General features: G+C 36.7%; 1 protein-coding gene across 1 annotated transcript; it reads left to right on the top strand.

The window, feature by feature from the left end:
• The first annotated feature begins 9,575 nt into the window (after window positions 1-9,575).
• LOC122053535 (growth-regulating factor 1-like) lies at window positions 9,576-11,307 on the top strand. Its single transcript, XM_042615582.1, has 4 exons — window positions 9,576-10,009; window positions 10,086-10,467; window positions 10,565-10,962; window positions 11,073-11,307. The coding sequence occupies exons 1-4, from the start codon at window positions 9,820-9,822 to the stop codon at window positions 11,078-11,080; spliced, it is 978 nt and encodes a 325-aa protein (XP_042471516.1). The 5' UTR covers window positions 9,576-9,819; the 3' UTR covers window positions 11,081-11,307.
• The last annotated feature ends 42,647 nt before the right edge of the window (window positions 11,308-53,954 follow it).

The raw sequence follows: 53,954 nt of genomic DNA on the forward strand, positions 1-53,954 counted from the left end.
ATGCGTTTTGCTTCGTGGCTGTAAGTTTCATTTGTTCATTCCGTTAGCCACAAAACTCTGTAAGTCATTGTGCTTTGTTTTCAAATCTATTCTGTGACTTTTGTGGAGAGGTTACTCCACCGAGAAGGAAAAATACTTAGCCGGAATTTGTCCAGGGTGTGATCTACCGAAAGATCAAGGGATCGTCCACCTTACGGACACGTCGAGGAGTAGGGGCAAGTTATCCCCGAACCTCGTATATACTTGTGTAAGCTGTGGTTTGGTTTTCTTTCCTTGCATCAGTTTTTGTTTTGTTTATTTCCGCTGTGCTAACAAAGTTTTGTGAGGAAATTGATTGAGTTTTTAGTGGAAGCTATTCACACCCCCCCTCTCTAGCCATCCGAAGGTCCTAACAATGGCATATAATGGGCAACCAATCATGACAATTAGCATAAATAAAATATACCTAGATAACCTATCTAAGTATCATTAATCCTTGCTAAATTAAAATCTAATCCTAGATTGCCCATATTTTCTCAAGAAAATGTCAAAACCCAACTTGACATTTCTTTTACTCTTAATTTGTTGTGCCAAATAAAATTAAGTCTAATTCCTCAAATTTTGGCATATTTTACTCTTTCAAAGATTAATCAATTAATCATTTTAATTTTCAAAGGTTAACAAAAATCGTGAAAATGCCTCCAAGTGACAACTTTATCAAGGTTGGGTTAACCACCCTACCCATTTAGAGTTGATATTTTCTAAACCCATCTAGGGTGTGGAAAATATGCTCCTCAGAACCCAAAACCTATTGGTGCTTCTTAAATGCTCTAGGTATTCACTAGGGATAACTTTCCTAGTTACCTTCCTAATGACCTTCTAGGCTTCTTAGGAGCCTTGGTCACTTCCTCTAGGTCAACTCTAGGGATTGCTTCCCTTGTGACCTTCTTAGTGACTTTCTTTGACTTTTTAGAAGTCTTAGTCACATTGGTCTTGGGAAAAATACTTCTAGGGATAGCTTCTCTTGTATCTTTGACTTGACTCCTAGACCTAGGGTTGGTTCCATAACTATATGAAACCCTATGGTATGAAGCCACATCCTTCTTAGCCTTAGGTTTGTATCCCAAACCTCTATGACCATAGGATGACTTTTGTGTTCCTAAACCTAGGTTATGCTCATTTTGACCCTAAAAATATTTTTCATTTTTTTTAGGGTCTTTTTTAATTTATCAAGCCTTGACCTCAAGGCTTGGTTTTCCAACCTTAAATCTTTAGATTTTGATTTTTCTTGATTCCTATGAGCACTTTTTGTTTTAGGCCTATATCTAAAATCCTTAGAGTTATTGCCTAATTTGTTATCTATTTTTCTAGCCTTAGATTGAGTGGTTTTAGCATGATAAGCTACATGTTTTTCTTTAATTCTATCATGTCTTATATTTTCATGATAAATAGCATTAAAATGATATAAACTATTCCTAGCATGATTTTTATCATTACTTTAAGGAATAGGCTCAATAAATGATACCTTGGATTTGCTCTTGAGAGCTCCCCCTTGCTTTGATCTTCCTCCTTTTAGTTTGGCCAGTTTCTTCCCCTTAGGATATTGGCTCCGATAATATCCTTTTTGATTGCACAAAAAGCACACTATGTGCTCCTTGCCCTTGCGTTCTACATGACCGACTCTCTTGGGTTTCTCCTTGCCCTTGGGTGCCACTTGACCCTTCTTCTTGGCCAATTTTGGACACTTGCTCTTATAGTATCCTCTTTCCCTACACTCAAAGCAAATAATATGATTTTTATTATTTAAACTTGAAATTGTTATACCTTTTCTTGTAGGGGTGGCACATGATCCTCCAGTTAATTTTTCTTGATTTGTGGAGGTGGCACCATCTTCTTCTTCTTCATTTGACCTAGAAATGGAAAAGTCAAGCTCTTCTTGTTCCGGTGTCAATACATGATGCTCTCCCTTAATCCTAGTGGTGGATGCTTCTTCATCTTTATCTTCTTGCTCATTGAACAAAGAGTATGCTCTCTCTTTGTCCTTTTTGTTGCATTCCATTGAGGATAAAGCTTCTTGTTCTTCTCCTTCGGAAGTTGAGCATCTCTCAACTTCGGAGTCATCTTCCTCTTGATCTTGATCCAATGAGTCATCCTCTTTGGATTCTTCTTGGTTTGGTATAGTAGAAGGGACATCATGGAGTTTAGCCAATTTGCTCCATAGCTCCTTGGCATCTTCAAATTCTCCTATTTGCTTCAAAATATTGCCCGGCAATATGTTGACCAATACTTTGGTCACTTTGTCATTGACCTCGCTTCTTTGAATTTTCTCTTTGCTCCACTTTCTCTTCTTGAGAATTTTGTCTTTTGAATTTGTTGGAGCTTGGAAACCTTCCATTAGAGCAAACCATTGCTCTATGTCCACCATGAAAAAATTTTCGATCCTTGATTTCCAAAGATCGAAACTTGTTGATGTGTACAGTGGAGGCACCCTTGCGTCGAATCCAATTCCATCTCGGAATTTCATTTGAAGTTGAGACTTTGATGAAGTCTTTGAATTGGTTAAACTTTGCTTCAACTTCTTCTCCCTCTAGCTCGTTGCCCTTTTCGGCGGTGATTCTGGTGAAGAGTGACCTTGCTCTGATACCACTTGTTAGAGTCAATTTGTAACTAGGGGGGAGTGAATAGCTCATAACGCTTCGGTTGCTTGCTTTGATGATGTTGTTGCAGCAAAAAACACTCAAGCAATTCTTACAACGCTAACACAAGGGATTTACTTGGTATCCACCTCAAAAAGAGGTGACTAATCCAAGGACCCATACACGACATGCTCTCCACTATGAAATAACTCCTTCTCGGTAACTATCAGAGGCGGAGAAGCCTCATATAATCTCACACACAAAGATATACAAGAAGAAAGAAATACAAGCTAATACAATATCGAATCTTACAAGATTTACAATGAAGAAACCCTAGCTTGCTTTTCTTATTGCTTGTGTAGAACGCCTCTTGACCTTGGAAGTGCAGTAACACTTTGCTCTAAGAAGCTTCAAGAACTGGCGAGAACCAGTGAGAATCGTGAAAGAGGATAGCGTGGAGAAAATGCCGAGTCGTTGCGAGTAAGATGACTTTAAACTTGACACTTCCTTCACAACGGTCACATCTCAATCGATTGACCAATCGTTGGGGAGGCTTGAATCGATCGAATGATCGATTCAGAGCGCCTCTGTGCTCTACTAGAGAAGGCCTGAATCGATCAGCTGATCGATTCAGCCTTTATCGCAATGCACGTAATTTCCAACCTCTCAATCAATCGACCGATCGATTGGCGGTGCCCAATTGATCGGCTGATCGATTGGGAGCTCCTCTATGGTCGCGATTTCACTTCCCAATCGATCGGCTGATCGATTGGGCCAGCCTTCACTCGCGCACACAACCAATCGATCAACTGATTGATTGGACTGCGGTCCAATCGATTGGTTGATCGATTGACCTCCCTTTGACTTGCTTAAATCAAGTCTAGGATCCCCAATTCCAACATTCGATCGACCATGACTTGTTGGAATTCCTTGAGCATAGCATTCGGTCAACCTTGATCTGCTGGGACTTCTTCACCAAGTGTCTGGTCAATCCTTTGACCCACTTGGATTTTTCTCCTTGTGCAAGTGTCTAGTCAACCTTGACCCACTTGGACTTACGAACACTAGGTGTCTGGTCAACCTTGACCCACCTAGATTTCTATGTGCATGACTTCACTCATCAGGACTTTCCATCTGCCTAGCTTCACTTACTAGGACTTTCCATCTGCTTGGCTTCACACATCAGGACTTTCACCTAGCTTCACTCACTAGGTTTTTCCCACTACTAGGCTTCACTCACCGGGACTTTCACCTGCATAGCTTCACTTACTAGGTCTTTCACCTAGCTTCACTCACCAGGATTTCCCAACTGTCTAGCTTCACTCACTAGGTCTTTCACCTAGTTTCACTCACCAAGATTTCTAACTGTCTGACTTCACTCATCAGGACTTCCCCTTGCCTAACATCTAGTTAGGATTTTTTCAGTCAAGTATCCGATCAACCCTTTGACCTATTTGACTCTTTTTCACATCAGATTGGTCAAACTTTGACCAGAGGGAAATTGCTCCAACAATCTCCCCATTCGGACGATTGCTCCTGCAATCTCTATATATTGTCAAACATCGAAACTCAAACATCAAGACTTAAGCTTGAGTCAGCTCAAGCTTAGTCAACCTGGTCAACCTGACCCAAGGGATATTGCACCAACAGCAACAACATCTATGAAGTGAGCAAGCGAGTAAGAAGAGCTATTCACCCCCCTCTAGCTCCGGAGTGACCCAACAAGTAGTATTAGAGCAAGATCTCTCTTTATCGGACTCATCACTGGAAAGAGTAACGAGCTAAAGGAAGAAGTTGAAGCCCTAATTTCATCAAGTCAAAGATTTCATCAAAAGGTTCAACTTCAAGATGGATTTCCAAGATGGATTCGGATTTAACATAAGGATGCCTCCACCATTCACGTCTATAAGCTTTGATTCTTGAAAATCAAGAATCGAAAACTTTTTCATGATGGAGATAGAGCAATGATTTGCTTTAATAGAATGCTTTGAAGCTCTAAAGGATTCAAAAGGAAAAATTCTCAAGAAAAGCAATTAGCGCAAGGAGAAAATGCTAAGAAGCAAGGCTAACGACAAAATGACCAAATTATTGATCAATTTTTTATCGAGCAACATCTTATGTAAAATTGGAGATTATTAAGATGCCAAGGAGCTTTGGAGTAAGTTAGAAAGAATCCACGAAGAACCATCCACTATACCAAATCAAGAAAAATCCAAAGAGGACAACTCATTGGATCAAGAAGAAGAGGAAGGAGATTCAACGGTTGAGAGATGCTCAACATCAGAAGAGGTAGAAAGTGAAGAAGAGTCATCCTCAAGAGAGCACGAAACAAAGGCAAAGGAGTGTTCTCCTTGTTTCATGTGCATGACGATGAAGATGAAAAGACATCTACCTCTAGGATTAAGGGGGAGCGTCATTGATCACCGGAGCAAGAAGAGGCTTCTACTTCCGGGTCAAATGGAGAGGAAGATGATGTCACCTCCATAAGTCAAGCAAAATCTCATGGAGGATCAAGTGTCATCCCTATATGTGAAGCTATAAAAATTTCAAATTGTAATAATAAAAATCACATTATATGCTTTGAGTATAGGGAAAGTGGGCATTATAAGAATAAGTGTGCAAAATTGACCAAAAAGAATAGTCAATTGGCATCAAAGGGCAAGGAGAAGCCCAAGGAAGTCGGCCTCATGATACGGAAGGGCAAGGAGCACATTGTGTGCTTCTTGTGTAGTCAAAAAGTATATTATCAAAGTCAATATCCTAAGAGGAAGAAACCAACTAAGAACAAAGGAGGAAGTTCAACTCAAGGGGGAGCTCTCAATAGCAAACCCAAGGTATCATTTATTGAACCAATTTCTTTGAGTCATGATAAAAAGCATGCTAGTTCAAATCTTTATCATTTTAATGGAATTTATCATGAAAATAAAAGGCATGATAGGGTTAAAGAAAAACATGTTGCATATCATGCTAAGAGTACCTTACCTAAGGTTAGGAAGGTAGATAACAATTTGGTTAAGAATTCTAAATGTTTTAATACATGGCCAAAAATAGAAATGCTCAAGGATTTAATGAAAAATCCAAATCTAAGGATTTAAGGATTGAAAATCAAGTCTTAAGATCAAGGTTTGAAAAATTATAAAATACCCTTAAAAGAATGGAAAATGTCTTAAAGGGGTCAAATGAACAAAACCTAGAAATAGATAGGCAAGAGCCATCTAATGGCCATGGAGGTTTAGGATACAAACCTAGAGCCAAGAAGAATGAGATACAAACAACTTAATTAATTTTTAACTTAAATTAATTTCTTAACTCAAATTAATTTTTAAACAACTTAATTAATTTTTTAACTTAATTAATTTTTAACTTAAATTAATTTTTAAACAACTTAAATTAAATTTTAAACAACTTAATTAATTTTTAACCAACAACTGCCCGTTAGTCTAGATAATTCGCTTGCAACATCCCTGGTGCTTACCACCAATCTTTGAGGATCAATAATTTTATTACTTAATGACTACTCCGTGCACTTTTGGACAGTCAATACTATTATTCTTGTTCTTCACAAAAACGAAAAAAAAACTCAAAAACCCAAGCCTTTTCTAGGTTTTCTCTTACAGTAATTCGACGATCAAATTGCTAGAACAAAAGATTGATGAAAAACCCTAACTTTAAACTATGAAATTCAAAGTAACAGAGCTGTGGTTCTGATACCAATTGAAAGATGTTGTAAAACCTTATGCCGCATGGATTCTAAAAGCCCAAAAAGAATTCAAAGAGGAAAAAACAACAAGAGCATGGATCTAGTTTCTACGAATCATGGCATAACAAGAATAAAAATTGTAATGCAATTACATAGAACATGATTGCAGTGGAAGTGTCATTGCTATAGTGTCGTCTGGAAGATCCTGAAGAAAATGAAGAAGCGGAAACAAATAAGGAAGAACTTCCAAGGGACTTAGGGGTGATAGCCTCAAAAAGTTTCTTGTCAATGGAGAATAAAAAACTAGGTCAAGATAATCCGTAAACCTTTGGATATGTTTTACACATACGAGGTCCATATCCAATAGCCCGATACCTAGTAACCTTAAATTAAATCACTTAACGAGTTTTGGTATTGTAAGTCTTAAATCACATGTGAACCTACCTTAAGAGATATTAAATCCAATACAAGGATGATACTTGACTTGCAAATACGTTTGTTACCTTTACTAATGCTTTAGCAAGGTCAATCAGATGGTTTTAAACATAGAAGAAATAAGAAACATATAATTCAATGCTAACAAACCAATTTACCTGATTTAAAATCCCCAATTCCTACTCCATAGGCTATAACTCTTGGATGAGTCATCTTCGATCCTTCCAAAGTTAGATAAACCTCTTACAAGAGTTTTCCTGCAAGAATAAGAAATAGTAAAACCGTGAAAGACTAAGGTTATGAGTACAACAAGAGAGAGCTTAAGAGATTAATAGATAAGTATAAATGCTAACCTTTGCAAGCTCTCCTTAGATCTCCTTTTATAGCTTCTAAGTTGTCTTTAGTTTTGGTGAACACAATGACATTTTGCTACAATAAGTTATCTTCAGCTTTACTTTTTATTTTATCACACATCAGTTGAAGGATTGCATTTTTAGTGGACTATTTTCGTGATGACTATAGTCTGCCAACAGATCTTTGAGTTAACTTCATGAAAATCATCGATCTCCCACCTTTGTAAGCCTCTTTTTTTTTATCATCAATGCCTTTCGATCAAAACACCTTTTTAGAACACCTTAATGGACTTGCAATGGTCTTCTTTTGTTCTTTAATGTGTAGTAACAACATCGTTAGACTCTACACAATGTATTACCAAAAACATGTAGCTTGACCATCAATTTAACGAATAGAGTGAAAAAGGAAAATAAAAATCATGGAAAATTACAAGGGAAAAAAAGAGAACTTACACTTCTAGATAATTTACCAACCAACTAATGCATTAAAAATAGCTTGAGTACTCGTGGGGGCTATAGAGATGAAACCTAGAATTTCTTTTTCATGATTATGGGTGGGATGGGGAAAATATTGGGATATTATCGAGGTATTTGATGGCATTCATGGCACATGATGTTGTGCAAAGCATGGGATATGCCATAGGAGTTAGTAGTGTTCCTTGGAGTGATTTTATCTCCCTGTAGTAACTGTTTAAAACTTTTTTCAGGCCAATAATGTGTGACTATATTTGTAATTATTGCGTTAGAAAATGATTGAGTTAACTTATTCTTCAAACATTCTTATGCAAATGAACATTGCTTTTGAATACATTCAACATATTGGTGAAAATAAAAAAAAAACTAAGAGTTGTTTGCAATAGTTGCAGAGGTATGTCACAAGATTCAGCAGTGACAGTGCATCCGTAGAAGAAAAGCATTGCTCTTGCTTTGTTTATGGATAAAGCAACTTTAATCTGGACGCCTTTCTTTTAATGTTTCCAGGGCTTAAACTTAGCCTCTGAACATGAAGTCAGAGGAAAGGATCTGTTCATTGCATGCACACCACTGTGTACTTGCAAGTTTGAAGTTGCTTGCATTTATGGACCATAGCCATGGCACTGGATACTGCAGAACCCAATCCTCTGTCCTATGCATGTGCTTGACCATATACAAATTCTTTATAATTTTGAACAGAGGCCATCATCACTGTTGACAATGTAGCCAGAGTTTTCTGGGCATTTCCTGATACCTTGCTCTGTATCTCTAACCAGATCTGGCAACATAGAAGAGCATCACATTGGGTAATTTAATGTCTTCCATGAACAGGACAATATTAATTGAGAAAATCTGCCCCTCACATGAAGCCTAACATGCAGTAGTTTCTTATAAATATCAAATGACAGTGAATAATTAACCCTGTGTGTAAATAAGATCTGTGTATCCTAAACTACAATCTAAGAGCATTGTGGAACACCATGCCTCCATGTGTTGTTAGGTTATTCAGTTTTCCTTTTTGTTTAACTTTGCAGGAGTTTCCTCCTGAAGAAATGAGCAACCATCTCTGCTTTCTGGAAAGCTTGCATGAAAGAATCATGAAGTTTCAGAAACAGGGCTAGTAGGCCTAGGCCACCCATCACTTGTAATATTGTCTCTATCTAATGAAACATTTGCAAAAGATTTGGAACAAAGTAAAATATCTTCGAAGATTATCAGGTTAATTTCCATGGAATTAGAGAGGAAGAGGAAAATGGAGAAAATTAAACAAGCATTCAGTGAACCAGAAGAAAGTAGTTGCAGGAAGCAAAGGCTTCTCTGTGTGTTAAAATAATGATAATGATAAAAATAAAAGAAACAATAGCAGCAGAAAGTGAGGAAAGCATCAGCAACAACAGTACACTGCACTCAAAGCCTTTTTTTTCCTCCAGTCCACTGAGTGGCTTTGCAGACACTCACATGCTCTCTAGTTATAATTTACCACTGCCTGACTACCATCGGGGTTTTCCAATTTTTTTTAAGCTTCAAGTCGCCCTTTTGCTTATGGGTTTCTGCAAAGTTGGCAGGAGTCAGATGGCAGCAGCAGCACCAACAAAAGGCAGCAGAGGAACAGCAGCGGCAGAGGCAGCAGCATCAGTAGGGCCATCCAGAGTCGGTGAAGTGAGAGCGCAGTGCATCCCTGCGCCTGCGTCTGCGCCTGCGCCTGCAGCTGCCATGCTGTTCCTCTATCTGCTGTCAGTCGCAATAAGAACAGAGCACTGGCACCAGGTGGCAGCGACAGCCAACAGCTGCTGCACCATCTGACACTCTTAATTTTAAACCAGTGCTTTGTGAACAGATACAGTTAAAGCTACCCTAAACAATAGTTCTCTGTCTGTGATCTATTAGCTCTAGTCCCAACTCTATGCCTCAGCAGTCTTATGATTCCGCTCTGCCCCTTGACTGAATGACACTTCCTCAGCAAATAAATTGAGCCACACCACTTGTTTATTCATTGCAGTCCCATAACAAGACAAAAGTCGATTTATTATTGCAGGAAGTTAACTGCTGATGCTGCTCCTCCTCCTCCACCTGCTTCTCTCTCTCTCTCTCTCTTTACTGCTCACTCTTCCACTGTCTGCTTCCTATCAAAAAACCTGCATCACTTCCTCGCCTTGTTGCTTTTTGCTGCCCTCTGCTCAATCTCTTGGCCTTCTTCAACCTGTAGTTTGTTGGTCCACTGCACAAACCAACGACTGAGAGGATGATGACGGGAGGAGGCGGCAGTAGGTATCCCTTCACACCATCCCAATGGCAAGAGTTGGAGCTCCAAGCGCTCGTCTTCAAGTACATGGCGTCGGCTATACCCGTGCCTCCTGATCTCATCCACTGCATCAGGAGAAGCCTCTTCATGGATCCGCAAACCCCCCGCTTCCTCCCTAATGCTCCCGCAAGTAGGTTTCTCGAGTTAAAGCTTTTCCTCTTTGATTTAGAAGATGTTTGGTTTTGATCGTGTCGTTGGTGGATCAGTTGGGTGGGGAGGTTACGGGATGGGCGAGGCAAGGAATGCAGTGGATCCAGAGCCAGGGAGGTGCAGGAGAACAGATGGGAAGAAGTGGAGGTGCTCCAAGGAGGCTTATCCTGACTCCAAGTACTGCGAAAGGCACATGCATAGGGGGAAAGGCCGTCCAAGAAAGCCTGTGGAATTGTCTTTAGCCACCAGCCCAGCCTTCTCCCACAACTCGCCAAACTTCCACCCTCCTCTCTCCCTCCCCTCCCCACACACCAATCATCTCTTCTTCCCCTGTTCCTCCTCCGTAAGGCCTTCTGCCAGGGGTTTGGGCTACTCGCATTGTGAAGATTCCACCAACCTGTGCTTGGAGTCTCTCCCTCTCTCGCTTGATAATCACAGGTAATGAGTACTGTTCTGCATGGTGGTATTAAGCTACTGTTATGATTTTTTTTATATACGAATCTTTCTCATTGAATATACAATATCTGGTGAGCAGGAACGTTGTTGGGTTCAAGGAGGTCGTACCTGAGTTCCCTTTCCTCCCGGAAGGTTGTAGAAATGGCATGCAGATCCCACCCAGCTTCGGGCCTATGGGAATGAACTCAAAACATGTTTACAGCAACATGCAGAGCGTTGATTCCCGTTTCAGGATGTGCACGTCTGAGGAAGAGAAGGGTGCTGATCTCAAGATTGAGATGGCTGCTAATGGTAGGTCGGAGAAGGAGGATGAGGAGCAGAAGCAACCGAGGCCATTCCACTGTTTTCTTGATGAGAAGCCTCCAAAAATGGATGGTTCTTGGATGAGCATGGATGTGGGGTTGAAGACGCAGCTATCTATGTCTATTTCGATCGCGAATCATGACATGCCAGTCATTGCTTCTCAGTGTTACAATGGTATCTTCATATATGTGTGTATATATATATATATATTTAGATATGCCATTAACAATGCAAGATCTCTGTTTCTTAATCCTTTCTCTCTCTCTCTCTTTTTCGCATTGCAGATGGTTGATTTCTGAAGGCGAGAAGAGACAGGGTTTCATGGCCCGACTGATCCTTCTCTGATGCTTGCTCTAGATTTCGCTATGTTAATCTTCTTCCTCCTTCCCAGTCTCTTGCTAATATTTTGTAATGTAGAGATGTTGCTATGTTTTCGACTCTGTTTGCGAAATGTCGTTGATTAAACTACAATCTCTGAAATTTTGTCATTCTAGTAAAGAGATCATATTGGTTATCTTATCTTGGATTTTGTTAGACTATTTTGAGTTCTGAAAAATTAAATAGGACAAGGGTTGCTAAAGAACTGGTTACAATGAAGACATTATTAGAACATTGAACCCAATTGTACATGTTTCTGAAATATCAAGTTATTATTAGTTTAAGATCCAAGTTTACTTATACCCTTTAGAAATAAGCAAAGGGAAGAAATGGTTTAGAAAACAGACAAGGAGATGATACACATACAGAAACATTAACAAGCTAACCCCTTACCGGCTTCCCAAACACCTAATCCAATACGATACCTCAATCTTGCCGAGAGCCGTGTGATCTCTTGGTCTCTTACTCATGGAGATATTGAAAGCCCTTGTCTATGTCTTGATGTAAGTAATCTATGCTCACTATGGGGCATTGATATATGTAAGTAACCTATATCCATTATGGGGCATTGATACATGTAAGTAAGTAACTCCCTAATGTTAGTAACCCTCCATTCTTATCTTGTCCTATAAATACATATTTCTTGTGTGAAGTATGTAGAGAAGAGGAAGAAAGAAAAAGGAAGAGAGTCAAAAAAAGAAGAGAGTGGTAGTCTCTATCTTGTTGAGAAGAATAAAAGAACACTATCATCACACATATCACCAGGTTAAGGGTTGAAACGTTGTGACATTATGTTGATAGTACGAGATACATAACTATCACCTCAACTTCGATCAGTCTATGGCTAGAATTTACAATAATTTTGAAGGTTTGCAGTGTCCACGATTGGTGCATCACCAATCAAGGTGCAAGATTTAATTTATGCAAAATAGAAGTAAATTGTGTGTTTTACTTTTATCAACATCCAACATTGATATCAAAGCCAAGTTGGTTTGATGCACTTCGTTGACTAATTGATCAACGAATTTACGAGTGAGAAACAGCGAATCCGACTGAATATCACGCGCAGAGTTTTCTCAAGACGTCTGAACACGCAGAGATGAGCAGAAATCCCGAGAAGAAATGCTCGGTGTGCGTGTTCAATCACATGCAAAACTTCTCATACACACTCTCAGCATAGGTGATCAGGAACGCGACTGAACCATGGTGCTCGTGAAGAACTCGGGAAGAACTGCGATGTCGGATTCTCGACACACAAGTGTGATTCTTGAGAACAGAGGTTCGCAGTGCTTGGCATGTAGAGGCGCTCAGTATGAAGTGCTATGCAGCATGTGCATTGCTTGACACTTGCCTGAATTACACTCGATTTATAACTTAGAGTGGGAGACAATTACTTGTCCTTGGCTTGAACTGAGTGTCTCAGGGTAAGACGAAGAGGTCCAACTCTAAGATGTGTGACATAATGGTATCGGTGTTTGGCGGTGTGTAGATTCACAGCGGCACGTAGATTATCCTTGAGAGTATAATGTGACTACTTATGTACAACATCTTAATCCGAATAGTGAGTGGTAATTTCATATTGTGGTGTATGACGTCTGTTGACTCATACTCTCATCTTGAAATTTGTATTCGAGCCATTTGAATTAATATTATTTGTAGGGTACACAAAGTTAAGATATTAAGCATCAAATGTCACTTACATTTCGCTATTTTGTGTAATAGAGATATGACTACGACAAAGAATGTCATATTAGATCCCGTGAAGAGAGACAAGTTGAATGGTGATAACTATGAAATATGGCACCCGAAGGTTCAGTTTATTTTCGGGGAAGAAGAACTCGGGGAGGTTCTTAAGCACGATATGGTGGACCCCAGGGAGGTACCACAACACAGGCAAGACGGGATTAGGAGGTATATCGTGCTTGGAAAAAGAAGGATGGCCAAGCTAGGATAATTCCTCTCAGTAGCATGCATGATGAACTAATCGCAATTTATTAGCAGTATACTACAGCTGTGTCAGTCTGGAATACTCTTAAAGAGCATTATGGCACCTCGTCGGCTCCTAAGTTGAGGATGCTGACCTATAAGTTCATAAATCATAAGAAGAGGTCTGATCATACTATGAAGTGACATTTAATGCATATGTTGAGCATGATTGTCTCTTTGAAGTATATGGGGGAGCCTATGTCAAATGAGCTTCAAGTATTAGGACTGATATATGTAGGACTATTGCGGCCGGCTAGAAGGGGGGGGGGTTGGATAGCCTGTAAAAAAACAAAGATCCTTCCCGACTTTTCAAACTAACACTTGTAAAATAATTAAATTAGCAGTAAATAAAAAGTAGAAAGAAGAGGCTCACAACTTGACTTGGTTACAACCAAGGAGGTTGTTAATCCAAGGAATGAACGTGCGCTAAAATATCTCCTTCAGGCGGATAAGCCTCTTACAGCAGTGAAAGCACAAAAGACAGAAGCTAAACTAGAACAGAAGCGCACAAGTGTTTGGAATGTAAATTTTTGAGTTAATCCAAAGCTTCTGGACCAAGGCTATATTTATAGCTTTGGTCGGGGTGCCTGGAAGGGTTCCGGGCGCCCTGGGGGGGGATAAATTTTATCTCCCAATGTTCAGATCGAGTCAAAGCTCGATTCGGTCAAAAATTGACTCCTGGGCGCCCCGGGCTTGTCCGGGCGCCCCGGACTGGTCCGGGCGCCCCGAGCTTGTCCGGGCACCCCGGATGCTGAGTCAACTCTGGTTGACTTTCGTCCGGGTCCTCTGCTCCGGATCCGCTTGATTGGGTGATCTCTGCTATCCGGAATAGGGCTCACACGAACCCAAGTTCCGGTCTTCTCGAGCGGGCTTCCCTCCGGCTTCTCGTCCCTCGAAATCGCTGCGTGTTTCCTTCTCGTCCGTCGGCGTACTCATCCGCAGTCTTCGTCCCTCGGACGCACCGCGTGTCATCCTTCTCGCTAGCTGCGTCTCTTGCTTCCCGAGCAATCTTCCGCTCCGGCTTTCGTCCCTAGGAACCACCGCACGCTTCCTTCTCGTCCGCCGGTGTACTCTTCCGCAGCACCTCGTCCCTCGGACTGCCGTCCTTCACGCTAGCTGCATCTTCCACTCGGCTACCTGTGCTCCTAAGCTCTTGCACACTTAGACACAAGGTTAGAAACACACAGGACCTAACTTAACTTGTTGATCACACCAAAACAACCTTGGGGTTCCAACAATATAGTCCTTGCATGACTCTTGGGATACTGTTAAGACCTATCTCACACATACTAAAAGTATCCATACTTTTATGGATGTGAGTAGGCATTGTGAACTCAAGGAGGAATGCTAGAAGGTGACCATATCTGCTTCAGCTTATCTCACTTTGCGGAGTCGAGTAAGGGCTCCCAGGGTACAAAGCGCAAGTGGCGCAAGCATGAGAAGAAGACCAAAGGTCGTAGTAAGAAGAAGCTATTTGTAAAGACCGATGAAAAAGGATAGGGATAGAAAGGCAAGAAAGAGGAGTTCGTAAAGAGCAATGCCCGATGCTACGTATGTGGTAAGCCAGGGCATTTCGCACGTGAGTGTAGTGAGCGAAAGGTATATCCTTCTTCTTTACATGGTAGGAGTTATGTGTCATCCAGTATGATATTCGCTAACTTATCTCCTTTATGGATTGTAGACTCAGGAGTCACATACCATGTAGCTCGTGATAGGAGAGCATATGTGGAATTCTGCTTTTTAAGCCTACATGCGAGAAGACTGTATGTGGAAAATGGGGCATTTTTGTTGGTTAGAGGGATTGGCACTTCCAAACTATTGTTGCAAAATAATCAAGTCCTGTATCTCCATGACATGTTATATGCTCTGGAAATAAGGCGGAATCTAGTTTATGTTCATAGTCTAGACCAGTTATGATATTGTATTATAATTGGAAAATCTAAGGTTTCCATCTCGTATGACAGTACTTTAATATGTTTCAGTTTAGTAAATGAGGGACTGTATGCACTGAACTTGATTTCTTTTCATGAGTTTTATCTTACATCTACCATTTCCTTTACATCTGATAGTGTAGTGGATGATGTTAATGTTTGGCATAGTAGACTTGGTCATAAAGGGCAAGAGAGGATGAGCCGGTTAGTAGCATGTGGCACATTAGGCCAGCTAACCAAGGTCGAGTTACCCTTATATGAGTTTTGTCTAGAAGGCAAAACTATAAGAAAACCATTTAGAAAAGCAATAAGGGCTGGGACTCCATTGCAATTAGTTTATTTTGACATTTGTGGATCCATGAATGTGAGAGCTCGAAATGGAGCTACATACTTTATCACATTTATAGACGATTTCACGCATTTTGGTTATGTTTACCTTATCTCACACAAGTCTGAGGCACTAGAGTGCTTCAGAAGGTTTATTAATAAGGTAGAAAATTAGCTAGACATGAGAGTGAAAACTCTCATATTTGATCGAGGGCATGACTATCTATCTGAGCAATTTAGAGAGCTTTGTTTCGAAAAAGGCATTACAAGACAACTGACTATTCCTACTACTCCTTAGCATAATGGAGTCGCTGAGAGAAGGAATATGACTCTATTGGAAATTGTGAGGTCCATGATGGCACAAGCCAATTTATCAATCTCTTATTAGGGGGATACATTATTGACTGCAGTCTATGTCCTTAATTGTGTTCCAACAAAGTCCGTGGTTAACACCCCATACAAACTTTAGACAGGGAGGTAGCTTGTCCTTAGCCATCTTAGGCGATGGGGATGTGTTGCGGATGTTAGAGATTTCTCGCATAAGTATGGCAAGTTAGGCCTGCGAGGAAATAAGTGTATCTTCATCAAATACTCTGAACACTCCAAAGGATATGTGTTCATATGAGAACATACGGACGACACAATAACTAAGATTGAATCTTGTGATGTCATGTCTCTTGAGAATAATTTTCCTAATAGAGGGGAAATCGATCGAGACTACACGTTCTATGAGATGGATGAGCATAGTGGTACAGTTGAGCCCAGTAGCGAGATTCAAGACCTAGTTAAGGATCTTGGTTCTAGTGGGAGTGGTCCATCTAAAGGTGGGGAGGCTCTCTCTCTCCTTGTAGGAGTGGTCGGGGAAATATACCTCGTTGTCATTTTATGATTGAAAATGAGATTCTCATTATGACTCCAAAGGATGATGATGAACCGAGTATCTTTGGAGAGGCTCTCAAAGGTTCTAAAAAGGTCCAATGGTTAATGGCTATGCAAGAAGAAATAGAATCAATGAAAGTCAACAAGGTCTGGAACTTAGTTGACTTACCTGATGGTAGAAAGGCCATTGGGAACAACTGGGTTCTCAAAATCAAGAGGAAGGTCGATAGATCGATTGAGAGATATAAAGCTCGTATGTTAGTCAAGGGTTACATACAAACAAAGTGCATTGACTACGAGGAGACTTTCTCCCCAGTAGTCAAGTTTACATCAATCTATTTACTTTTAGCGATTGTCACTAGTTTAGATCTAGAGTTACACCAGATGGACGTTAAGACCTCTGTCCTTAATGAAAGTTTGGATGAGGAGATTTACATGGAACAACCCTCTGGGTTCATTTTAGTAGGTTAATAAGATAAGGTTTGTTGATTTCAAAAGTCGATATATGGCCTAAAGCAATCATCCAAGCAGTGGTGCCTAAGATTTCACAAAGAGGTAATATCCTATGGTTTTACAATAGTTGAAGAGATTCATTGTGTCTATTAAAAAAAGTTGGATGACGTTTTTGTGATTCTGTCATTGTATGTGGATGATATGATGTTGGCTGGGAATAATATTGAGTAGTTTATAACTATTAAGACATGGTTGTCATCTAACTTTGACATGAAAGACATGGGTAAAGTTGAGTTCATCCTTGGAGTAAAGATCTAGAGGGATTGCTCGAGAAGAGAATAGGCTCTTTCACAAGAGACTTACATTAAGAAAATTCTCGAGTGCTTTGGAATGAGTGATAGTAATCCCATTGATACTTTAATCGCTAAAGGTGAAGGTCTGAGCTTGGATGTGTCCTAAAACTCAAGTAGAAATAAGGAAAATGAGTAAAGTACCTTATTCCAGTGTAGTAGAAAGTCTAATATATGCAATGCTATGTACACGACCAGATATATGTTATGCAGTCAGTTTGGTATGTAGATATCAAGCAAATCTTGGAAGGTCTCACTGGAGAGCAGTGAAGAGAATTTTTTGATATCTAAAAGGAACAACAAACTTCTCTTTGTGTTATGGAGGAGGTAATTTATGACTTGTGGGATTCTCAGACCCCGATTGGGGAGATGATTTGGATAAATGCAAATCTACATCAGGTTTTGCTTTCTTGCTCAATGGCAAAGCCATTTGCTGGAATAGTAAGAAGTAAACATGTGTTGCTCTATCTACGATGAAGGCTAAGTTTGTGGCTTGCTCATTAGCAGTTCAAGAGAGTGTTTGGCTCTGAAGACTATTAGATGACTTAGGGATTATAGTGGATAGTAGGAGGCTAATAATGATTTATTGTGATAATTAGGCTGCTATCACTTACACTCGAAACCCTAAGTTTCATAGTAGAACCAAATACATAGATACCATATATCATTATGTGAGAGACATCATTGAGAAGAATGAATTGACTATTAAGTACATTTCAACACACAGCATGGTTGTCGACCCTTTAACCAAACCTATTAGTAGAAACTCTTTTATGAGACATAGAGAGTCATTGGGTTTGTGTTCTTTATAACATGTCTTAGTTTGTATTGACTTGACTATAATGATGCTTAATGCTATATATAACTTCTTGTGCATTGATTGGTCACACTTATATATATAATGTCTTTGTAATGCACTTGTTATATATATGTTCTGTGATATAATAGATATGTCAGGTAGGCAAGGTCGACTCTATCACATGAGCGACCACCTCTGATAGTGGGGATAAGATGGTTTCTAATTGTAAGAGGTTTTGAGAGTAGCTCTGTTAGAACTTAAGTCATCCTGATATGTGTTCAGGATGAGGTCATGTGTGACATGACTGATATGGGTGTAGTCACATCCATATTGTCTGTAAGAAGCCAAGTTTGAGATCTCAGATATCATCTACGAATTGTGATATCTTTGAGGTACTCTTTCAAAGATCTCTAGATAGAGTCTTATATGTAGATTGAGACTCATACTTGCACAATGTTAGAGAAAATTGACATATGCCCTTCTAAGAGATGGGGGATTAATATTGTGGCATGTGTTTCATACCACGTGTGATATATCAACTGGGATAGTGGGAGTCATATTATAAGAGACAATAACTTTATATCCTCGAGCCCCACTGTGTGAGATCTGAAATCCTCGAGGTGGGATTTCTTGTGCCCTTGTTAGTTTCAGCTATTTCTTAATGTCATGATTCAGTGTTTGCTACTTTAGTCTATTTGCTAATGGCCTGGAAGATAAATTGAGGTCTGAGGGATAGGTCTAGGAAAGCAGCTAAGTTAAGATTTATGAATTCAAGTTTGGGGAAAAAAAGACCAATTGATAATACATCGTCATATAATATTAACCGACTAGTCTTTTATGCTTATCTATGTAGAGATTAAAACATATTAGTGAATATAAAATCGAGTGTCATTTGGGGATTACTTTCGATGAGGAAAGTAGCTCGATGGATCTATTAAGTCTTAGATCTAGGGTACAGTGAGATTTTATATCTTATGATACAATGATGATTGTCCAATCATCCTAACAGGTGCAATGAGTAGTTTTGTATGCAGGTGTGCTCGCAAGTCACACAATGTTCAACTCTGTACAGAAGCCTAGTATGGTGATATAATGGGCCACATGAGTTGAATGCGCTTGTAGGCAAGTGGGAGATGTAAGTAACCTATACCCATTATGGGGCATTGATACATGTAAATAACCTATACCCACTATGGGGCATTAATACATGTAAGTAACTTATACCCACTATGGGGCATTGATACATGTAAGTAAGTAACTCCCTAATGTTAGTAACCCCCATTCTTATATTGTCCTATAAATACATACTTCTTGTGTGAAATATGCAGAGAAGAGGAAGAAATAAAAGGAAAGGGAGTCTAAGAAAGAAGAGAGTGATAGTCTCTGTCTTGTTAAGAAGAACAAAAAAAAAAGCCATCATCACACATATCATGGTTGTAACGTCCCACCCCTTTCTCTACTTATATTCTTACCTTACAGGGCGGAGCACTACAAGAAAACAGAGCTTCAGAAACAAACATCTGAAACGGAATTAAAATCTGTTTCAGATTTCAATAAATCAGAAATGGACTTGCTACAAAATTAGTAATCCTTTTTAGTTAAATAAAATATATTATACAAAAAGAAATTTGAAACGAAATTTAAAATTAATTTGAGACGAAATTGCAAATAATTTTTTATAAACAAAAATAAATATAAATTATAAACGAAATTTGAAACAATATAATTTCTGTAAAAAATCGGTTTAAAATTTAATAAAAATTTGAGACGAAAAAAAAATTGTTTCAAATTTATAGAAATTAGAGATGAATCTAAAATGGAATTTAAAATGAATTTGAAACGAAATTGAAAATACATTTTTATAAACAAAAATAAATACATATTACAAATGAAATTTGAAACAATATAATTTCTGTCAAAAAAATATGTCTAAGATTTAATAAAATTTGAGCCAGAAAAAATTCTTTCAAATTTATATAAATTAGAGATAAATTTTTAAGATAAAAATAAAATATGTTTCAAATTTATGTAAATTAGCGATGAATTTGAAATGTTAGAGTTTTATTTTCAAATTTATATAAATTAAAGAAAGATTTAAAAAAAAATAAAATCTAAATTAGAAATGAATTACTATGGAATTAGTTGTGTATTTCACTTTGATAAAATATAATATTTTAAAAAATTGAGATTGAATATGAAATAAATTTGAGACGAAATTGTATATAAATTTCTATAAATAAAAATAAATGTGGGTTATAAAATAAATTTGATATTGTTTGTTTTTTTGTAAAAAAATTAAAATTTAATTCGTATTTGAGATTAAAACTATTTAAGATTGATATGAGTTAGATTTTCTATATAAATGCAAACATATTTTATTTAAAAAATCATATCTAAAAAATAAATGAAATATATATAAAAGATTTAAAATTATATTTCATATATATTTTTTAAAAATAAATATAAATATTTTATTTTTTTCTTTAAACTTATTACTCCTATTTAATTGAGATTGATCCACTCACATAGACAATCATCTCTATTTGTTAAGTATAAATAGATGTAAAATCATTACTTATAGGACAGCTTATGTAACTGTGAATAGAGATATACCCAAAAGTTGGGGTCACATTGATAGTTTAGTCAAGATGAGATCATTTATGTATTAATATTGATAAGTTGAATTTAGGACTAGACATTAGGTATGTCTATCGAAATATGTACAATATTAAATTTTGATAAAAAACATGCACTCTTTATTGGTAAAGAGAGAAACATCGTAGCATGTGATTCATACCAAATGTACTATAGCAACAATAAGGATAATAGGAGAATGAATCTCTACTTCTATACTATGTAAGACCCTTGAGATTATAATTTAATCTAAATTTTACTCTAAGTGACTATTTAGTTATTTACTTGAAATTCTAATCAGTGTCTGCTACTTTAGCATATATCCTATTAGCTATAGATGATTAAGTGTATAAAGTAAAATTAGGAAAGTGACTGATTAGAATGAATAGATTCTAGCTAAAAATGAAAATTAAAATAGATTTACATCTTTGGTATTTATTCACTAGTTGACCAATTATATTTTTTGTTGAGTACTTAAAATATGATTATGAATAATTATATTGATTGGAGATATTGAACATGCTCTCGACATATTAGTCATTATAAGGGGTTAGAGATGTTTATATTGATGAAAATAATTTAATCTAGGATAAATGTAAGATATTGATGTTTCTGATTTATTATATAGAGTAACTAAGTTAAGTGTAATAACTTTCTTAGCATTAATTGCTTAGTGTACTTGTTGTCGTTTAAACCATTTTTCCTTAAGCATAGATTGGATATTCTAATATAGTCTTTGTAACTTAATTCTTACATAGTCTTTGTGACTAGACGACCTTTATGGATTGACTTAGATGAGTGGAGGATGTTGAACATGTGTAGTGGACGTGTCCAATTACTACACACATTATCAAGGAGTAGACCAGTAGCAACCACTCCTCTTCCTATATAGTCGTCCAAGGAATCTGAAAAAGACATTCATTCATTTAGGATTTGGTTAGTCTAAGTGCAAGAAGGAACAAAGGGATAAAAGGCGAAGACTTTGTGTTATCTGTCTGAGGAAGAACATTCATGTAGAAGAGGGATTTGGTTTGTGAACCTCTCAAGGACTCTTAAATCTTGTCGTGATTGCTCTTCTGACAACAAGCACGAAGTCCCGAGTTTCCATCACCAATTGCGCACAAAGGACAAGATCTTCGACAAATCACTATAAGGGTTTATGGTTTATAGATTTCATTTCTGTATTTTCATGCTTTAGAATTAACATCTAATATGACATGGGATAAGATGATATCAAAATTTAAAATATATAGTAGCTAAGAGTGTACCCAATAAGTCAAAGGGGCATGCACCACTAGGTAAGGAATCTTGATGGTAGAATAAGAAAGTACAAGAGAAAGTGAGAAAAAAAAAGAACAAATGATAAGAAATTATATATTTGTAAAAATAAGAAAAACTTAAAAAAAATATACAATAGTCAAGAAAGAGGCTAAGAAAGTAATAAATGAAGTAAAAAATGAAACTTTTGAACGATTATATCAAATATAATATACAAAATAAAGGGAAATAGATATTTATAGAATAGCTAAAGTGAGATAAAGGAAAACAAGAGATTTTATCCAAATAAAATGTATTAAAAATAAATGCAATTGGGTACTAATAAACGATGGAGAAATAAAAGAGTGGTAGAAAAGATATTCTTATCAACTTTTTAATGATGGTTTAGGTGATCAACTAACTTAGGTAATTTAAGTACATAAAATGAGTATAAAATTTTAAATTTTATCGTAAAATTCTAACGTCATAAATAGAACAAGCATTAAATAGGATGCATAATGGAAAAAGTCGTTGGACTAAATGATATTTCGATAGAGGCATGAAAGTATCTAGGGAAATAAGATATTGAATAGCTTATAAAATTATTTAACATGATATTAAAAATGAAAAAAAAATGTATGATTAATGGAGGGTAAATATTCTAGTTCCTTTATATATAAAAAAAAGAGACATATAAAATTGTGTAAACTATATGGCTATTAAACTAATGAGTCATATCATGAAACTTTGTAAAAAAATAATAGAAAAAAGATTAAGGAAGAAAATCACGGTGACCGAAAATCAATTTGAGTTCATGCCTGAAAGGTCGACAATAAAAGCTATACATCACTTTAGACAACTAATTAAAAAATATAGGAGTAAAAACAAGATCTATACATAGTATTCATTAACTTAAAAAAAACTTATGATAAAGTCCCAAGAGAAATTATGTAATATACCAAAAATATAAATAAAGATATAAAAATAATTAAAATTTAATATAATTAAATTATTTTAAGGAAAATAAATATTTTAGTGGATAATTTATCAGGAAATATGTTTATATAAATTTATAGATTTTTTAAGAATTTTTCTAGATTTTATATGAGCATGTTTATATTTTTATAGGGATAAACGGGTAAGAACAAAAGCCTATTTAGAATATCTATTTAAAGTGGCAGTTGATTGAATCAATTTTGCTAAGTTTAATTTCCTAAACTTGAGTTTTATTCCCTCCTCTCTCTCTCTCACCCGTTTGCATTTTCTCCTTCCCTTGCGCATCCGCAGCATTGCTCCACTATGTGGACCGACCGACGCTACCGCAGCGCGAGCTACCGGTGCTATGTCAGTCTCCTTTCCTCGACGCTTCCACCAGGTGTCATCCTAGCTATCCGCATGTCCTATCGCCGACACACTGCCTCCACGGCCACCTCCCTTCCCTTCCATTCCCCATCACATGCATTGGTCACTTGTCCATGCAATGACGCTCGCCCACCATTGGCCAGTTCAACTAGGAGCCATTGCTCAAGTGCCTCCCACTCTCCTGCCTCGACACCACCATCAACTGCTTGCAGTCGTGAGCCTTCACAGGAGGAGACATCGAGAACTGTCGTAGACCACACCACCGCAAGCCATTGCAGTAAGCCTCTGCTACAAGTCGTCGATGTTGTGCCCATCTCTATTGCAGCCCAATGTCAATCACCGACCTCCCATGCCGTTGACTGCAAACTCGCCGAGAGCAACCGTCGGAGAGAAGAAGCCAAACTAGTTTAGTTTGGGTAACAAATTATATTTTGATTTACTTTGTTATTTCAAATTTAATTAAGTTTAGGTTGAATTGATTAGGGTTGACTTAACTCATCAATGAATTGATTAATAATGAGAAGTTGATTGAATGGTTGATTAATTGAGGCTACTTGACTAAATTAATAAATTAAAGTAATGCTTAATTGATTAAGGAGTAGATTAATGAATTAATTAATTGATTGATTCATTAATTAATTAGTAGATGATTAATTAATAAATAGGTTGATTAATGGGTTAATTCTTAGTATATCTTATATGTAAATTCAAGCTAGAGACATGCTCTTTGACTTGAAGGCATCAAGGGGCATTCTTGGTTGAGAGGTGGGTAGTTTTGATCATATTGCATGATTATTTACTTTCATGTTTTGATGAGATCGTAGTTACTCGTTTACCTTAAATTTATCCTATATTGCTCTTGAGTTTAATACCTTTTTGTTTGTCCTTATATGTTGGTCTACCGTTGATAGCTATGATGTTATGTTTGTTATTCATGATTGTGTTTATATGTATGCATGATATTACCATACTATAGTGTAGGGTGTTGGATACTTTGCTAAACCCCTTGGTAGATGATTTGAGTTTGTACTTATTGTTAGAATGATCATACCGAAGTATAGGATATCGAGTATCTTGCTAAACCTTTATTTGGTATTTCATACCATAGTGTAAGATATTGAGTATCCTACTAGACCCTTATTATTTTGGCCTATGACTATACGCTAGTGAGGTTAGACCAAGGTATGGCTATAGAGTGTTATATTGGATGTGACTATTCATTTTCTGCTTATCGACCGTTAGTATATCCTAATGACCATTGTCTCTCATTCGTGATTGAGAGAGTCGTTAGTGACCGTTGGTATATCCTGTCGACTATTGTCTCACATTCATGGTTGAGAGAGTCGTTAATGACCGTTGGTATATTTTGTTGACTATTGTCTCTCATTCGTGGTTGAGATAGTCGTCAGTGATTAGGATACATAGGACTGCCCACTAGACTAGATAGTGGTAGCGTGTATTATCACCCGCAGTCCATAACTAGATAGCTACACGTCCTGTCTGCCCACTAGACCAAGTAGTGGTAGCGTGTATTGTCGTCCGCAGACAGTGATATTCATGTGCTTTGATTGCCCAGTGGACCAAGTAGTGGCAGAGTGTATTGTCGCCCGCAGTCAATAGCTGAGGAGTTAGATAGCTGCCTCACCCTATCTGCCCACTATACCAAATGGTGATACTGTGTATTACTGCCCACAAATAGTAGACACCCTGGCTACCCATGAGATCCATTCGTGGTAGCATGTTGTTGCGTTCAGTTAGGATTTTGTTATATGTTAGTTATGTGCTTGTTATGTACTGAGTTTATGCAGGTGGTTTTGGATGTAAGGTATGTACTCTTGATTTATTGGTTATACTTGATTGATCAGGTTAGTGCAGTGTTATGTTATTGATTATGCTTTTAGTTAGCAGGTGATTATGTTGAGATACTTACGTTGGTTAGTAAGTACTTTATCTGAGACTACATCCTTTGATCTCTTGTCAGTATATTATTCATGCAATATCTTCTTCTATCCACTGAGTTGTTATACTTACTACCTCTTATTTTTCCTCTATTTCTAGGTTAGTAGGTAGAAGATGTGTTGTATCACTCAGAGATCCTAGCTACCAATTCCACTCGAGTTTGGATTTCTATTTAAGTTATTTGGGTTATATTCCACTGCATGTATTTACAGTTTTTCTTTCTGTATCGGATGTTTGAGTGTTGGTTTTAGCTTGTTAGTTAGTGTGATCATATGTTCATGCATGCATACACGTATTGTCATTTGTGACTTGGTGTTGTTATATTACATTGGTGTTTTATGTTGGCTTGAATTGGTTCGATACCATATTTCCTATATTGTCACTAGGGGGTACCATTCAATTTAGCGGACAAGTATACCCTCGAGGCATAACAAATTATATGAAAAATTTTATAAAAGAGATGTGTTAGTATAACATATATTGAACTAACTAATAATATATATGAGGATGTAATTATTGGTGCAATTTCCCCTTTGTCAAGTTTAATTAGATTGACTAAGCTTGAGTTGACTCAATCTTGAGTCTTGATGTTTGACAATATATGGAGATTGTGTGTGCAATTATCCATATGGGAGATTGATGGTCAAAGGGTGACCAAAAGAGTCAAGTAGGTTTAGGTTGATCGAATATTTAACTGGAAAGTCCTAACTGAAAGTTAGGCAAGGGCAAGTCCAATGGGAAAGTTGGCAGAAGAAGAAAATTCAAGTGGGTTAGTGTTGATCGGGCACTTGGTGTGGAAAGTCCTAGTGATTAAAGTCAAACAAATTAGAAAGCCCTAGTGAGTAAAGCTAGGCAGTGAGAAAGTCCTAGTCAGTGAAGCGAGATAGTTGGGAAATCCTAGTGAGTAAAGTTAGGCAAATGAAAATCCTAGTGAGTGAAGTCAGGTGAAAAGCCTTAGTGAGTGAAGCTAGGTAGTGTGAAAGTCCAGGTGAGTGAAGCTAGGCAGTTGGGAAGTTCTAGTGAGTGAAGCTAGGCAAATGGAAATCCTGGTGAGTGAAACCAGGTGGGAAAGTCCTAGTGAGTGAAGTTAGGCAGTGAGGAAGTCCTGGTGAGTGAAGCCAGACAGTAAAAATCTAGGTGGGTCAAGGTTCATTGGACATTTAGTATTTGGAAGCCCAAGTGGGTCATGAAGGACCCAACACTTAGCACGAGATAGTAAGTCCAAGTGGGTTAAGGTTGACCAGCCACTTGGCATGGGGAAAAAGGTCCCAGTGGGTCAAAGGTTGACCAGATATTTGGCGCGATGAGAAAGTCCAAGTGGGTCAAAAGATTGACTAGACACTTGGTGATGAAGTCCAAGTAGGTGAAGGTTGACCAGATGCTAGGCACAAGAAAGTCCTAACAGGTCACGGTTGACTGGATGTTAGGCAAGGGAACCTTAAACTTGATTTTAGCAAGTTAAGGTTGGTCAATCGATCAGGTAATCGATTGAACCAGGTCCCAATTGATCAGTTGATAAATTGGGAGAGTATTGCGAGTAAAGACAGCTCAATCGATCAATTGATCAATTGGGGTTATGCCAATCGATCAATTGATCGATTCGCAGCTATTTATCGTGAAACAGAAAAGCCCTGAATCAATTGGTCAATCGATTCATGCATTCCCAATCGATCAGTTGCAAGGCAATTGGAATCTATTAGTCAATCCATTCTGAGGTCTTCTGTGAGAACACAGAAGGCTTCTAGATTGATCCAGCTGCTCCCAATCGATTAGTCAATCGATTGAGAGATGACCATTACACAAGTTGTGAGCTTTAGACAACTGGGATTGCGTGGATTTGATATGACAATTGATTGGGAGCAGACCCAATCGATTAGGAACCCTAAAAGCACAGAGATAAAGTCGTTGGCTAGTTCAAACGCCACATCACTTGTCTGCAACTACTCACAGATCTTCATCGTAAGTTCTTTGAATCATAGGGCTGAAGTATTGCTGCACTTCCAAGCTTACTAGAGGCATTCACATGCAACAAAATATCAATCAAGAAGAGGTTTTGAGTTGTATTCTTACATTTACTTCTTGTTTAGAGTTGTATTCTTATTGTGTTGTACAAGGTTTCTCCAACTCTGTATTATTTCGAGAATGAGTGTTTTTGATAGTGGAGAGTATGTCGTGTGTAGATCCTTAGATTAGTTACCTCATCTTGAGGTAGATACCAAGTAAATCCTTGTATTAGCATTGGGGAGCTTTGCTTCGAGTTTTTTTGCTGCAAAAGATCATCATCGATGAAGCAAGTGAGCTATTCACCTCCACCGTCCCTCCCCACCTCTAGCTCCGGAGTGTCCCAATAAGTGGTATCAGAGTGAGGCCGCTCTTCACTGAACTCATCGTCGGAAGGGCAAAGAGCTAGAGGAAGAAGAAGAAGTTGAAGCCTTAAAGTCAACAAGTCAAACACTTCATCAACAAGCTCAACTTCAAGATGGATTTCCGACATGGACTCAGATTCGGCACAAGAGTGCCTCCACCATTCGTATCCACAAGCTTCAATTTTTGGAAATCAATGATCGAAAATTTCTTGTTAGTGGAGATAGAGGAATGGTTTGCTCTAATGGAAGGCGTTAATGCTCTAAGGGATAGCAAAGGTAGAAACATCTAGAGAAACAATTGGAGTAAGGAGTAAATCCAAAGATGCGAGGCAAATGATAAGATAACCAAAATTTTGGTTAATTTATTGCAAGCACAATTATATGCAAGATTGGAGAGTATAAAGATGCTAAGGAGCTTTGGAGCAAGTTGGCAAGAATCCATGAAGAACCCTCCACTGCACCAAATCAAGAAGAATCTAAAGAGGGCAACTCATTGGATCAAGAGGAAGAGAAAGAGGATTTGAAGTTTGAGAGGTACTCAACATCCAAGGAGGGAATTGAAGAAGGTCCATCCTCAAGAGAGAACAAGGACAAAGGAAAAGGGGCATACTTTTGTTTCACTCGAATGAGGAGGATGAAGAAATTGAAGAGGCTTCTACCTCAAGGATTGAGGGGGAGCATCATTCATTGACATCAGAGCAAGAAGCGACTTCTACTTCCTAGTCAAATAGAGAGGAAGATGGTGCCACCTCCACAAGTCAAGAAAAATTAAATAGAGGATCATGTATCACCCCTACAATCAAAGAAGGTATAACAATTTCAATTGTTAAGAATAAAGGTAATATCATTTGCTTTGAGTGTAGGGAAAGTGGACATTACAAGAGCAACTATCCTAATTTGACCAAGAAGAAGGGTCAATTGACACCTAAGGGTAGGCAAGGAGAAGCTCAAGGAAGTCGGTTCCATTGTACGAAAAGGCAAGGAGCACATTATATGTTTCTTGTGCAACCAAAAAGGGCACTATCGGAGTCAATGTCCTAAGAGAAAGAATCCGGCCAAGAACAAAGGAGGAAGCTCAAGTTGAGGGGGAGTTTCCAAGGGGAAACCCAAGGTACCATTAGTTAATGGTATTTCTTTTGTTCATGATAAAAAACATACTAGGTCTAATCTCTATCATTTCAATGCAATTTATCATGAAAATAAAAAACATGATAGAATTAAAGAAAAATATATTTCATACCATGCTAGGACTACCTCACCTAAGGATAGGAAGATACAAACCAATTTAGGCAACAAAAAATTCCAAGGAAATTAGATATATTCCTAAGAAAAGGAAAACTCGAGGTTTTAATGAAAATTAAAATTTGAGGACTTAAGGGAGGATAATCAAGTCTTGAAGTCAAGACTTGATAAATTAGAAAGGACCCTTAAGAAAATGACAAATTGTGTCCAAGACTCTAAGGACATAAATCTAGGGATAGATAGACAAAAACCATCCAATGTTAGGAGGGGTTTGGGATACAAACCTCAAGCCAAGAAGGATATTCCTTCTTATCATAGAGTTTCATATAGTTTTGGAACTAACCCTAGTTCTAGTGGTCAAGTCAAGATAACAAGAGAAATTATCCCTTGAAGTAATCTTAAAAGGATTAATGTGACTAAGACTTTTAAGAAGCATAAGAAGGTCACAAGGGAAGTTATCCCTAGAGTTGACCTAGAGGAGTCGAGCATGACCAAGGCTTCTAAGAAGCCTAGGAAGGTCATTAGAAAGGTAACTAGGGAAGTTATCCCTAGTGAGTACCTAACACACTCAAAGAGCACCAATAGGTCTTAGATTCCTAAGAGTGTGTTCTCTACACCCTAAATGGATTTAGAGAGTGTCAACTCTAATTGGAAGAGTAGTTAACCCAACTTTGATGAATTTGACACTTGGAGGAATTTTTAACGTTTTGTTAACATTTGAAAATGTGGGTATTAAATGTTTACTCTTTTGGAAGAGTAAAATGTAGGATCAATGATGTCGAGAGGGGGGTTAAATCTAAACTTGTCATTTTCTTTTCGATTTCATTCGTTTTTTCTATCAAAGTCATTAGTAGCAGCGGAATATAAAATAAAGTACGAAAAAAAAAAGAATACTCATGGGATTTACTTGGTTCTCAACCCCCTAGGGTTAGTACATCCAAGGCCTAAGCACTCAAGTGGGAGTCCACTAGTGGTCTCCTTTCTAGAAGCGAAGAAACTCGTCTTACAGTTTATCAAGTATAAGCATAAAAGAATAATAAAGTAAATACATCTTATAGTAAAAGAAATATAAACAAAACCTTTACTGAGTTGATCCGGAAGCCCTGAGCGCAACGCACCCTTCCTAGATCTTCCTCGGTAGCAAAGGTTCGTGTTGTAGCCTTCCTTTTAAGTACATGGAATATGAGTAGTAGAAGAATCGATACCTTGAAACTCGGATTGAAGTCACTTATATAATATGTTTCTGAGCGCCTAGACCAGTCCCAGGCACCTAGACTTGGCATCATCTGATCCTAATTTGTCGAACCTTATCTTTGACGATAATATTTTGGTCTGAGCGCCTAGACTATCCAGGCGCCTAGAGCAGACCTAGGCACCTGGACCAGTTCCAGGCACCTGGAGCAATTCTAGGCACCGCACCTGGACCAGCTAGTTCAGGCCTTATTGCCTTCTGTTCGCATATATTTGCTCCCTAGTCTTGCTTTCAGCTCCAGGTTCCTGCAAGACAAACATACATACACAAACAAGCAACCTTAGCCTTAATCTTATAGGTCTACTTGACCTACTAGACTTACCTTTTGCTTAGAGGTCCCTCATCCAAGTTTATCACCTAAAGGTCAATCCCTTAGGATTAAGCCGCACTCCTGTAAATCTACCCGACCTACTAGGCTTCATTCTTAGACTATATCCAAGACATTACCATTACCTAAAGTTACCTCCCCCTAGGATTTTCACTGTCTAGCTTCACTTACCAGGACTTCCACTACCTAGGGTTACCTCCTCCTAAGATTTCCACTGCCTAGCTTCACTTGCCAGGACTTGCACCACTTAGGGTTACCTCCCATTAGGATTTCCATTGGCTAGCTTCACTCACCAGGACTTCCACCACCTAGAGTTATCTTCCCCTAGGATTTCCACTTTCCAGCTTCACTCACTAGGACTTACCCTTACCTAACTAAGTTAGGACTTTTACTAGTCATTTAGTCCTGACTAGACTTTCTTCTTCAAAATACCAAGTCCTATTTAGATTAACCCTTAATCAAACTGACTAGACTTAGGTACATTGTCAAATATCAAAATCCTGGAAGCTGATTGCACTAACAATCTCTTCATTTTTTATGTTTGACAATTTTCTTAAGTTAGGTATTTGGTCTTTAGGGTTTTATACCAAAGTTGGGAGTCAAATTTAAACTTAAGGTTATTCTCCCCCTTTGACATACATTAAAAATATTACCTAAGATTCCCAAGGTTTTGTACTAACAATTTTAAAAACACTTGAGAAATCTTTGTTAAAGCATTTGTTTTCAAATATTATTTTTGAAATAGTATCATTTTTGAAAATATAATTTTTAAAATTGTAGTTAAAAAATAATTTACAAAAAAATTTCAAACATGATTTTAAAGAATTTTAAAAATTAACTTTGAAATAATTTTAAAAACTATGTTTGATCTTTCAATCAAAACTCCCCCTCAATCTGACACTTTCTTAGGATCTTGTTAACCACAAGGAATACATCATATGTGTCCTAGAGGTTGATCCAAATTAAAAAAACAACTAAAGTATTTTTAAAAATATTTTCTAAAAAAAATTAAGGAAAGTATTTTCTGAAGTTTTCAAAAGTATTTTTAAAAGCATTTTTAAAAAAAAAATATTTGAAAAGTATGGATTTCAAAACTTTTTTTAAAAAAATATTTCAAACTTTTTAAAGAATTTTTAAAAGTATATATGTCATCTTTATATCAAAACTCTCCCTCAACCTGATATATCCTCAGGAAACCTTGTTAACCACAAGGATAACTACATATATGTCTAGGGGTTGATCCAAATCAAAAGGATAACTACTTATAATTTTCAAATATTTTTCAAAATTATTTTTAATAAAATATTTTTAGATTTTTCAAAGAGTTTTCAAATATTTAAAAAGAATTTAATTTTATAAAACAATCACTAAAAATTGTTTTTAAAGCATTTTCTTGAATTTTTAAAAGCACCTCCCCCGTGACCTGACACACTCTAGTTATCATTGTTAACCACGAGGGCATCTACCTAAGTGTCTAGGGGATTGATTTTTAGTGTTGACCTTGGGATGTGAATTTCTACAACAATCAATATTTTTTAAGTATATAGATTTTTCAAAATTTATATATAAATACATCCAACCAAGCATGAAATTTATTAAAATATTATTATTTTAAATCACTATTTTGAAAATAATTTTTAGATGATTATCTATGAATTTTGAAAACTTTTTAAAAATATTTTCAATTTAATAGTCCTTATCATCTCACATATTCTAAGTAGTTCAACACAATCAATCAGGATACCCTTATGGGTTTTGTGGGATATTTTTTTAGTTTTATTTGATTTAAAATTTAAGTTTGAATCTAAAATTGATTTACACTTGAGTTAGACTAAGATTTGACAATTAGTTGGTTAAATATCTATTTTAATAATCGATCTCCATATTGTGGCAAGGCATGAGGCCTTCTTGGATATTGGAGCAACAACCACTTCTAGACAAAGTTTTTTTAAAGAAATTTAATATTTAACTTTCTTTCTGAGAACTCATGATCTAACTAATCAAGTGGCGATCAAGCCTAAGTAAGTCATTCATCATTCTAAATTAAGTATAAATAAAATACTAGTATGAATGACATGATATTTATCAATATAAATTAACATTTAATAATGCATGTACATGATGGCAAAAGGCGAATGCGCTTACCCCCAGTGCCCCCGTCAACCTGTCCCAAGGTCAACACGAAGGAGGTAAATCACGGACGGCTACTAACCCTTGGTATAGTGATTAATAATGCATGTACATTGAAAGTATGCATGTGTTAAATAAATCATGCAATCTATAGTTGAATTTGAAGGATACATCAAATTCTCAATTTGATACATTTCGTGTGAACCCATGAATGTGTCACCCACTATTACACATTCTAATTATTTTTCATCGGGTAAGATTTATTAACTAGTTTTATAATTAATTTTGATATAATTTTTGAATAAATACTCATTAAAATTTGTTGATTTATTTTGTTGGATTATGGGAATTAATTTCAAATTGTAATCTTAAATTTAACAAACTTTTATTTATTTTATTATTATTTTTATTTTTATTTATTTTGTAACAATCACTAGATTCTATTTCTTGAACTTTTATATGTAAATTTAAATTTTTTATTCATTGTTTCGTAATTAAATGATATATTATTATAATTGATTAGGTTCAAAAAATTTTTAATTGAATTATAATTATTAATATTTAATTTTTATTTCCTAAATTTTTAAAATTTAATTTTGAATTTTTTAAGACTTAATTATTTATTGTTTCATAATTAAAGGGCACTTTATTATATTGAATTAAATTAAAATTTTTACCATTAACATTTGAAATAATATTCTTAAAATTTATAGATTTGATTTCTAGATTTTTAAATTTTAATTTTGAATTTTTAAGATTTAAATTTGTAAGATTAGAATTTATCTTCTCTTTTAAATTTATAACTTTAAAATTATCTTGATCATTAATTAATTATAAATTATTACCTATGTATGATTTATTCAAATTAAGTTTATCTTGTTTAGTTGAAATGTTAATTAAGTTAGAATTTGAGTTATCTTGATCTAATAGATTAAAAATTTTATTAAGATTTCATATAATCTTATCTAGTTCTAGATTAATTTAGTTATTTTCTTGATTGAATATTTCTATTTTTTTTTTTTTTAATTTAAAGTTTGAATTTATCTTGTTATTTATTTTTGGAATTTTTAATATTTTTATTCATGAATTTATCTGAATTTTTTAATTTATTAATTAAATTCTTAGAGTAAATAATTAAATTTTCAGAATTATTATTTTCAGAATTATTATTAAAAATTTTAGAATTATTATTAAAAATTTTAGAATTATTATTTAAATTTTTAGAATTTTAAATTAAATCATTATTTAAAATTTTAGAATTATTAATTAAATCATTATTTAAATTTTCAAAATTACTATTTAAAATTTTAGAATTATTATTTAAATTTTTAGTATTATTAATTAAATCATTATTTAAATTTTCAGAATTATTATTTAAAATTTCAGAATTAATAATTAATTTTTAGAATTATTATATAAATTATTAGATTTATTAATTAAATTTCCAGAATTATTTGAAATTTTTAAATCTAACCTAGTAGGTAAATTTTTATCAAGTTTATTGTAGGAAAATTCTAATTTATCATTCATAGGGGTATTTTTGAAATAAAATCATCATGCAAAATTTTAGACCTATTTTCGAATGTACTACGATTGTAAAAAAAATCGAATTTGCATGAAATATGCAATTACTAACCTTTTTTGTAATTTTCCTTGTTGGACAGCGATTCTTGTGTACCTGAACTCTTGACACTTGAAGCATTGGATGTGTTCCTTGCTCTTCCGAACTTTGGGCATCAATTCCTCCTTTGCCGTCGGTGGTGTCGTTTGATTCTTATGAGTAATTTTATAGTGTCCTCTCTCCCTGCATTTAAAGCATATAATATGTAATTTAAATGTTTGCATTAAATAAATTACCTTTTTACCCTTCTCCCCTTTTCCCCCTTAATCTATGGTTTGTTTGCTCCTTCGACAGTTAGTCCGATCAGAGCCTCCTGCTCTGATATCAATTGTACGATCAGTGCGGTCGAGAGGGGGTGAATCTTGACTTGTCGCTTTCTTTTTGATTTTGTTCGTTCTTTCTATCAAGTTTGTTAATAGCAGCGAAATATAAAATAAAGTACGGGAAAAAGAATACTCGAGGGATTTACTTGGTTCCCAACCCTCCAGGGTTAGTACGTCTAAGGCCTACACACTCAACCTCGAGTCCACTAGTGGTCTCCTTTCTGGAAACTTTTCGGAGGTGGAAAAACTCGTCTTACAGTTTATCAAGTACAAGCATAAAAGAATGATAAAGTAAATACAGCTCGTAGTAAAAGAAATACAAACAAAAACTTTGTTGAGCCGATCCGAAAGTCTTGAGCCCAACACACCCTTCCTAGAGCTTCCCCGGTAGCAAAGCTTCGCGTCGTAGCCTTCCTTTTGAGCACATAGAATATGAGTAGTAGAAGAATCGATACCTTGAAGATCAGATCAAAGTCACTTATATAATGTGTTTCCGAGCGCCTGGACCAGCCCCAGGCGCCTAGATTTGGCCTCATCTAATCTAAATTCATCGAACCTTATCTTGGTGACAATATTTTGGTCTGAGTGCCTGGAGCAATCCTAGGCGCTGGGACTGTCCAGGCACCTAGAGAAGTCTCAAGTGTTTGGAGCAGTCCAGGTGCTTGGAGCAGTCTAAGCGCCTGGATTCCAGGCGCCTGGACCAATTCTAGGTGCGTGGACCAGCCAATCCAAGTGCCTAAATTGTAGTTCCGGGTGCCTGGACTGTCCAAGCGCCTGGACCAATTCTAGGTGCATGGACCAACTAGTCCAGGCCTTATTACCTTCCATTTGTATATGTTTACTCTCCTAGTCTTGCTTCCAGCTCCAGGTTCCTGCAAGACAAATTTACATACACAAACAAGCAACCTTAGCCTTGATCCTATAGGTCTACTTGACCTACTAGGCTTATCTTTTGCTTAGAGGTCCCTCCTCCAAGTATATCACCTAAGCATCAATCCCTAAGGATCAAGCCGTACTCTTGTAAGTCTACTCAACCTACTAGGCTTCATGCTTGGACTATATCCAAGACATTACCATTACCTAGGGTTACCTCCTCCTAGGATTTCCACTGTCTAGCTTCATTCACCAGGACTTCCACCACCTAGGATTACCTCCCCCTAAGATTTCGACTACCTAGCTTCACTCATCAGGACTTCCACCACCTAGGGTTACCTCCCACTAGGATTTTCATTGCCTAGCTTCACTCACCAGGACTTCCACCAGCTAGGGTTATCTCCTCAGATTTTCACTATCCAGCTTCACTTACTAAGACTTATCCTCACCTAACTAAGTTAGGACTTTTGATAGTCATCTAGTCCTAACTAGACTTCTCTCTTTCAAATATCAAGTCTTGTTTGAATTAACCCTTGCTTAAACTGACTAGACTTAAATATATTGTCAAACATCAAAACTTGAAAGTTGATTGTACCAACATAAAATGTGCCAAAAAAATTAAAGATTTGGACTTAATTAAAATTGGCACAAATAGGAAGTGTAAAAGAAATGTCAAGTTGAGATTTTGGCATTTTCTTGGGAGAAAAATGGGGCAACTTAGGATTAGTATTGGTTTAGCAATTACTTAGGAATACTTAGATAGAAAATCTAGATATATTCTTTATGTTAAATTGTCATGTTGTTTGATCATAGATTATGACATCATATTTTAAATTTATATCATTATAAAAAATATCATATCATGTCATACATGCATCATATAACTATAGTATATTTCCTTTTGAAAAAATTATTCATTTTGATATATGTCATAAATCATCATATATTATTTTAATTCCATGTAGTTAAGGACAATGGCATTAGTTATCAAATGACATCCTAGGTGGATGATCATAATTTAAATGCTTAGATAAATATGCATGAATCCTTAGATTAGGGAAAACCAATAACTGCATCTCACAAAGACTATAAGGTGACTTGTATATATTTTAGTGCAAATTAGATACAAGTGAGATGTAAGGAGGATGAACAAAAATCAAGATATTGATTTAATGCATCTTTTTGAGTTTTAGATTTATCAAAATACATAGTTATATGTCATCCAATCATTGAGAAAGCTAATATACAAGTCATGTGCATTTAGCCCAAGGAACATGGCTAGAAATTTGTTTTAAAAATCATTTCAAAATGCTTTTAGAAAACATTGGTGAAAGCTATCCTTTGATAGAAATCTCCATTGTATAGTTAAACGCAAACTAGAACTAAATATTAAATTTTTCAATAGTTTCAAGTTTTGTATCAATCTTTGAATATAAGTGTTATTTTTTTAGAAAACTATTTTTTTCTGATGGTATATGACTTAAATAATGTCTACGTAAAATTTTGTGATTTTTGGAAAAAATATAGAATTATTTAGGGATTTTTTTAATTTTGTCTGAATTTGAATTCAGAGAAATCAGAAATCAAATTGATCAACTGATTGATTGGAAGTGTTCAATCTATTAGTTGATCGATTGAACTGGGTTTTTTCGTTAGCAGAAGCTCATGAAATCGATCAGTTGATTGATTGGTGTAACAACCACCCTTCTTACTACTACTACTCTCTAAGGATGACCGTTACTTATCTACTAACTCTACTTAACCGGTATAATTAAAATCCTCGAAGAAACCCTATCGAAAAATTTCGATAAAATCTCCCCTGTACCGGTGACTATAATCATTAATACATGACATAATATACACAGCCACAAGCGGCTGGAACACATATCAATCAACCACGCAGTATAATAAATCCAAAATAAAGGAAACAATACCACAACTCATCACACCATATCACAATTCTTCTACTATGTCCTAATCACATCAAAATAACAAATGTTATCTTAAATACTCCTAACATAGCAAAAGACAATGGAGACTAAAATAAAACTTCTTTCCTGGTCCCAAGGCTTCCATAGTCCTAGCATCACACATCCTTCAAACACCTCCTTGTCGCCTTCCTTTCTATATCTTTTCCTTTCCTGTATCTGCAGTAAGAGAAAGTGCAGTCTATAAGCAAACTTTGCTTAGTAAGCGCTATCTAACTCACAAAATCTCAATATGCATGTATATAAATAAAAACATGCTAAAACTGAATGCTAACATGTAAAGCTACTCATGCTCATACATAGCAAAGGAATCATACTAACTGAAATACTAAACATGTATAGCTAATCATGCTCATAAATAGCAAAGAACAGTAAACTAACTCATGCTCTTCTATTAGTAAAGAAACATACTGAAAGGCTAAACATGTAAGGCAAGTCTATACTATCATGCTTGCATAAAGAACTTAACTTACTAAATTCTAAACACCTTCTGTATCTTATTTCACTTGCTTAAAGCCTTATTCTTTAATACTTATGTGAAACTTATTTTTTTCTTGTTCAAAAGCTTATACTTTTAATACTTCAAAATAATAATCAACTTTTTCTTGGGTCCGGCAACTGTACTTGCTTTTACTTTTGTAACGACCCGACCCATTTGGCGGCCCATTTGGCGACCCTCAGGTCGTCGACCGTCGACCGTCGGCCGTGCCGTTACTACTAGGTTATTTGAACCTAGGGACGACTATGGGAACCCAACCCAAGGACAACTGAGAGTCCAGTACAGTGCCACTGATAAAAGTAAAATACTTGTTATCTTTTAATACTTCTATATAATGTCTCGGCATTTTCTTTAGCACCTTGTGTGCCAAAATCCCTAAAGTCTTGACTTTGGGATCTACTTAAGGTCTTGGCCTTTTTCTTTCTTTTCTTTATCTGTCTTATACTTTTCTTTATCTTTCTTATACTTTTCTTAAACCCAAAATACTGTTAGGGTATCTTTCGTATGCATCTATGAATGAAACTAACTATGTAACACATAACCATGCATAGAATACAAAAGAAATCTGCACATACAATACTTATCAAAAATCTGCACAAACGCTTAACAGAAATCTGCATACTAGCTTGATAAAAATCTGCATAATAGCTTAACAGAAATCTGCATACTAGCTTAACAAAATCTGCACTTGCTTAACAGAAATTCTGCAAAGAAACTTAACAAAAGAAACATATTCTAGCTAGTACAGATTTTCATCGTCTCTCAAACTTCCTTTCCATAATATGACTAATACACAGCTTATCTGGAATTCACTCAATAAAGATATTATAACTCGTAATCCATTTAAAATTCCAGAATCAGCCAAGCACAGATGTTATTCATATACTTGAATGGAAGTAGCATAACTAAACTTCAAACTCAGATTCAACATAAGCAATTACATAAGCAAATTATCTAAACCTCATGTTCAGAACCTCAAATCTGTATACTCAAATGGAAGTAGCATATCTAAATTACTCACAAACTTCTCACCTGTTAAATTCATTATATCAATTCAAATCATCTTTAGTCTTAACACATGATACTCACCAAATCTATACTTGAATCTGTAGGTTTTGCTACCACATCCATGATCAACTCAAGAGAATCCAAACATCAACAATTAGCTTCACGGAACTTAAACTAGCTTCAAAGGGACTAACAAATAAAAATCTAACTCATGCATAGGGAAGTAAAAGATGGATCAAGAAAATTGCTACTAGAAACCAAAACTTCGTGCATGGATTAACTACTAAGAATCCAACTGAAACTTTTCGAATTAAATCAGTTCATTGTTGTTTACTTGGCAACAAAGGGTTTAGAACTGCATATTTAAAGAAATGAACAGAGAACTGCACAAATCCTAATACACAGCAAATTTCAAAGGTTGTTCTGTTCATGCCAATTTAGTAGCACCACCCATCCTGATACTATCAAAGCTATCTCATCCAGAATGAAGAAAAGTATAAACATAACATCAAGATCATTGTTTCATTGACCTAACAACATGGAATTATCTTATACTAAAAAGAACCAAAATCGATAATCCTTCTTCATGTTCGATGCTACAAAGATTTGCTACTAAGAACTTATGAACATAGCTGTTCTTCACGTTCTGTTAACAAAGTATACTATTCTGCAGTAAGCTACAACATCAACCTATAAACTTTAGAACAAAACTAAACCCTCTCTTGTACCTTGCCCAACAACAAGATTCCAAACTAATCATCCTCTTTCTTTCTTCAGGCTCACGGCAGTAAAACTCCTAACTCAATCATCCTTCTGATCAGTACCACAGTAAATAAACAAGAGAAACCAAAGTGCTACTAATAAGGAAAAATTGTCACTGAAAACCTAAATTCAAATCCGTTCTTCATGCTTACTGAACTAATTTGTCTCTTCTTTCTTTAGGATTCACGGCAGCCAACAAAAACCAAGTTCTCTTCACGGTAAAACTCAAGAAAACAAGAAGACAGCAAAGCAAAAATCGGAACAACTCTTACCGCAGGTGAGTAGCAACTTACACTTCGTTTCTTGGACTTACAAATCCGGATTAGGCAGCTAGGGCTTCGGGAGAACTCGAGCTCTCGGCCTCTCCTTGCGCCCACTTGCTCTTCTCAACGAGGGGATCACGAAGGTGAAGAAATCTTCGGAGAACGCCCTCGCCGGCCGCCGGAACGCCCCTTGCTTGCTGCTGCGGTTTCGCCCGACGAGAAGCGCCGACGCGAGCGTGAGAGGAGAAGAGAGGTTCGGGTGAGAAAAGTTTTGGGGTTCGGGAAAAACTTAAGTTGTTTTTTATAACTAAGATTTTTATTAACTACTATACCTTAAATATTATTCACTCTTTCCATATTTAACATCGGCCGCCAGCACAGCTAGTCAGGCGAGTTTTGCTCGGGTCAAAAGCCTCAACTTCGATCCCTCAGCCGCGCACTTTTAATTTTAATTTATTTTAAACGTCTCAACTATAGCTTAAATATTTGTTGCTGCCTATCTAATTAGCAACGACCGCTAGCCCAGTTGGTTGACCGTGTTTTCCTTAAGGCGTGGCTCCCAGGTTCGAAACTCGGCTGTAATCATTTTTTCTTCTTATTTATTTTAACCGTTCCAACTACTGCATATATAAATTTCGCTCCATATAAAGTTAATAAAAATCGTGTAGCTCAACTGGTTGGGTTGATTTTGCTCAAAGTCACAGATTGCAGATTCAAATCCTGGCTTCAACATATTCCTTTTCTCTTCTTTTTTTTTTTTAAACTTCTTCCTCTTGGTAAAAATACCAAACGAACTCCAAAAATTGCATAAAAATACTTTAAAAATTTCTAAAAATCTCTAGAATATTTTAAAAGTATTTTCAAATATTTTTATGGACTTTTAGAACTCTAAATCATGAAATTTGGGGTGTTATAATTGGACCCTGCTTAGATCGATCGATTGATCGATTCATGTGCTTTTCCATGAACAGAGTCTTCCTGAATCAATTAGTTGATTGATTGAAAGGCTTCGATCGATTGAATCTCAACTTTAATCGATTGGAAAAGTTGATTTTGGCTAAAATGATTTGATTTCAGTCCATTAAGCCACGTTTAGTCACTTTGACCATCTCTAACCCTAAGAAATTCATTTATGAACATTTAAGAGTAGTTTTCTTAATAAAAACAAGAATGGAATATTTAAGGAAGACTAAGTTGAAGTTTAGGTAGAGGTTTACATTCAATATTGATTCTTGAAACTCAAAAACTTCAAATTTTGGATTTCCTAAAGGTTTAGGAACTCCAAGTCATTTTTTGTGCAATGACAAAAGGTTAGAGCATGTTTTGAGGGGGAGTTACTCCTTAACGACATGGATTATTATTTTTTTGAAACAAATGGAAGGTTGTAAACCTTATTTATTGTTAATGCTCAAGGTTGAGCGTTTAGAGACAATGAAGGGTATGTGATCTTCATTGTGATGTTGTGAATAACAAGTGAGCTTGTGAACAATATGTGGATAATTCTTCAAGGGGAGAGTTTTGATGTGTGCCAAAAGGGGAGAATGTAGGATTGAAGTTAGGAAACCTTCATTGGGAGACTACCCTCTTGTTAAGGGGGAGAATGAAGGAAATCCTCATTCATGCTTTGGCAAAAGAAAAGTTAAGGCTATGAGATTAGCCTAACTTAAACGTATTGGCAAACATCAAAAAAGGGGAGTTTGTTAGTGCAATTTCCCCTAGGTCAAGTTTGACCAGGTTGAGTTGGTTCAAGTTTGATATAGGTGTAATTATCCATATAATAAATTGACGGTCAAAGGTTGACCAGAAGAGTCAAGTAGGTAAAGGTTAATCGGATACTTGATTGGAAAGTCCTAACTAGAGGTTAAGTAAAGGAAAATCCAATGGGAAGGTTGGCAGAAAAAGAAAATTCAAGTGGGTTAGTATTTTTTGGACACTTGGTGTGGAAAGTCCTATTGAATAAAGCTAGGCAAATTAGAAAGCCCTAATGAGTGAAACTAGGCAGTGAAAAAGTCTTGGTGAGTAAAGCCAGACAGTTGGAAAGTTCTAGTGAGTGAAGCTAGGCAGATAGAAATCCTGGTGAGTGAAGTCAGGTGAAAAATCTTAGTGATTGAAGCTAAGTAGTGTAAAAGTCTAGGCGAGTGAAGCTAAGCAATTGGTAAGTCCTAGTGAGTGAAACTAGGCAGATGAAAATCCTAATAAGTGAAGCCAAGTGAAAAAATCCTAGTGAGTGAAGCTAGACAGTGAAGAAGTCTTGGTGAGTGAAGTCCAGCAGTAGAAATCTAGATGGATCAAAGTTGACTGGACATCTAGTATTTAGAAGTCCAAGTAAGTCATGGAGAACCAGACACTTGGCATGAAATAGTAAGTCCAAGTGGGTCAATGTTAACCAGACACTTAGCACGGGGAGAAAAGTCCAAGTGGGTTAAGGTTGACGGATACTTGGTATAGGGAGAAAAGTCCAAGTGGATCAAAGGTTGACTAGACACTTGACACGAGGAGAAAAATCTAAGTGGGTCAAAGAATTGACCAGACATTTGGTGACGAAGTCCCAGTAGGTCAAAGTTGATCAGATGCTAGGCACAAGGAAGTCCTAACATGTCACGGTTGATTGGATATTGGCCAAGAAAACCCTAGACTTGATTTTAGTAAGTTAGGGTTGGTCAATCGATCAGGAGATCGATTAAACCAAGTCCCAAATGATCAATTGATTGATTAGGAGAGTGTTACGAGTAAAGATAGTCCAATCGATCAGTTGATCGATTAGGGCTACGCCAATTGACTAGCTGATCTATCCACAGTCATTTATCATGAAACATAAAGGCTCTGAATCGATTGGTCAATCAATTCATGCATTCTCAATCGATTAGTTGATCAATTGGTGAAGTTTCTCTCACGATAACGCAAGGCAACCAAAATCAATTGGTCAATCGATTCTGGGGTCTTCTGTGAAAATATAGAAGGCTTCTAGATCAATCATCCGATCGATCCAGCTATTCCCAATCGATCAGCCAATCGATTGGGAGATGACCGTTGCACAGATTACGAGCTTTGGATGGTTGGGATTGCATGGATCTGACATAGAAATTGATTGGGAGTAGGCCCAATCGATTGGGAACCCTAAAAGAACAGAGATAAAGTCGTTGGCGAGTTCAAACACAGCATCACTTCTCAGCAACTACTCACCGAGCACATAAATCTTCACCGCTAGTTCTTAGAAGCATAGGGCTGAAGTGTTGCTGCACTTCCAAGCTTACAAGAGGCATTCATAAGCAATAAAATGTTGGACCCCGTGGTAGTTTTGATGTGATCAACCAAGTTGGTTAGGTCCTGCTATGTTTGATCCCTGTGTCTGAGTGTGCAGGAGCTTAGGAGCACAGGAAGTCGAGCGGAAGATGCAGCTAGCGAGAAGGACGACACGGGAAGAGAGCCGACGGGCTCGGTGCGTCCGAAGGACGAGAGAGTTGCGGAAGAGTACTCCGGTGGGAGTGAAGAGCGTGCGCGGCGTTCGAGGGACGTTAAGCCGGGACGGAAGCCTGCTCGAGGAGAAGGCCGGGAATTGGGTTCGGGTGAGCCCTATTCCGGTTGGCCGCAATCACCCAAAAGAACGGAGCATCGGAAGCTGAAGAAACCAAGCTGAAAAATGGAACTGCCAGCTTGGAGGCGCCTCCATCATGAAGGCGCCTTCAACCCTGTTGAAGGCGCCTTCAACAGGTCAGATTTGACCGTTTGCGTTGCGGATAAAGTTTTATCCGCTGACCGAGCTTGAGGCGCTTTGAACCTTGTTGGAGGCGCCTTGGACCCTCGGGATAGACTTTCCATGAGCTATATAAAGGCCCCTGAAGCTAGGAATTTATCAACAACTCAAGCAATCAATCTGTACTCAATTCCTAGCAACTAAGTGAGCGTTCTAAGTGTAAAAAATGCTTCTCCGCCTACAGTAAAGGAGATTCTGATAGTAGAGCTTTTCATCGCCCTAGATTAACAAACTCCTTGGTTGTAACCAGGTTAAATCTGTTTCTGTTTCTTTTTCTGTCTCCTTAATTTAGTTGTTATTTTATTGCTGATTTAAATTCTGAGTTGAAATCCGAGGAGGGTATAGTTTGTTTTTGTTTTCAGCAATTCACCCCCCTCTTGCCGGTCTCCGCTGCACCAACAAGTGGTGTCAGAGCCTGATCGCCTCAGAAGGACTAACCGCCAACTGAAGCACTACGATCAAGACGATGGCCGGAGCAAACATCCATCCCTCGAAGTTCGACGGAGACTTTGCCACTTGGAAGCGCAAAATGGAGGTATTTTTTAAAACGGATTTTGATATTCTTATTACAATGAAATATGGTTTTGCAGCACCAAAAAACAAAGAAGAAAACACATGGAGCAAGCCGATTTCGTCGCTAACGGAAAGACAGAGTTCCACCTGCTCAGTGTGCTGCCGCCGCAGGAGGTTAATCGGATCGGAAGCTATGACTCAGCGAAAGATCTCTGGGAGAAATTCCTGGAGCTTCACGAAGGTACTTCCGAAGCGAAGCGCGACATCCTCCGGAACCAGTTAACGAACCTCCGGATGAACCAAGGCGAGAAGGTAGCGCAACTCCAAGCGAGAATCAAGGAGCTGATAACGCAACTAACGAACCTTGGAGAAGAGGTAACCAACCGGGATTCTATCCGATACACGCTCAATGCCTTCCCGAGAACTCCAGAGTGGGCCTCCTTAGTAGATGTGTATTACATCTCTAAGGACCTCGAAGTAAGTACTTTAGAACAATTATTTTCCACTTTTGAACTTCACGAATCTCGAGTTTCAGAACCCAACGGAGCAGAGAAGACAAGTCAGAACATTGCCTTAAAGGCAAAGATGAACAGTTCTGACTCCGAAGCCTCAGTCGACGAATCCGAAGTGGCACTACTGGTAAGACGCTTCAATAAGTTTTTTAGTACTAACAAATTTAAATCGCAGAGGCATCATCGAAAGAAGAGGACGGTTCGTTGCTACAACTGCAACGAAGAGGGGCACATCAAAGATGACTGCCCAAAGTTGAAGAGAAAGGAGAAAGAAAAGGAAAAACCAAAATACAAGAAACCAGAACCCTCCAAGTACAAGAATCTGAAGGCTACTTGGTTAGATTCGTCAACCTCTGAGTCAGACATCGAAGAATTCTCAGGGTTAGCGTTATTGGCGAACCATCAACCGGAAGAAGACTCAAGCTCAGAGATGAGCATCGATGAAGGGGGAGGAACATCAGAAGAAGAAAGCAGCAGTGAAGGGGGAGCGTCACCAGACCAGGTAAGTAAGGTACGCAATCTAACCCCAACTCAATCTTTTAAATTTATCAAGTCTCTTTCTAAAGAGTTAGATCAATTAGAAAAAGAGAATGTTGAACTAAAGTTGAACCTAGCAAGAGCATGCCCGTTAGAAATGTATGATCATCTAAAATCAGAAAATGAAGATTTGAAATTAGAAATTGAAAAACTGAAATCTGATGCATGCTTAAATCAATTTCCAAATTCAAAATTAAGAATTTATGGTAAATTAAATTGGTATATAAGGAAGCATCAAGGTAAACTTAGAAGAATACCCAAAAATTATGTACCCCCTAAGTATCTGAATAATCCTGTAGGTAGGAACCTCTATTGGGTTCCTAAATCTGTGCTTAATTAATTTTTCAAAAATTAAAAGCTTACAGTGAGAAAATTAAACATTGAAATTCTTTATGGAAGATTTGTCTAAGGAAGTGGTTGTTGCTCCAATAACCAAGAAGGCCTAGTGCCTCGCCATGACCTGGAAGCTAAAATATTGAAAGAAAATGTTTAATTAACTTTCTGAAAAAGCATTAAACAAGAATTAAATAATGCTTTGAAAGTTTATCAAATATTTGTTAAAATAAACAAAAATTCCTTAGAATTTTTTTTAAAAAAAATTCTAAATTTTTTTTTTGTTAGAAATTTTCTTCTGGAAAATTCTAAAAATTCATTCACTTGACTTAGAAATTTGTTTTGGGAACATTTGAACATTGACTTAGGATTTTTTTTTTCTTAGAATTTTTTTAAAAATTCATTTTTAACTTAGCAATTTTTTCAAAAATTTATTTTTAGAAAAATTCATTCAGTTAAAAATTTATTTTTAACATCAATCTTACTTGAAAATTCTTAAGACCCCATTTTTGCTGTGATCAAAGGGGGAGAAAGAAGTACAAGTTTAGGGGGAGTTAGGAAAATTAATTTTTTTTTTATGTTGCAATTTTATTTGTTGCAAATCTATGCTTACAAATGTTAGTTTAGTAATTTCCTTTAAAATTACTATTTATGTCTATTTTAACCCTAACTTGAACTTGGGTTGATGCACATCAAAAAGGGGGAGATTGTTGGACCCCGTGGTAGTTTTGATGTGATCAACCAAGTTGGTTAGGTCCTGCTATGTTTGATCCCTGTGTCTGAGTGTGCAGGAGCTTAGGAGCACAGGAAGCCAAGCGGAAGACGCAGCTAGCGAGAAGGACGACACGGGAAGGGAGCCAATGGGCTCGGTGCGTCCGAAGGACGAGAGAGCTGCGGAAGAGTACTCCGGTGGGCGTGAAGAGCGTGCGCGGCGTTCGAGGGACGTTAAGCCGGGACCGAAGCCTGCTCGAGGAGAAGGCCGGGAATTGGGTTCGGGTGAGCCCTATTCCGGTTAGCCGCAATCACCCAAAAGAACGGAGCATCGGAAGCTGAAGAAACCAAGCTGAAAAATGGAGCTGCCAGCTTGGAGGCGCTTCCGGCAGGCTTGGAGGCGCCTCCAGCATGAAGGCGCCTTCAACCCTGTTGAAAGCGCCTTCAACAGGTCAGATTTGACCGTTTGCGTTGCGGATAAAGTTTTATCCGCTGACCGAGCTGGAGGCGCCTTGAACCTTGTTGGAGGAGCCTTAGACCCTTGGGATAGACTTTCCAGGAGCTATATAAAGGCCCCTGAAGCTAGGAATTTATCAACAACTCAAGCAATCAATCTGTACTCAATTCCTAGCAACTAAGTGAGCGTTCTAAGTGTAAAAAAGGCTTCTCCGCCTACAGTAAAGGAGATTCTGATAGTAGAGCTTTTCATCGCCCTAGATTAACAACCTCCTTGGTTGTAACCAGGTTAAATTCTGTTTCTGTTTCTTTTTCTGTCTCCTTAATTTAGTTGTTATTTTATTGCTGATTTAAATTCTGAGTTGAAATCCGAGGAGGGTATAGTTTGTTTTTGTTTTCAGCAATTCACCCCTCTCTTGCCGATCTCCGCTGCACCAACATAAAAGATCAAGTTAGAAGAGGTTTTGAGTTATGTTCTTATATTTACTTCTTATTTAGAGTTTTATTCTTATTCTTGTGTTGTACAAGGTTTCTCCACCTCTGAATTGTTTCAAGAATAAGTGTTTTTGATAGTGGAGAGTGTGCTCATGCGTGGATCCTTGGATTAGTCATTTCATCTTAAGATGGATACTAAGTAAATCCTTGTGTTAACATTGGGGAGTTTTTCTTTGAGTATTTCCACTACAAAAGATCATCATCGATGAAGCTAGTGAGCTATTAACCCCCCCCCCCCCCCTCTAGCTCCAGAGTGTCTGACAGTAATGACCAGAATAAAAAACTTTAGGTAGAGTAACTGTAGAATTTCTAATAAAGATAGGGTTACATCAAGGATCAGCTCTAAGTCCCTATTTTTTTACACTAATTATAGACGAGCTCATTGCACACATTCAAGACACAGTACTATTGTGCATGTTATTTGTAGATGATATTATTTTGGTAGATAAAACACGTGAAAGAGTAAATGTTGTACTAAAATTTTGGTGGGAAATATTAGAAGAAGAAAGTTTTAGGCTTAGTAGAATAAAAACAAAATATATGAAATTTAAGTTTAGAAATATTAGACGTAATGAGACAATTGTTAAGATAGGAGAGTTGCATAGAACTGAGAGTTTTAAATATTTAGGATCATTTTTGCAAAATGATAGAGGAATTGAGAGAAATGTCTTACATAGAATATATGCAATATAGTTGAAATGGAGGAGAGTATCGAGTACTTTATGTAATCATAAAGTACCTCTAAAATTTAAAGGAAAGTTCTATAAAATTATAATTAGATCTGTTTTGTTATATGGTGCTAAATGGTGGGCTATGACTCAAGCACGTGAGCAAAAAATGAGAGTTATAGAGATTAGGATGTTAAGGTGGATGTGTGGACATACAATGATAGATAGAATAAGAAATGAGAGCATTAAAGAGGAAGTCGGAGTTATATCTATTGAGAAAAAACTTCGAGAGACACGTTTAAGATGATATGAGCATATACTTAGATGGTCAATAAATGTTCCAGTTAGGCGATGTGAAACTATGATAAACACGTACATCAAACAAGGAGGAGAAAGACCAAAAAGACTTGATTAGTAATAATAAAATAAAATAAAATTTATTTAAATATAGATGATAATATAGTTGGAAATAAAGTCCAATAACGTAAAAGAATTAATATAATTAACTCCATCTAATGGGATAAGGTTTGATTATTGTTGTTGTAGATAAATGCAGTATGTATAAAGTCAAAAATGATGTACATCGCAAATCCTAAATAGTCTTTAATTTTGACTATCTATTAGATCTGAGTAGTTGTTCAAGACCTTATACACATGTATGTGTATCTTAATATAGATATCCTCTATATTTATCCTCTTCCTCAAAAAGACTCTTATTCCTAGTCATACATATATGGTATACCATGCAGGACACAACTAGCTATTTAGTCTTGTCTAAGATTTGAATGCCTCAGTAGTATTGTTTGAAGGCCGGAAATAACCTCCTATAAGTGCTCATCTCTTTCTTCATACCAAATCAATCTCTAATTTTCCCTTCACAACAATATGCTAATAGGGCATTGGAAGAAGAGATACTCTTGTTTGAATTCCACTATTTGTTCTCTTTCATTAGGTGGAGAATCCTTTTACAATTCTTCTTACTAATACAAATTAAGACAATTAAGTTTATAAGTAAAACATGTAAGTACTCCAAAATAATTTTGATGTGATCAACTGAATTAAATTAGGTCTTGTGTATTTTTTATGTCTTGCATCTAAGTATGCAAAAACTTAGGAACACAAGAAGTCGATCAGAAAACGCAGCTAGCGAGAAAGACGGCATGGGAAGAAAGTCAACGGGCTCAATGCATTCGAGGGACAAGTAGTTACAGAAGAGTTCACCGATGGAGCCAAAAGGAAGCGCACTGAGCGTTCGAGGGACGAGAAGCTGAGAAGGAAATCTGCTCAAAGAGAAGGTCGGAGTTGAATTCAGATGAACTCAACTACAGATGACTAGAACATCACTCAAGCGAGCACGAGGAAAAGAATGGTCAATACTATGATTGACCATTCGAATGAACAATATTCAAAGCGCCTCAAATTGGATTAGAGGAGTCTCAAGCACCAACAACGATTCTGCCAATTTTGGGACCTAAGACGCCTCAGATGAACAGTACCTGAGGTGCCTTAGTTGTTTGGAGGTGTTTCGAATGAACAGTAGCCGAGGTACCTTCATTCAAGCAAAGTCATTAGTTGATCATTGACCAGCGGACAAAACTTTATCCAGCTGGAGGTGCCTCCAACTATTCCGAGGTGCCTCCAATGTCATGTCAACAAACGATAACTTTTTCCAGAACGTTATAAATAGCACCCTGGAGCTAAGGTTCAAAATATCAATCATTGTATCAATCTTCTTAACTGTTTTTGAGCTTTTAAAGCCTATAAGAAGCTACACCACCTTCATAAATGAGTTGTTTTCAGTGGAGCTTTTCATTACCCTTAGCTTTCTTATCTTTTTTAAGTTATTATTTTTATGTTAATTACTTGCTTTAGTTAATATTGTAGCCTTACTAAGTTCGAAAACAAGAGATTTGTCTAACTCATTTTTTAGGACTATTCATCCCTCTCTAACCGACCGCCAATGATCCAACAAAACTAGCAACAAGATTAAAAACAACAAGGTCAAACTCAAATATGGAGCACTTTCTTAACCTTTTCTTAAGACTTTTCACAAGGCTTCACTAGCTTTGACAAGCTCCCTTTTCCCCTTTATTTGTAACCTTCAAGTTCTTCTCAAACAACGTGCAAATTATTGTTTTACACAGTCCTAGTCGACTACTCTTTTATCTATGTGACTACTTTTGTGATTTTGTAAACTTCTGATTTGGCAATGGATCTTTCAATCAATTCCATTTGCTTTTAATCAACTATTCTACCTGACAATAGATACTTCAATCGACTAAATTTAATTCTAATTGACTAACCTACTTTATCATGTAAGTCATCTAACGGTTATTATCTTCCTCTATCAAATTAACTTCTTCCAACTCCTATTAGAAATCAAGTCAATTGCTCTTGCTCTAGTTGATTGCGCAGTCGAGTTCTCACTAAACAAAAATATTTTGTTCCAAGCAGATTGTCATAAGTTGACTCACAAGTTGACTTAAAACACTAGTCAACAGAAATCAACCTCAAGTCGACTATATCATCGACCAAAACCAACCTAAGGTCAAGTCATTGTCTTAGACAAAGTTTACCCAAAACTCAAATTACAAGTCACTCGTGGACTCTCAATTAATTAGACTTGTCTAGAGGTTGTGACTTCAGAACTTCCTCATTTCCTAGGACTTCTTTTGCTAAGAGGCCTCACTTTTAAGACTTTTTCAACTTCCAAGAGACCATGCTTTCGGGTCTTCCTCATCTCAAGAGATTTCACATTTGAGTCTTCCTCATTTGTATGGTATTAGTCAGTCTTAATCTAGTAGGATTTTCATCCACTAGGCATTTACTTATCCCTAGTTTGCTTAGACATTCATTCTTCAAATATTTGATCATCCTTGACTTACTTGATTGGACTTATATCCACAAAGTATGTTATTACTCTTAATCTATTTGGACTTCTTCAATTGTCAAATATCCAACCACCCTTGACTTGCCTAGACTTCTCTAACCACCAAGTATTTGGTCATCCTTGATTTACCTACAAAACTTCTCATCTACCAACATTTATTAGATTTATTCCTTTACCAACACCTATTAAAATTCTATGATTGATAAGTATTAATCAATCTTAACCTACTTGACAAACTATATCAACTTAAACATTTTATTGGAATATTAAAACTACTTAGTTGGCCTCGACTGCTTGGTATGGTTGCACCAATAATCTCCATAACATCATTTGGTTAATCACAACCACTTATGGCACGATTGCACTCAATTAAGTCAATTTGGGCAAAATGTAGGTTCCTAACTTAAACACTTCATCCCCCTCCTATATTAGAAAGAACAAAAAGGTACCAATCATGAAACCAATTAAATCTAGGTGGGATCTCAATATAGATATCAAAATTTAACCTTGAATTTTCTCCCCCTTTCTAAGTCATGAAATTCCATTTTCTCCCCCCTTTGATCATTTTAACTCTTCCCTTTTCTAGGTCATTTAGGGTAAATTGAGAGTTCTACCTACCAAATGTAAGTACCAAGAATCATGATACCAATTGTTTTCACCAAATTTGATACCAAATGGTATATAGCACTTCTAAATGATACAAAATTCAAAACTTGAATTTTTCTTGACACCAAATATAATTGGATTATCTCTCCCCCTTGTTTTATGCTTCTACCTAAACTAACTTTTTCTTGTAGCGAACGGAGAGGCTAGAGGAGAGGGATGAATAGATTCGAGTTGATATGATAAGATTTAATTCACAACCAAGGTTAGTAATGCAGTGTGAATACGAAAACATTAGTAGGTTAAGTGGTTAGATGGCTAGAGAGGGATGAATAACCTTTATTCTAAGATTAAGATGTATTCACTTGTTAATAGATTAGTAAGGTCAATTAAACAATTAATGAGTATAAATAAATAAGACATGAAAATAAGTGCTAACAATTTTGTTGTAATTAATGTGGTTCAAAATTTTTGTTCTTGCTCGATGATCTAGGGATCTTCAATGAGTCATTCCCTAAAATTCAATAGCTTTTATCCTTCCCAAACTTCTTTTAGAGGTGGAGAAACTCAATTTTCTTTGCAAAACGAGTACAAGTGGAAGTTAGAAGATTAAAACTATGAGTACACAAGAGAGCTCATGGGATTGAAATGATAATCAATAATTCCATTCTTTGAATGCTCCAATTGGTCCTCCTCTTATAGTCTTTAATCATCTTTTGCTTTACTTACTGTTTTGTTGTTATATTATCGATCAATTGATTAGATTCACCATCAGTCAACTATTATCTAATTCCTTCAAATTTGAATCTACCAATGACTATATCTATCAACTAGCTTCCACCATCAATTGATTGCATTATTGTGGCCCTTAGGTGATTTGACCATGGTTGTCAAAATCGCGAGTCAACTCATCGATTTTACGAGTTTACGAAATATTATTCCAATCTCGTGTTGAACTAGTCTAAAATCAAACCCCCCCCTGTAAAATCGGTTGAATCGTGAGTCAGATCGTCAAAAGCAGTAAAATCACGTTTTGAACCAGCCATAACTCGAGTTTGTGGCAAAATTGTAAATTAAGCAATAAAAGAAACCCTAAAACGCTAAAACAAACGCAGACAAGAAAAAACATGCACTGAGAGGCGAGAGCGGCGATCTTCATCTTCGATTACATAGATTCGTTTGTCGATTTTGCAGTAAGAGCAGCGATCTTCGAGAGTTCAAGAGTTGAGACTTCGTCGATTTTGCACTAAGAGCAGCGATCTTCGAAAGTTGAGACTTCGTTCGTTGATTTTGTACTAGGAGCAGCGAATCCCAACGATCTTCTGAGATCAAGTCAGCCAGCCAAAATTCATTGATTTTGCACCCACCTTTGAAACTTGTGGAAGCACCAGGCCACCAGCTACAACACTTCGATTTTGCACCCAAAATCACTGCGAAGCACGTCAAGCGCCCGTCGCCGTCGAGCAATCAGGTTCAAAAATCACAAGCATAGCTGCACAAGGTAAGTGTTTGCAGTTCAATCCCTTGTTTTTGCTTGCTTCTTTGTTCTGCGCTACCGTGTATCCTGTTTTGCACACTTATCTAGAAATGATTTTGCTCTTCCATTGTTTTGTGTATTGTGCCTGTTCTATGTCATTGTTGTGTCCTATTCTGTGCTTCTCTTGCCATTCAAAATCTGATTATTTTTTCTGTTTGAAATGATGAAATCTGTTCTGTGTTGTTGTGTGTTGTGCTGTGTGCTTGTGTCTGTTCTTTCGTCGTTCTATGACTTCTCTCTTGTTCTGTCTCACTGACATTGAACCTATATGACCTGTTGGTTTTTGGTAATTTGGTTGATGTATAATATACTTGTTTTATGGGTTACTTGATTTCCTATATTTATATGCTTGTGAAGTATGATTTGTAGTTGCTGGCTTATTTATTTTCATTTACTTACTGCTTACAAGTTGTGCTGCTCATGCAATTATTTGTATCAATTGTGCATCAGAATTCAGAAATGTCAACTAAAGGATCATCTAAAGGGTCAGAAAATTCGAGAAAGAATGCTTCAGGTAGTAGAACTGATCGGATTGGGAGCATGGATATGATGTTGTTGGTAATTCAAGAAAGGTGAAATGCAAGTATTGTGATAAGATTGTAAATGGTGGCATTTTTCATTTCAAGCATCATTTAGCTTGCTCTCGAAGGGATGTTGAGGCATGTATTAGTGTTCCTGATGATGTGAAGAAGAAGATGTTGTCCCTTGTATGCAAAATTGCTCAAGCATCTGAAACAAAAAAAAAGGATTATTTGTTCTAACGAGGATTCATCAGACAGTGGTGAAGAGGTACAAGCAAGTAAAAAGAGAAAGGGAAAAGTAATAATGGAAGAATTTATTAAAGTTAAAAAAAGGTAGTTCTCAAGCCACAATTAATCAATTCATGAAGAAGGATATAAGAGAAGAAGCCTGCCAACAAATTGCCAGGTTCTTTTATACATCTGCCATTCCCTTTAATTGTGCTAAAAATCCTGAATTTACAAAGATGTTTAAGATAGTTGGAAAATATGGTTGTGGGTTTAAACCTCCATCTTATCATGAGTTGAGGGAGACATTCTTGAAAAAAGAAGTAGATAGAACAATGACTTTGCTTGAAGAGCATCGATTTGTGTGGAAAAAAAAGGATGTTTTATTTTGTCTCATGGATGGACTGACAAGAAAAGACAATTTATATGTAATTTCTTAGT

Source organism: Zingiber officinale, chromosome 3A (genome assembly GCF_018446385.1).
Source record: "Zingiber officinale cultivar Zhangliang chromosome 3A, Zo_v1.1, whole genome shotgun sequence".
In the NCBI taxonomy this organism is placed as follows: Eukaryota; Viridiplantae; Streptophyta; class Magnoliopsida; order Zingiberales; family Zingiberaceae; genus Zingiber; species Zingiber officinale.

Excerpts from the sequence above, each read along its gene's own strand:
- LOC122053535 (XM_042615582.1), top strand. The coding sequence starts at position 9,820 with ATGATGACGGGAGGAGGCGGCAGTAGGTATCCCTTCACACCATCCCAA. Across the intron at positions 10,010-10,085 it reads CCTCCCTAATGCTCCCGCAA|TTGGGTGGGGAGGTTACGGG; the intron begins GTAGGTTTCTCG and ends TTGGTGGATCAG. Across the intron at positions 10,468-10,564 it reads CTCTCGCTTGATAATCACAG|GAACGTTGTTGGGTTCAAGG; the intron begins GTAATGAGTACT and ends TCTGGTGAGCAG.